The 72,089-nt window shown below is 44.4% G+C and overlaps 1 protein-coding gene across 2 annotated transcripts; it reads right to left on the reverse strand.

Moving 5' to 3' along the window:
* Positions 1–3,524: 3,524 nt before the first annotated feature.
* asmtl (acetylserotonin O-methyltransferase-like) lies at positions 3,525–58,992 on the reverse strand. 2 transcript variants are annotated; one of them, XM_085999606.1, is made up of 14 exons: positions 58,897–58,992; positions 56,501–56,637; positions 45,922–46,053; positions 41,485–41,532; positions 38,217–38,281; positions 36,907–36,971; positions 34,939–35,047; positions 27,096–27,531; positions 23,867–24,038; positions 21,189–21,373; positions 19,868–19,985; positions 17,977–18,120; positions 15,044–15,166; positions 3,525–3,939 (listed from the first exon to the last, which is right to left on the reverse strand). In XM_085999606.1, exons 2-14 carry the CDS (start codon positions 56,591–56,593, stop codon positions 3,725–3,727), a joined length of 1,905 nt encoding a protein of 634 aa, XP_085855732.1. In that variant the 5' UTR covers positions 56,594–56,637; positions 58,897–58,992; the 3' UTR covers positions 3,525–3,724. The 2 variants fall into 2 exon arrangements, with proteins under 2 accessions (XP_085855732.1, XP_085855731.1); XM_085999605.1 differs by having other exon boundaries at positions 58,866–58,965.
* Positions 58,993–72,089: the final 13,097 nt, after the last annotated feature.

Raw genomic sequence — 72,089 nt, forward strand, 5'->3', positions numbered from 1 at the left:
GACTCCTGTCAGTTTGCAACATTGCCTGTAGCATGCAGACAATACCCAGATTAATGGCATGACATAGATCATATTCACCCTCAAAAGCAGGCTTGCGAAGCAGGTTTATCATTGGCACATTCTGCAAATGGCGGGGGACAGGAAGATACACTCAAGTTGTTCAAGTGTCACATGAAAGGGCTTTTGCGAATATTGAAAATAATAAGAGTAGGCAGTTCGGTTGCAACACAGACATTTGCAAACCACAAGACAAACCTTTGAATACACGTCATCAGCAAAATCCAGTTTGCTAACATCTTGGTTTCCAGTAATCCTCGGGGTGAAGACGAGCCCATCAGCTTCCTTTTGCGTGTGAGCGTTGACAGTTACCGTGGTAACACATTCCTGGTACGGTACCATTTGAGGCCTCCTCCAAATATCGTCAACTGTGTTTCATTTTTTTTTCACAAAAAGCATTCATGAAAGAGAAATACTTAACAACCCAGAGGGTGTATAAAGAAAAATCAAATTATGCTTTGTCACTTGTTTTTCCAACATTTTTGTTCAGTCCTCGCTGGGTTTGGGGTTACCACCCCATCAGAGTGCCTCAGCAGCTTGTCCTCCTTCGGGACTTCATTAAATTCCCATATTACACATCTATTATTCCCCCCTCCCCATCCCACAAGTGTTTCTTTTGGAGAGATGCTTAATAAACCCACGGTTTAAAAACCTCACTCCTAGATGTTAAAAAAACAATTTGATTCAAGTAAATGTGCCACTCTGGAGAGCAGGCCGTTAAATAATGTTACGTTCCACTTTTCTGATGTTATCAAGTCTGACTTTGCCAAGTGCTGATCTGCTGCTGTGCAGCAGCCAGCCATTTATGAACTGAGTGTCTACAAACCCCAAGGGGGTCCATGTGCTGCTTGCCAGGAGCCCACCACACCAGATTGTTGGCCAGCTGGGACTGGCCATTGAGTGTCTGAGAATTTTGCATTCTATATTTTATTTCTGTATTTGTCGACTTATGAGCGCGATGTATGAAATAAAAACTGAAAATGCTGGAAATACGCAGGTCAGGCAGCACCCGAGGAGAGAGAAAAACACGTGCTACCATTGTTGCTAATCAAAAAAAATTGCATTAACAGCACTGACTGCCTTTCAACCCTGTCTTTCTGAAGTTAGGACGGTGGGTATTGAGGAGCATATCAATACTTGCATGGGATTCTCTTCCCCCCACCCCTCCCCACTCACACAAGTTTGAAAGCCACTCCTATAAACATAGAAGATAGGAGCAGGAGTAGGCCATTCGGCCCCTCGAGCCTGTTCCGCTATTTAATGAGATCATGGCTGATCATCCAAATTCAGCACCGTCCCTGCTTTCTCCCCATAGCCCTTGATCCCTTTAGCCTTAAGAAATACATCTAACTCCTTCTTGAATATTTTTAATAAGTTGGCCTCAACTGCCTTCTGTGGTAGAGAATTCCACAGGTTCACCACTCTCGGTGAAGAAATTCCTCCTCATCTCAGTCCTAAATGGCTTACCCCTTATCCTTAAACTGTGACCCCTGGTTCTGGACTCCCCCACCATCAGGGTCATGCTTCCTGCATTTAGTCTGTCTAGTCCTGTTAGAATTGTATAAGTTTCAATCAGATCCCCTCTCATTTTTCTAAATTCTAGTGCATATAAGCCTAGGGAGAGTGTCTTGGGACAGTGGGAAATGTCTTTAGTGGGACTCTGCTGCAGCAACAGGCATTTGCAGTGGAGCCCTGTACTGAACGTTGAAGCACTAATACTCAGCACCAGAGTGCCAGGGTTCAAACCTTCAATTATGCTAATTCCCAGTCCATGGTCCATGTGGGCATGGAGGGTAAAAGCTGAGGAGCTTCCTGGCAGAAGGGAAGGAAAAGTGAAGAGAATATTCTTGTGGGTGGTAACTGATACTTTCTATGAGTAGGCCAAGAGAGGTCCGGATGGAGGTGTGGAGCGAGCTGCCCGTCTGCTCCCTTTACAGCAGAGCAGATAATTCAGGTAGACTTAAGAATAGGGGAAAAACTTACTCAAAATAAAAACCACAAATAATGGATTAAATAAACGGCAGCATGTGCAGGTGCGATTTCACTTTTTTTTTAAATGGAAGAAGCAGATAGGATGAGAAAAAAACCAAACAAAATCAAATTAACTTGAACTTGCTGCTTTAAATATCAGCCGCCTGGAGTTATCACAGGAACAGCCTGAAGTGACGCCTAACTTGCCGATGGGGAACTGCCTGAAATTCGCTCAGGGCCTCCCCCTGGTGGCACAGCTGACATTCCACCTTCTCTATGAGCTGCGTGTGTTTAAATTATAATCCATCACCTCTATACTTTACAAGATATTTCATCTATATTACGCAGCAGTTATGACATTGCTTCTTTCATGATTTAAATGGGGTTTTGACATTAATGGAGTTTGTTCAGCAACTCAATGCTCCATTAGTCAAGAAAGCAAGCTTAAATTCTCCCCTCCCCCCAAAAAAGGTGGTCATTGATTTTAAAAACTGAATGATAAATATACGTATAGTTTGTTATAACATACGTTCTGCTATATTACAGCAAAACAGCTGCATTCACTTGCTAGAACCATACAGAAGCTTATACAATTACCATCATAGTCAGGTATGACCAACAGTCTGAAGTACATAATCTATTGTCTGTACAGTCCATCATCAACATCGGTAAAACAGATTATTGGGTCATCATCACATTGCTGCTTGCGGGAGCTTCTTGTGTGCAAATTGGCTGCCTCGTTTCCTACATTAAAACAGTGATTACACTTCAAAAAGTACTTCATTGACTAAAGCGCTTTGGGACATCCGATGGTCATGAAAGGCGTTATATAAATGCAGTCTTTCTTTTCCATGTTTAAAATTCCATCCCTACAGGAGTGAATTAGGAAATTTCATATGATGCATTTGATACCAACCCTGCTGTCTTTCCATTACAGCTTTAATGTCCACCTGAACAAGTAGGCAGGGGTCACTGTTTAATGCCAAATCCAAAAGAGAACACTTCCTATAATGAAGCACTGCTTCACTGGTGTCTCAGCCTAGTTTACACTCTCAAGCATGGGGCTCAAGTCCAAATCCTTTAAAAAAAAAATCGTTCATGGGATGTGGGCATTGCTGGAAAGGCCAGCATTTATTGCCCATCCCTAATTGCCCTTGAGAAGGTGGTGGTGAGCCGCCTTCTTGAACCGCTGCAGTCCGTGTGGTGAAGGCACTCCCACAGTGCTGTTAGGGAGGGAGTTCCAAGATTTTTACGCACTGACGATGAATTTCCAAGCCAGGATGGTGTGTGACTTGGAGGGGAACTTGGAAGTGATGGTGTTCCCATGCGCCTGCTGCCCTTGTCCTTCTAAGTAGTAGAGGTCACTACCAACTGAGTCAAGCCAACTCAAGGTGATAGCAGTGATTTACACAGGTCTCCTTAATGAGGAGAATAAATATGGTATTCATGTTTCATGTGTAATATTTTGTGTATACAATTGAAAGCTGTAATATATATATATTTAAACATGAAGCAATCATTTAATATCAAGTTCATTTTACAGAATCGACAATGTTGCCATGACAAGTGGGTGAAACATTACTGTCCATCTCCATTGGACACAGGTGCTCATGTGGTACCAAACAAGCACATTTTGCCTGTAATTTCAAGAAAAGGACCAACGTTTATTAGTTATTTGCCATATTCAGTTAGAAAACTATTGCTTTATGCACAAAATGGCATCCAGAAAAGTTCCTGCGTGCTTGATCTGCACGTTTACGAAGCCGTGATTATGTAAGAGCTTCCTGTACTCTGACCCACTCCTCTCTTTCCCTTCGCTTTGCACGAGCATGTTGAGGGACTGCAACACAGCTCTGCTGGGCTTGGTCTTCCGGTCATAGAGCACAAGCTCAGCCAGCAGAAGGCCGCATCCTAGAAATTCCAGAACAATTCAAATCAATCAATCAGTAAAATTCCAGAACAATTCAAATCAGTCAAAATAACATTTTTGCAATAAGTGAAGAAAAATATTTTGCTCGCAGAGACTTTAAAATTAAGAAGCAAAAACAAAGAACAGGAAAAGAACAGAAAAATGTAACAATTTCCCACTGAATACAGTATGAGAAATAGGATTCCAGATAAATTAATTAATGCTGAGATGACTAACACCTACAAGGAAAGAACTAGATGAATATCTGGTTAGAAACGGAACTGTGGGTTATAGTAAGTAGAAACAGAGATTGCGGAGCTTCTTAGACTATGAAAATACCATGTCAAGGAAAGCAACTGGGATTGGTTGGTATAATGCAAGAAGTGAGGTTACATAGGTTCTCTAGAGGTCTGTTCAATTTACTGGTCAGGTGGGGGCAGGTAGGTAGGACCTAGGCAGAATCTTCTCTAGGGTAGAAGGAATAGGTTTAATGGGTTGAAGAACCTTTCCCATTCTGTGCTACCTTTTGAAGAAGATGGGAACATACTTTGAAAGGACTGGCCGCTTACCCTCTCTAGATCTTTTCATTGCTAACTGCCGCCGCGACATCGGCCGTCTCCATTTCTCTGCTCCCCTCACTCACTCCACCCTACCTCCCTCTGAACTTGCAGCACTCCATTCTCTCAGATCCAACCCCAACAGTCATTAAACCTGCTGACAAGGGTGGTGCTGTTGTTGTTTGGCAAACCGCCCTCTACCTAGCGGAAGCTGAACGCCAACTCTCCGATACCTCCTCCTACCTCCACCTGGACCACGACCCCACTACCGAACATCAAACCACCGTTTCCAAGACTGTCACTGACCTCATCTCTGGAGATCTTCCCCCCATGGCCACCAACCTCATAGTCCCCCAACCCCGCACAGCCCGCTTCTACCTCCTTCCCAAGATCCACAAACAGGACTGCCCTGGTAGACCCATCGTTTTAGCTTGTTCTTGCCCCATGGAACTTATCTCTTCCTATCTCGACTCTATCTTTGCTCCCTTTGTCCAGTCTCTTCCCACCTACATCCGCAACTCTTCTGACGCCCTCCGCTACTTTAACAGTTTCCAGTTTCCTGGCCCCAACCGCCTCCTTTTCACCATGGACGTACAATCCCTCTACACCTCCATCCCCCACCAGGATGGCCTGAGGGCGCTCCGCTTCTTCCTTGAACAGAGGCCCAACCAGTTCCCATCCACCACCACCCTCCTCCGCCTGGCTAAACTTGTTCTCACATTGAACAACTTCTCCTTTGACTCCACTCATTTCCGTCAAATTAAAAGGTGTTGCTATGGGTACCCACATGGGTCCTAGCTATGCCTGCCTTTTTGTGGGATATGTGGAACACTCTTTGTTCCAGTCCTACTCGGGTCCCCTCCCTCACCTCTTTTTCCGGTGCATTGATGACTGTATCGGTGCCGATTCCTGCTCTCGCCCTGAACTAGACTATTTCATTCACTTTGCCTCCAATTTCCACCCTTCCCTCAGCTTCACATGGTCCATCTCTGACTCTTCCCTTCCTCGACTTCTCCATCTCTGGGGATAGGTTATTGACCAACATTCACTACAAGCCCACTGACTCCCACAGCTACCTGGACTACACTTCCTCCCACCCCGCCTCCTGTAAGGACCCTATTCCATTCTCCCAGTTTCTCCGTCTCCGCCACATCTGCTCCGACGATGCCACCTTCTACACCAGTGCTTCCGACATGTCTTCCTTTTTCCTCAACCGAGGATTCCCCTCTACCGTGGTTGACACGGCCCTCGACCGGGTCCATTCAATCTCCCGCACTTCAGCCCTCACCCCTGCCCCTCCCTCCCGGAACCACGATAGGGTTCCCCTTGTCACCTTTCACCCCACCAGCCTCCACATTCAACAGATCATCTTCTGCCATTTCTGCCACCTCCAACGTGATCCCACCACCAAACGCATCTTCTCCCCTTTCAGCCTTCCGTAGGGACTGCTCCCTCCGAGACACCCTAGTCCACTTCTCTATCACCCCAAGCACTCCTTCCCCTTCGCCTGGCACCTTCCCGTGCGAGCACAGGAGATGTAACACCTGCCCCTATACCTCCCCCCTTCCCACTGCCAAGGGCCCCAAACACCCCTTCCAGGTGAAATAGCGATTTACTTGTACTTCTTGCAATCTAGTATACTGTATTCGCTGCTCATGATGGGGTGGTCTCTACATTGGGGAGGCCAAACGCAGATTGGGTGACCGCTTTGCGGAACACCTCCGTTCAGTCCGTAAGGGTGACCCCTGTAGTGTATGTGCCTTTAAGTCAGAACTACTTTTACAGCTCCTGTATACTGTAGTATCGGCAGTGACCACACCTGTATATAAGCTTTGCGCATGCCTCTGTACCCCCAGTCTTGAGACCACCCTCCTCCAGTAAAGACCTGTTTATTGTTAAGTTACAGCATCCGTGTGATTATTGAATAACGGTATATCCTCAGAGTCACGGATCTAACAGTGGCAACGAGTGTCGATTCGAATCTACCTGCAAAAAAAAAAGTTGAGGCCAGGAACACGGGCGTCGACCACGAGCAACCGCCCAGTCGTCAGGCAGAGAGTGAACATTGCAGGGGAGGCTGCGGAGAGCCGGGCTTGGTTCCCCAGCCACGACGCTCAGCAAGAGACTGACGACAGGTTCAGCGCAGACCCTTCCCGAGCAGCGGCGGTTGGAGCCGACCGACGGCGGACAGAAAGCCGAGCAGCGTCGACGGGGTAAGACAGAGGGTGAAGCGCGCAGGGCGCAGCCGGGGGCTGAACACCGAGCGGCGTCGAGAAAAAGAAAACAAACCAGAGAGGGTAAAGAAACAGCCGGGTTCAAGGCCGAGTGGCGTCAAATTAAATTATTATTATTTTTTTTTTTAAATGCGCAGAGCACAGCCAGGGCTCACGGGATGAACAGGGTCCGCGGGGAGCAGAAGGGAGAGCGCGGGAGACGCCATTGAGCCGCGGAGAAGAAGGAAGAGCGCGGGAGACGCCATTTTTAGAAGCCGCAGCGGATAAGAAGGGCGAGCGTGGGAAGGAAGGAAAGCGCGGGAGACGCCATTTTGTGCCAGCGGAGAAGAAGGGGAAGCGCGGGAGACGCCATTTTTGACACTTAACTCACACCCAAGGATGCCGAAGAGTGGCAGTATCTCTACGTTCGACAATGAAGTCGAAGATTGGGCAACATATGTGGAACGTAGAGGTGTACTGCAGGGCGAATGAAGTGCCAGATGCTAATAAAGCACTGGTTTTGTTAAATTCCATGGGTGCAAAAACTTATGGGTTACTGCGAAATCTAATAACCCCAGAGAAGCCGGTGAACAAGAATTTCAAAAGCATAGTAGAAATCCTACAGGACCACTTAAACCCCACACCGCTGCTGATAGCAGAACGATTTAAGTTCCATAAAAGGAACCAACACAAAGACGAAAGCAATGCTGAGTACCTAACGGAACTGCACAAGCTATCGAAACACTGCCAGTTTGGAGTGGGACTAGCAGATACGTTAAGGGACAAGTTTGTGTGTGGGCTACAAAGTGAAGGAACCCAGAAACGGCTTCTATCAGAAAAGGATCTTACGCTGGACAAAGCTTTCAGTATGGCAGTATCACACGAAGCAGCCGCAAGGGGCGCTGCAGAGATACAACGGAGACCGCAAGAATATGGCACCAATGAAATGTCCTATGGAACAGGGAAGTGCTATCACTGCGGCAGAACAACACATGACCAGAAAGATTGTTGGTTCAAGGACCAAGTGTGCAGACAGTGTGGGAAAGCAGGACACATAGCAAGAGTCTGCAGGTCTGGGAAGAAAACCAACAGTAAGAAATCTCCACAGGAGAAGTACAAAAAGGTACACCAGGTGATGGACAGTGGTTCAGACGAACAGAAAAGTGACACAAGACTCCGGAAGCAAGGAGCTGGGTTGTCTGAAACTACATAAGGTAACCGAAATGGAGGATCACCAGACTATCTGGGTTACACTCAAGATAGACGGAGTCCAAGTGAAAATGGAATTGGACACAGGGTCAGCCCTAACAGTCATAAATCAAAGGGACTACAAGCGGCTATTTTCACATACACCCTTGAAAGCTACAGAGATTGTCTTGAAGACGTATACGGGGCAAAAAGTCTACCACAAAGGAAAAATAAGGGTGAAAGTGATATATAAAGGCCAGGAAATACCTAAAATGGATATATATGTATTGCCAGATGGAGTACCACCACTGCTAGGACGTGAATGGATCCGGAAGATACAATTAGATTGGCATTCCATACAGGCACTGAAGGTTGAGGCCAAAAAGGATGACGACGTCACACCTGGACGACTGTCAAAAATGCTAACTGATGCAAAAGAAGTGTTCCAGGAGGGACTAGGAACACTAAAAGGCATTAACAGCAACGATTAAAATCGAGGAAAATGCAAGCCCAAAGTTTCTTAAGGCCAGACCAGTGCCTTATGCGATCAGACCAGCTGTTGAAGCAGAGCTGGAAGGGTTGGAACGCTCAGGAGTACTGTCCAAAGTGGACTGGAGTGAGTGGGCTACACCCATCGTTCCTGTAATGAAGAGGTCGTTGAGTAATATGCCTGGGGAACCAAAGGAGGTCCGCATCTGTGGGGATTTTAAGGTGACAGTGAACCCAGTCCTTCACACGGTACAATATCCGCTTCCACAAATTGAGGATATTTTCGCCTCGCTATCTGGAGGTAAACGCTTCACCAAAATTGATCTAGCCCAGGCATACTTGCAAATGGAGGTAGAAGAAGCTTCGAAACAATACCTTATGATTAACATTCAAAGGTCTCTATCAATACAACCGGCTGGTGTTCGGAGTAGCCTCGGCTCCGGCTATCTGGCAAAGGGCGATGGATCAGGTCCTGCAAGGGATTCCAGGGACCCAGTGTTATTTGGACGACATCTTGGTCACGGGCGAAAATGAGAGTGATCACCTCGCCAACTTGGAGAAGGTGCTCACCAGATTGAAAGGAGTATGGGCTACGAGCTAATCGCCACAAGTGCGAGTTTTTCCAGAAACAGATCTTGTATTGTGGCCACGTCATCGATGAAGAGGGGTTACATAAGTCCCCTGACAAGATTGAGGCAGTAGTCAAGGCTCCAGCACTAGAAAATGTGTCACAACTGAGGTCGTTCCTCGGGCTGGTAAACTACTACCACAAGTTCTTACCAAATTTGTCCACGGTATTACACCCACTGAACACCCTACTGCAAACAGGGGTACCATGGAAGTGGAATGACGAACGTAGACGAGCTTTCCAGAAGTGTAAAGAATTGATCACATCAAAAGAGGTGTTGGCCCATTTCAACCCAGCACTACCAATTCGTTTGGCATGTGATGCATCACCCTATGGCATTGGAGCGGTGCTGTCGCACAAATTCCCAGACGGGTTGGAGAGGCTAGTAGCCTTTGCGTCTCGGTCACTAACCTCAGCCGAGCGTAACTACGCCCAGATTGACAGGGAGGCCCTCAGCCTAGTATGGGGAGTAAAAAAATTCAACCACTATCTGCATGGGCAGAAGTTCACCTTGCTGACTGACCACCAACCACTTGTCTCCATCTTTAATCCTAAGAAGGGCATTCCAGTGATGACTGCACAACGGTTACAAAGATGATCCCTGTTTCTAGGGGCGAATCAATATGAAATAGAATATAAAGGCACGAAACAGCATGGGAACGCTGATGGGCTATCACGCCTGCCACTGCCTACTGTGGAGGAAGCACCAGCAGTGGACCCTATCGAGATATTTTATTCGTCAATAATTGAACGATTGCCAGTAACGAACGCGGATATAGAGGAGACCCGCAATGATCTGACGCTGTCTCGGGTATATGATATGACGGTGAGGGGATGGCCAACACATGGCGACTCACTGTTGCCAGCATTCTCATCCAGAAGAGAACAGCTGTCAGTATGCCAGGGGACAGTGATGTGTGGATCCAGAGTGGTGATTCCACCCAAGTTAAGGGAGAGTGCTAAATGAGCTACATGAAGGTCATCTGGGGGGGAGTGAAAATGAAAAGCCTTGCTAGGGCTTGTGTGTGGTGGCCGGGAATCGATCAACAAATCGAAGACCTAACTAAGAGCTGCTTAGGATGCCAGAAGGTCCAAAATGCACCACCACATGCCCCTCTACACCCATGGGAGTGGCCCTCCTCTCCATGGCAATGGGTGCATATTGATTTCGCTGGTCCATTCATGGACTCAATGTTCTTAATAGCAGTGGATGCTCATTCAAAGTGGCCTGAGGTGATAAAAATGTCTTCAACCACTACAGAGAAAACGATTGTAGTCCTATGGACCATATTTGCCAGAAACGGTTTGCCAGAGCAGATTTGCTCTGATAATGGACCACAGTTTGTGTCCGACGAGTTTCAAAAATTTATGAGAAGGAATGGGGTAAGGCATTACACATCCGCCCCGTATCATCCAGCCACAAATGGATTGGCTGAGAGGTTCGTACAAACCTTTAAGAAGGCGATAAAGGCCATGTGCGACGATGAAATTCCACTACAGCACAAGATGGACAATTTCTTATTAGCCTACCGAAACGCGACACATGCAGTTACCAACCAGACCCCGGCCATGATGTTCTTTAACCGAAGGTCGTGATCTCGTCTGGACTTGCTCAGACCAAATGTGCGAAGAAATGTTGAGGACAAACAATTCCAGCACATCAATGAGAAGCAGACAAGGAGCTTCAATGTAGGGCAACCAGTCTTGGCCCATGACTATCGAACAGAGAAATGGCAACCCGGAACGATATGCACAAGGCAGGGGCCATTAATGTACACAGTGGATGTCGGGGAGAACATTTTGAGACGCCACGTCGATCAGATCTTAGCGTCACAGGAACGCGTCAACCCCATGTCTCAAGTACCTGGGGATGAACCCGACATACCGGTAGCATCTACTTCAGACCCAGTAGCAGTGGAACCCGATGAACTACCCGATGAAAAGGGGTCAGAATCGCCTCTGCACCAAGAACAAGAACCTCCGGAAAGGCGCTATCCCGAAAGGGTCAGGAAGCCGCCCCAAAGACTGAATCTATAAATGGACTATTGTTGTTTAATGTACATGTTAAAGTGTTAATTGTTATTTGAATATTAGGGGTACTACTAATCTAAAAGGGGAGGAATTGTAGTGTATGTGCCTTTAAGTCAGAACTACTTTTACAGCTCCTGTATACTGTAGTATCGGCAGTGACCACACCTGTATATAAGCTTTGCGCATGCCTCTGTACCCCCAGTCTTGAGACCACCCTCCTCCAGTAAAGACCTGTTTATTGTTAAGTTACAGCATCCGTGTGATTATTGAATAACGGTATATCCTCAGAGTCACGGATCTAACAACCCCGAGCTTCCGGTCGCCTGTCATTTCAATTGACTGTTCCATTCCAACTCAGACCTCACCATCTGCGGCCTCTTGCATTGTTCCACGGAAGCTCACCATAAACTCAAGGAACAGCACCTCATCTTCCGATTAGGCACTTAACAGAAATCCGGACTCAATGTTGAGTTCAACAACTTCAGATCATAACCTCGGCCCCTATTACATTTTTATATCTTTTATCCACACTTTTGGTTTGTGAGTTTTCCTTTTTTTTCCTCTCTCTCCCACAGGGCAGCTGTCTCTCATTCTGCCAGTGCATTTCACACTTCATCCAGAGCCATTGTCTGTTTCTTTACCTGTCCTATTACCATCTTGTCTCACCTTGAATATCTCTTAATGTCTCTTCTTTCATCCCCTCCCCCATTTCCCAGCCCCCAAACTGCCTTTTGTTTCATTTCCTGCCTTTTCTCTCAGTTCTGTAGAAGGGTTTCGACCCGAAACGTTGACTCGGTTTCTCTCTCCATGGATGTTGCCTGGCCTGCTGAGTTTTTCCAGCATTTTCTGTTGTTATTTCGGATTTCTAGCATCCGCAGTATTTTGCTATCGTTGAAAGGACTGTAGTTTAACTTCACTTTAAAAAAAAAACCTCTAAAACGCACTACCCATTTTGAGCATAACTCTAGGTTCAAGTTCCAGATTTGGAATGTAATGTCTGCAAATATTACAAGAACACGTTACTTATGGACAGAGTCGCATCACAGCAATGATCCAACTTCCACAGTCTGCGGTAATTGGAAGAAAGTAGAACATAAGAAATAGGAGCAGGAATAGGCCACTTGGCCTCTTGAGCCTGCTCCGCCATTCAATAAGATCATGGCTGATCTTGGGCTCAAAGCCACTTCCCCGCCCGCTCCCCATAACCCTTCACTCCCTTATCTTGCAAAAATCTGTCTATTTCCTTAAATGTATTTAATGACCCAGCCTCCACAACTCTCTGGGGCAGAGAATTCCACAGATTTACGACCCTCAGAGAAGAAATTCCTCCTCATCTCAGTTCTAAAAGGGCGACCCTTTATTCTGAAACTATGTCCCCGAGTTCTAGATTCCCCCACGAGGGGAAACATCCTCTTTGCATCTACCTTGTCGAGCCCCCTCAGTATCTTAGATGTTTCAATAAGATCACCTCTCATTCTTCTGAATTCCAATGAGTATAGGCCCAGCCTGCTCAACCTTTCTTCATAAGTCAACCCCCTCATCTCAGGAATCAACCGATTGAATCGTCTCTGAACTGCCTCCAATGCAAATAAATCCTTTCTGGAGAGTCTCAGATCTGTAGTGATTTGGAGTCAAATCTGTGAAACATATGCTTAGGAATAAAAGTGAGTCTGCAAACAAGTTCTTTAAAATAAAAGAACAGGAGCTCCTGGTACTAAATTGGTTATTTTTATATTATAAGCAGCAGCATGCTCAGAAGATTACATTTCGTTTCAAGGAGCATAATATCGATTCAAATGCATCCATTTGATTTCTGTTCCTTTTTCTTACCAGGGCATGACAGGGTAGATGCTGGGAGGATGTTTCCCCTGGCTGGGGAATCTAGAACCAGGGGTCACAGTCTCGGAATAAGTGGTCAGCCATTTAGGACTGAGATGAGGAGGAATTTCTTCACACAGAGGGCGGTGAATCTTTGGAATTCTCTACCCCAGAGGGCTGTGGAGGCTCAGTCGTTGAGTATAATCAAGACAGAGATCGATAGATTTTTGGATATTAAGGGAATCAAAGGATATGGGGATAGTGCACGAAAGTGGAGATGAGGTAGAAGATCAGCCATGATCACATTGAATGGCGGAGCAGGCTCGAGGGGCCGGATAGCCTACTCCTGCTCCTATTTCTTATGTCATGTTTTCACATTCAATTATTTTCCCTTTTCTTTCATCTTTCTATATATTTTTGGCCTTTGTTTCCCCCCCATTCCGTCGCTCCTTCCTATTTCCGAGATCTGAATGTCAAATATTTTCTATATTCTATTTTCTCTGGTCTGAAGTTTTTCAAAAAACATATTCCAACTCTTATTTTATGTAAAGCATATTCATCACATTTCAGAACAGATCCTGGTTTCCCCCAAGATACAGCAGACGCACATCGAAATAAGAAACTTTTACACTAACATTTAGATAAACGCCTACAAATGCTTTAACGCTTTTAGAAAAGAAATACCTGCCAGCTACAATCACTGATAACTATCCTGTTCTTTACACACACATATATACTTTTTCTTTGTTCTTTTATCAGCACCTTTTTAATAGTTTCTTAATTAGATACCCATCTCTCCCAATCTATCATTGTGCCTTCCTTTGAAGCCTCCCCAAGGCAGTGAAACAGAGATCAAGACACGTTTAAACCGCTCCACAGCATTGTGGACTGGAATCCTTGAACTGAGTGACATGATCTTGCTGGTCTAGTATTACATAGAATATACAGCTTAGAAACAGGCCATTTGGCCCAACTAGTCCATGCCGGTGTTTATGCTCCACTCGAGCCTCCTCCCAACGTTCCCATCTAACTCTCGGCATAAATCACTATTCCCTTTTCCCTCATATGCTTATCTAACTTTACCTTAAATGCATCTATACAATTCGCCTCAATTAAACATAGAAACATAGAAGATAGGAGCAGGAGTAGGATATTCGGCCCCTCGAGCCTGCTCTGCCATTCAATGAGATCATGGCTGATCATCCAAATTCAGTACCCTGTCCCTGCTTTCTCCCCATATCCCTTGATCCCTTTAGCCTTAAGAAATATATCCAACTCCTTCAATTACTCCCTGTGGTAGAGAGTTCCACATTCTCGCCACTCCCTGGGTAAAGAAGTTTCTTCCGAATTCCCTATTTGATTTCTTGGCGACTATCTTATATTGATGACCCCTAGTTTTGCTCTTCCTCACAAGTGGAAACACTCTCTCTCTCTCTCTCTGTCTACCCTTATCAAAACCTATCATTTTAAAGACCTCTTCTTTCCTGTACTTGAGAAAACTTGCAGAAAAGTTGTGGTAAGTGCAACAATGTGAGAAATTAATCACAACTGGGAGGGAAATGCGACACAAAGTGACCATTTGGTTCAATCTCTGAGCCATTGTGGGAGAAAACAGCTCGGAAATGAACAGAAACTTCAATGGATGATGGAGTGGAGGAAATGCTGCTCTTCAAACAAGGAACCAAATTCATCACAATGTACCAGCAACAAAGGAAACTAGTGTTGTATAAACATCATACAATTAAGACAGAAGAGGAGCTTGAAACATTAAAAAAAAAATGAAAATAGACAAGTATCTGTTAGAGCAGTCAGTTTCACAGGTCAGTTTAAACACAGTCCTGCTCAAAAATGGGAAATTTCGATATACAATGGCACTGGTCACAGTGCAGCCTCTAGAAGGTAATTTTTCTGTCACAAGACACACTGGGGTTAGTTCCAACTTCGGGCGATTGTGTAAAATGGGCGATATCGAATTGGCTGCCCAATTTATTGACTACAATGGAAAGGAAAATCAGGGGGGGGGGGTTGTAATGGGCAACTCACTTGATAGTGCCCACAGTTAAAATTACCCCCAACTGTTTTATAAAAGAGTCAAATGGAGGTAAAGCATTTCCCCAGGAGGGAGAATAAAAAAAGAAAAAAAGACAACTTGCGCTGAAGAGATGCAAGAGGGTTCTATTACCTGGTTTGCACGCCTGAGAGAGTCTGCTTAATAGGAGATTAACCTTGTCTTCCTTCCAGTAATGCAGAATATTTAAGAGAATGTAAAGTTCTGCCTCTGGTAGATCATCTGTGAAGAAGTCTCCTTTTTGGGGGGGAAAGGGAATAAACTGGAATGTTAAAATGCTGCCTGACCTGCTGAGTATTTCCAGCATTTTCTGCTTTTATTTCAGATTTCCAGCTTCCGCAGTATTTTGCTTTTGTTTTATGTTAAAATTGTAGTGTACTCAGCATACCTACAACCTCCCCCTCCCCTGCTGACAAATGGTGGAAAAAAAACCTTTGTAACATAGGAGAACGGTTAGTTCTTGATGTTGGCAAATTACCGTTCAGACTGTGGCCAGATTCAGCAACATTTCTGATGCGTTTATCATTTATTTCGTTTTTATTGTTAGGTCACCATGATCACCAATGTTACCTGCCTAAAATGGCAAATCTAAAAATCAGTGTGATCAGTATCGCACGACAGTATTTAAAATCTAACAAAAAATTAAAAGCTAATTTTGCATCAACATTTTTGCAACAGGTCAGTTTACAGAGTACTCCTTTGAAAGTTTTGGGTTTACTTTAGATATTTTCTCAGGTAGAGCTTTGCTGGTCACTCCCGTAAGCTGTCCAAGAGTCTCATGTCCAGAAGTGTGCCCATATTGCCCAATAACTTATTGTATGACAGTGTAACCAGGGATGTAACAATAGGGCCCTCTGTGATCGGAACTGGATATAGCATCTTCCGCACATGACACCCGCATGTGCTTTTCCAATCTTTCAGCAGTTGGACTGAAAAACACTTGAGATGAGGCCATTGCTTTATTTTAGGCAGCAAGTGAACGTAGAGTAATTTTTGTATTATTTCATTCAATTGTCACTTCCTTCAAAAAAAGGAGGAAAAAATAATAAAGCTGTCCTTTTCATAGGCCGACTTACTTGTTTTTGGCATTGGTTTTCTTTCTAGAAAACTTCTAACTGTAGTTTAGCTTCCAGCTGCCGGCCAAATAAATAACTCCCCTGCTCTTCTTCGAAATAGTGCCGTGGGATCTTTTACGTCCACCTGAGAGCGCAGACAGGGCCTTGGTTTAACGTCTCATCCGAAAGACGACACCTCCAACAGTGCAGCACTCCCTCAATACTGCACTGGAGTGCCAGCCTAGATGTCTGTGCTCAAGTCTCTGGAGATTGTCCTCTGGGTGAAGGCTTGATTTCTGAGTGCTGCTCAAGAGCTAGCACCCTCTGCTAATGGGGACATCAAAATCTGGCGCTTGCAATTTAAGTTTTAGGTCTTACTTTAAAAAGAAAACTGACTACATTGTGACTATTAAGAGCGACCTTTGATCTCACAGTTGAGGGCTACAACTGGCCTCAGCACCCCTCGAGTAGCGAGGAGAAAAGCAATCAGGATTCCTGTGCCTGATCACTATCCAGTGCCACTTGCTGGACAGTGGAAGTCCAACTGTTAACGTCAGATGAAGGAAGCACTGGCCTTGGCTCAGATTCATACTCACTAGTTGAATGGTCTGCCAACAGTCATGTTCTAACACACACATCAAAAATGGTGAGGTAACAGACTACAATCAGCATTACTGGAACTGCACCCCAGCAGGTGAGAGAAGTGAGAAAAAGTTAGCAAAAAAAAGTGTAATCATTAAAACTTGAACACTTTCTGATGATGGTCTTCCAACCAATGTTCCCCCTAATTTTAAATTTGGCTGTGCGGTCTCTTTAACGGGCTGCGTGGCCCATTGAAAGTTTCGCGCATAAGCAAAATTTCTCATTGGAAAAGCCGATCCCAAGCTGCACGAGACCGGTAGACAGCTGCGCAGCTTAGAGGGAACATTGCTTCCAACACACCTCTCTCTCTGAGCAGGACAGAAGATTGATGGCAATACTTCTTTCACCTCCAGCTCCTCATCTTTCTCCAGCACAATCTTTCTGGTCTCTATTTTACTATTACTACTATGGTGAGTAATCCTCTGAACTTTGTTCCTGTCCTGATTTCCACACCAGGACTTAAGCACATAAGCTAGGCGAATGGTCCAGTGCGGTACTAAGCAAGTGTTGCATTGCCAGAGATATTGTCCTTTGGAAGAGATGTTAACTGAAGCCCATTTGACTGGATCAAGTGGATATTAAAAGATCTCATGGCATTATTCGAAGGGCAGGGAAATCTTCTGGTCTCCTGGCCAACATTTGTTCCTCAACCAATACCGCCAAAAACAGATTAACTGGCCATTCATCCAATCGGTTTGCAGGATATTGCTGTCTGAGAATTGGCTGACACGTTTAGTCTATATCATAAGTCACTGCATTTCTAAGTGAAACACTTTAGGACATTTGAATGACTTGTTAAAACACTATATTAAAACAAGACTTTCTCCCTTTCTCTTTCTAGCCACGTTTTTATTGTGGAGAAATCAAAAGGAAAGATTTCCCGATCACAGGGAAAAAGCTATGATTGAGGCACTCCCAAGGTGATTGAATAACCTGCCAATCCAATTGATTTAAATATGCTTCACGTGTGTTGTCCTTGTGCATCGGGATCGCTGTGACGGGAATAAGAAGTGCAGCAGCTCGTAAAGGGCTGCTGCATTTTAAAGCGTTGTTTAATTTTTCCTCAAGTTTGCTGTTGTAGCCAAGAAAATGGCAGCTTCACTGGGAGAACTTCCCCCTTCATTCAAGAACATCTGAATGTGCTGCTGAAAGAGGCGCAGCACAGAAAATGCCCACTGCTAAATCCTTGTTCAATTAATTGAGTTATAACCCTCTTTAATTCAGTTTGCTAAATCATACATCAAGGTCTAGTTAGCTAATTAAATAGTAAGATGCAAGCTAATTATGAGGAAACAAGTTAAAGACTGGCCAACAGTAAAAGAAACTCAAGTCAGTGATGCTATAAGTTACCTGCTCTGAAAGAAACACGACACAAGTTTTGACCTTGTGGCCGGAAGTGCTTAACCTTTTCCAACACTTGTGGCTGATCAAATACAGTGAGAGTCATATCTTGATAGGCATTTGCCATTTCATATGCTAAAGCTCCAGCACATCCTGCAAAAAAAAAAAAGCCATTTTGGTCACAATTACTGACATCAATGTGCTTAATGAAATCAAATCTGACTGAAGAGATAGAATTAACTTTCTTGGCATCTATTTTGTTGCCCTTGTGCTTATACAGAAAATTCATCTGATCAACCTTTTGATCTGCATTTGAAAAGGCAGTACAGGAAACTTTGTGATATCCGGCACTGACGGGACCGGCGTGTTGCCGATCTATCAAAACTGCCGGACAAAAAAAGTTAATGTTGAAGCATATGGAGGTTTTCATCTCCGTATCTGACAACAAACACTGTTGCTTAGCAACAGCTTCTAAAGAGTCGGCTGCAGCTGCAAGCGTCTGTAGCTGAAGCTGTTGCTATAGCTACAGACCTTGCAGTGGCTGACTGGGGAAAAAAAAGAACGAGATCTAAAAAAAACTTACAGAAAACGGCTCCTGATTTTTGCCATTAGATCGAGTATTCCGGACATACAACCTCCGGATAAACCAAAGTTTCCTGTACATGGATTGGCTGAACATTATATGTTCAAATTTGGGAGGGCAAACAGGTCAGACAAAAACCCTCAACTACGAGACAGAGGTCCGTCCACATCTGAGCAATTCAGCCACAATGAGTTCTCCACTATTCTTTGTAGCCTGGTTCAAACATCAAAATGGAGGCCTTCTTCTTGGCCACCATTACTTTCACCAAACCCTATTCTCTTAATTGCCATACTTCCTAACTACTCCTTTCAAAGTAGCCCACAAAACACTGCAGCTTTCCCCCTGAACGTTCCTCCAGCCCTCCTCAGATTAATTTCCTCAAACCTTCACCTCCCAACTCAGCTTCTAGCGACTCAAATCTTCATTCCTGGTCCTTTGCTCAAGCCTCTATTGTGCGTACTGTGCAACGCAGCATATGGTCCTGATTCTGGAAACGACTAAATCAGTCAGGCCCTAGTATGACAGAGGTCTTGAGGACGATGCACGGGAATGAAAATATCACACATGGTGCTAATGGCACTTGTTTAAGGCTACAGGAAACTCTCGATTTACCGGCACCTAAATAACCGGAAATCTCTGTTAACCGGCAAAATTCAGGAGTAGGTTCAGGTAAGTTTTACTTCATATTAGTGGCTGTTCCTGGATCTGTGGCTGTGCAACGGGGTTCCTGCACCTGTTGCTAAGCAACAGGGACGCTTGGTCTATGGCTGGGGTTCCTGCACCTGTTGCTAAGCAACAGGGAAGCCTGGATTTATTGCTGTGTACGGAGCTCTCGTACCTTTTACCTATACCTCTCTGTAATCTGGACTTTTTGATAAACCGGAACCATGCCGGTCCCGGATTTAAAAAAAAAGAGGTTCCTGTATAATGAAAATAAACTCTCTGAGCAAATTAAAGGGGGCCAAATTACAAAAGTAAAAGCTGTCTTATTTTGTCTCTGATTATATAAACCATCACAAGGACTGCAGCGATTCAAGGAGAAGTCTCACCACCACTTTCACAGGGCAATATGTGGCTGCCCTGCCAGCATCCCACATGTCCCAAGAACCACAAAAAATACACCAGAGGTTGAAGCTCAAGTACCACATTTTACTTTCCTATTACAAATTTGCTTATGAGCTCATTCTGAGGCTGCTGTACAACAAAATAAGTCACTTGTGGGGAGCGAGGCAAGAAAAATTTACCAGCTTAATAAAGTTCCAATTGTTAAGGAAAAAAAAAAAGAGGTAAAATAATTTTTTTTTAAAACGTTCATACCTCCTAAGTCACAAGCTGTTTTAAACGATGAAAGATCAAACGCCGTGACAATGTCTTTTCCGGTCACTTTGATAAGGCAGTTAAGCGCAGACATAAGAGACAGCGTTTGTTCTGAGTTCTGTTGATAGAAAAGCTTAAAGTTAAAGAGACACTTTTAAACTGAATGACTCAGTAGAGACAATTTAGGCCAATGATTGAATGTCAATACAAAGTGCACTTAAATAAATATATATCCCATGGCATCGCACATGGAGAGTCAAGACCAAGTACAGTCTCGAGGTGAAGCAAGATTAGAAGAGATGGGCTGCTTGGGCCAGGCTCTGCAGGTGTAATTCTCTCCCCCATTTTAAATTCATACATTCTTTTGCCAGTTCTGACGAAAGGTCAGCGACCTGAAGCGGTGACTCTGTTTCTCTCTCCACAGATGCTGCCTGACCCGCTGAGTATTTCCAGTATTTTCTGTTTTTCTTTCAGATTTCCAGCATCCGCAGTATTTTGCTTTTTGAATCTGTTTTTAGGTGTTGGTTGAGGGATAAATATTGGCCAGGACTCACCAGCTTTTCTTCAAAATAGTGCCGCGGGTTCTTTTACTGAAGAGGCCAGACGGGGCCTCAGTTTAACGTCTCATCCGAAAGACGGCACCTCCAAAAGTGCAGCACTCCCGGCACTGAAGTGTCAGCCGAAATCAAACAGACTAGTCATGGCTCCCCTTTTAAACAATCCACTGCTGAGGGCAAACTCCAAACTCAAAAAAGGTAAAATATAGAGGCCTAGAAATTCGTCTCGGGCGGAATTGGATCGGCCGCCCATTATACGCAGCACCTTTTATTCAGTTTGATTGACTGCAATAGACTGAGTATCAGGCGCTGCGTATAACGGGCGGCCGATCCAATACCGCCCGCTTTGCGCCACCTCCCGAGATGAATTTCTAGCCCAGAATTTCTTATAAATTAAAACTTGGCAGTAGCTAGAATCAGTCACAATTACTCCTTTTAATGTTATGAGACAAGCCATGCACTGCCTGTTTCCTCTCAACAATAAGCATCACCCCCCTCTAGGAGCACTGCGTGCATGTACAGTGATCTTTGTCACCAAGGTCAATGAGACCTGCAAAATGCAGTCAGTAGTATAACTGGAGTCTGCTGGCAGCAAACCACGCTCTACAGATATTGGTCTCTGTAGATGTTTTACTACGTCAAAAGGCACTATATAAATACAAGTTGTTGTTGTCGTCTCAGACTGGTACCTGAAGGATAATGGCAGAAAAGGTTTTCTGAATTGTAGGTGGAGTTTCAATTATGAAAAAAACTAGACACTTTACCTGAAATAAGTCTTCAGCCTTTTTACCACAGGCTGGTAGGTGCTGATTTGCACCTTCTTTCACAGCAGAATCCAGATGAGTGAAAAGTGGCCAAATGTAGTCATTAGCATAGATAATACAGTCATGCATAGAATGTTCACTGCCCGACACCAGATACATGTTGGCAAGTGGTGTGTTCTTATACACTACAAAAGTAAAATGGAAAGAAAGGAATCTATGTACAGGTTACTCGATTTATCGTTGTGCCAGAACCTTGCAATCAATGTTCCCCCTAAGGTGCGCGGCCACATACCAATCGCAAGGTCCCACGCAGGCCGCTCACCAGCGCTGCTGCTGGAAGAGATACCGCACATACGCAGCAGCAAATCTAAAGGGCCCGCACAGGGAAGAAAAGAGGAAACATTGCTTACAATAAAACCCCCCCCCACCTCTGCCCCCACCCCCGTTTTGTAAGGAAATACCCAAAGCTGCATGCAGTACTACCAATTCAATATTGTGCGCCGTTCTGGGAACTCTATTATAGAAAGGCTATTTATCTGAGCAAGATAGATTTGATAGGATGATGCATGAGACACTTAAATTGGAGCTGTATTTACAGGAGCAGAGACTGTTAACAGAGAAATGCAATAGAGGTGTTCACAAGGTTATGGAAAAATTTCAGAATGGGGATTACATGCCCCGCTGGTTAGTGGATCAATAAGCTTTTCTATGATTTTGGGAAGCGTACATTGGATTGTATCACAAGGTCTCAAACATCAACAGCATTCCAATTCTGAACCACAAAAAACGTGAAGATTAAACACGAAGCACCTGAACCACCTTAAATGTCAAAATAAAAAGTCTTTTGATGCGACAGTAAGTGGGAAAATGCTTCCAATAAACCCTTAAATCACCACACTAACTTGAGACTCAATCTGAAGATGCTAGGATTGAATTTAGACAACAATACCTCATTATTCCCCATTTACTGCTGAAATGGGCAGGCAACTTCAACTTGTAGTCAAGCATAGTTGGGCTTGAGCAACTCTGGGCAGCCCCTTCAAGATTTATCATCCTTCGTAGGAAAAGGCGGCCCAGCCTCCACCGGGCATCGGTTACGTAATCTTTCAAGTGGAGGAGGGACTGTGCCCCATTACCACAATGAACCAGTTATATATGGACACTAATAAATAAGTCAGGACGAAGGAACTTGGATTTATATAGGACCTTTCGCAATCTCAGGACATCCCAAAGCACTTCACAGCCAATGAAGTACTTCTGAATTGGACCCACTGTTGTAATGTAAGCACCCACAAACAGCATCGAAATAAATGAGCAGATAATATATTTTAGTGATGTTGGCGGAGAAGGAAGTGTTGGCCAGGACATGGGATATTTTACGTCCACCTGAGTGGGTGGTCAGACAGGGCCTCAGTTTAACGGCTCATCTGAAAGATGCTACCTCCGATAGTGTAGCGCTCCCGCAGTACTACACTGAAGTGCTCAGGTTTCAGTAGGGCTTGACCCCGCAACCTTCCGACTCCGAGGGAAGAGTTCTACCACTGAGCCAAATCAGAAAAGCATTCAACTTTCACAGTCCAGGAGTTTTTTGATAATTTTTCCACAGAATTTGGGAAAAGGGTTACATTTAAGGTTAGTGTTTAAATGCAAAGCGGATTCACACAAGTTTAAAAACATAGGGACTGAGGTTAATGGTGTTTAAAATGTTGAGTGAGGTTTCCCCAAAGACTTAACAATAAGCAATTTGTTAGCCTGTCTCAGTAATTAATTACCATCTGGTATACATTGTGTTGGGAAGTCTCTGGTCCTGGGTGCTTGGCAGGGGTTGCCTGGCAGGCCTTCCCTTTAGGCTGGGAACACAGGGACATGAAAAAAAAATACAGGGGCAGAAACGGTCAGATCCGCAACGGCTGCGAGGTCAGCCAGGTCTTGAAAAAGAAAGCTCCCAAAGCAAGCTTTTCCCAGGCTCAAAAGGGAGAATGCAGGAGGATAGACACGATTTAAATCAAGCAAGGTGACCCCCACTGATCTGGGGAAGCATAGCATGTTCATTATTTTTTGTATTAATACAAGACGACAAGTTGTACTGATTGAATTGAGCGAGTCTGATCACAATTGTTTTGTCTTTATGTTCACTTGCTCTCTTACTGGATCTGTATTTGATCTCATCTTACCAGGTGTTTTTCTGGTCTAACTTTGAGAAAATTGGAAGCAAATGAGGACATGTGCAAAAGACAGAAACTTTCAGTTCAGATAACAATGAGGTACTATCATTGCACCCCTGGGTTACACTAACGGGTAAGTAGAGCTTGAGCAGGGTCAGTCTAGTCTGCCACATAAGGGGCATGGGATCACTTACAGATGCAACTGGCACCAATGAAGCAGAGAAGATATCTACGGCAGGCCAAATTTGTAACAGTCTTCCTCTCCCCAATTGCTTTTGTTCCTAGTTGATGTTCACTTCTCCTGTTCTGTAAAGCGCTCTAACAAAGTCTATTGAACGATGAACTCTATATAAATGTATCTTCTTGTTTTAGAAAGCCTTCAGTAACTGTACAAACATGCACACGAGTGCAGTGGAATAAGGAACACCAAAGGGACGAATAAGGAGGATAGTATCTACACAGAGACCCATTAGTACTAAGCACACGATTACCCGAAGAGCAAGTGTCACTTACAATGTGAAGTTCCTGGGGTTTTTTCTAGTAAGTTAAGTGATACACAGGCATCTAAGAGGCGCTCTGTCCCATCCACTGTACCCTCTAATCTCTGAGCAACTTCTGAAGCTTCTAAGCCATCCTGTGCACTCAATGCATCAAATACCTTCAGTTTGGAAGCTGTTAATAAGACCTGTAAGGTACAAAAACATTATAGTTAGCTTCTGGGAAAAGTTAGAGCAGGAAAAAGCAAAGGAGATTTGCAAGGAGCCTATTCTTCAATAAAACAAATGTAACATTCATTGCAGATAAAGATAAACCCTTACATCATCTGAAGAGGTGAAATAATAATGTTTGGCGAGGGGCCACTTGAAATGTTTCACAAAACTAACATACGAAACTTTGATCGTAAAAGCTTCCACCTCACTTTTTAAAATGGCTCAAAAATGCATTTCAACACCAATTAACAACAAATTGTGGCTCCATGATATCCGATTTGTTATTTAGCAAAGGGCCGAAAATTTTACGTAACCATACAAATGTGAATATACAGGAACAGATTTGCTCCAAGCTGCCCAATAAATGTTTGTACATTTTTTTTTTTTTTAGGCATTCCAGTTTTTCCTTCTATACCGAAATGCTATTCTCGTCACTGCACGGATGGAGCCTTGCTGCCAGCCTCCAGAAACCATGTTGAACTGGCCATTACTCACACGTGAGCTTGGACAGCAGACTGTCTGATCACGAGGGGCATCACAGGCAAGGTTGTTCTAGTGTTGACCTTGGGTGTACGCCTTCGCACTTTCCAGCGGGAGTCTCTGGATTGCAATTAGGAGAGGGGATATTGGCTGATTCTTCACCCGATAAAGACCAGAGAGGCAGAGGCCTATTAGAGCACTCCAACTGCCGCCTCAGCTAACTCAACATAGAACTCAAATCCACTCAAGAACCGTCGGGTCTAAAATAACAGAAAACGCTGGAAACACTCAGCAGGCCAGGCAGCATCCGTGGAGAGAGAAACAGAGTTAACAGGCTAGATTTTTGTGGAGCCGTCAGGCGGGGTTTCAGGCGTGTGGGGGGGGGGGGGGGGGGAAATCCCGAATTTGGGGGTCCCGACACCATCCCGCCCAAAACCCCGCCCCATGTAAGTTTCAGGGGCGGTGGGTACCCACCCCACACTGGGACCCGCCGAAACCAGGCGGGAAGGGATTAGTGCCAATTAGCTGCCTGTTAACAGGTAGTTAACAGGCAGTTTTTAAGCCTAATCCCTATTTTGAGGGGTTTCGTGTGGGTTTCCCGACGGTTCCAAACCACGCCAGGTTAGAGCAGGTGGGCCGTCGGGTTGAAGGAGTTGGAGGGGTCATGATGTTGGCGCTCAGGTGAGTGATGGGTGCATGAGTGTAAAGGTAAGTGTGTTTGGTGTGTCTAAAGTGTGTAAAGAACTTTTACTTACCTGTACTTACCTTCACAGCCTTTCTTCCTGTAGCCGTCGGGAGTCCATCACTCAGCCGGAACTGAAAGCTGAACGGCTGCGATCTGTGAAAAGTGATAGCCTTCAGCTTTGAGTGCTGGTAAGAGTTCTAACTGAGTCTGTGCAGAATGACTCATGGTAGAACTCAGACTGTCAGTGTTTCACAGCTTCAAACAGCTGTCAAACGCTGATATTTCATCGGTCAAGAACTCTTGACAGATGAAATCTCAGTCTGTGACATCACCTGCTGCCGGGTGGCCCTTAATTGGCCTGCTGAGCCCGCTGGGCGGGCTCAACAAGGGAAAATCGAGCGGATTGGCCGGACGTCGAAGTAGGCGGGTCAAAAACCCGAAAGGGGAAGTCCAGCCTTCTTCCCGACAGGTTCGGGAAAATCTACCCCTACGTTTCAGGTCGATGACCCTTCGTCAGAACTGGAAAAAGTTGGAGATGTAACAGGTTTTAAATAAGTGCAGCGGCTGGGAAAGGGTGGGGGGGGGGGGGGGGGGAGGAACTAAAGGCACAGTCTGTGCTAGGATTGAAGTCAGGAGAGGTAAAATGTTGCAAATGGGGATGGCAGAATCATGAATAGCTGCCGTCTGAAAAAATGGGAAGGGTTAGAGTTTGAAATTGTTGAACTCAATGTTGAGTCCAGAAGGCTGTAAAGTGCCTAATCAAAAGATGAGGTGCTGTTCCTCGAGCTTACGCCGAGCTTCATTGGAACAGTGTAAGAGGCCGAGGACAGAGAGATCAGAGTGGGAGTGCAGCGGAGAATTAAAGTGACAGGCGACCGGAAACTCGGGGTCACGCTTACGGACTGAACGGAGGTGTTCCGCAAAGCGGTCAACTAATCTGCATTTGGTCTCCCCAATGTAGAGGAGACCGCATCGTGAGCAGCGAATACAGTATACTAAATTGCAAGTAGTACAAGTTTCACCTGGAAGGGTGTTTGGGGCCCTGGACAGTGGGAAGGGAGATGGTAAAAAGGCAGGTGTTGCATCTCCTGCGCTTGCATGGGAAGGTGCCGTGGGGAGGGGAAGGGCTGTTGGGGGTGATTGAGGAGTGGACCAGGGTGTTGCGGAGGGAGCGGTCCCTTCGGAATGCTGAAAGGGGAGGCGAGGGGAAGATGCGTTTGGTGGTGGGATCACGTTGGAGGTGGCGGAAAATGATCCGTTGAATGTGAAGGCTGGTGGGGTGAAAGGTGAGGACAAGGGGAACCCTATCGTGGTTCTGGGAGGGAGAAGGGATGAGAGCAGAAGTGTGGGAAATGGAACGGACACGGTCGAGGGCTATGCCAACCACGGTAGAGGGGAATCCTCGGTTGAGGAAAAAGGAAGGTATATCAGAAGCACTAGTATGGAAGGTGGCATCGTCAGAGCAGATGCGGCGGAGACGGAGATACTGGGAGAATGGAATAGAGTCCTTACAGGAAGCAGGCTGGGAGGAAGTGTAGTCCAGGTAGCTGTGGGAGTCAGTGGGCTTGTAGTGGATGTTTGTCGATAGCCTATCGCCAGAAATGGAGACAGAGAAGTCAAGGAAGGGAAGAGAAGAGTCGGCGATGGACCATGTAAAGGTGAGGGAAAAGTGGAAATTGGAAGCAAAGTGAATGAAATTTTCCAGTTCAGGGCGAGAGCAAGAAACAGCACCAATACAGTCTAGTTTATACGGATTAATAATATTACACATGGACGATGCTTTTATCCACGAGGCCATCTGTCAAATTACTTCAACACCTTCAAAATAAAATCTGTTCATAATTTAATTTCTACATCCTCGCATTACCTTTGATGCAATAAAACCATCCAATAGGTCTGCGATTATATGAAGCCACTCAACATTCATCTCACTCATGGTAGATGTACTTGGTAGAATGTGGTGCACTTCTGCCGACCCTCTTGTCTCATGAATACTGTTTGGCTTCATTGTGCTTGGACTATTTATCACCACATTCGACGCCGCGGTTTGGTCAGATTTCAGTTTCTTTTCTGCTGTTCCGTTCCCCTGGTGGTTTTCAGGGTCGTGCTGAAGACCATTGAAGCTTTCCAAACTTTGAATGGAGTTGTTCGCGATACACTGATTTACAGGTGCATTATAGATTTCAGCCAGCTGCTTGCAGAAGTGATTTAGGGGAAATCCTACCACGTTCAAAAAGTCCCCGTGAACATACTCAACTAGCATTCCACCAAGCGCCTGAATTCCATAGCCACCTGCCTTGTCCCTAGAAGCAAAGGGAACAGAATACTACATTAAGAACGACTTGTCCAATATACGGTGCACAGCTTTTCAGAAACATTAGGAGATTAAAAAGGAAAAAAAATGCTGAGAATCAGGAAAAAAAAAGTACGGAAGGGCTGAAATACACTGGGCAGGATTTTCATTGGGCCATGGAGGCAGGATTGGAGGTGTGTGGGGGGTTAAAATCCCAAAATCGGGGGTCCCGAACCCATCCAGCCCCCAACCCGCTTCCATGCCAGTTTCAAAGGAGGCGGGTACCCGCCCCGCACTGGGACCCGCCTCCCCGAGGCGGGAAGGGGATTAGTGCCAATTAACTGCCTGTTAACAGGTAGTTAACAGGCAGTTTTTAGCCTAATCCCTATTTTTAATGTTGAAGTGTGGGATTCCCGACGGCTCCAAACCACGCCAAGTTAGAGGAGGCAGACCGTCGGGATGAAGGGCTTGGAGGGGTCGAGATGTCCGGTGTTCAGGTGAGTGATGGGTGCATGAGTGCAAAGGTAAGTGTGTTTGGTGTGTGTAAAGTGTTTAAAGAAGTTCTATTAACCTTTACTTACCTTTACAGCCTTCCTTCCTTCAGGTCTCGGGAGTCCCTCATCTCACTGGCACAGAAAGCAGAATGGCTGCGAGCTGTCAAAAATTGCAGCATTCAGCTTTCTGTTCCGGGGAGATCTCTAAATCTGCCCGAGAGGAAGGAATTAACCTGGAGTACAGATTGTCAGTGTTTGACAGCTTCAATCAGCTGTGAAACGCTGATATTTCATCTGTCAATAGGTCTTGACAGATGAAATATCAATCTGTGACGTCACCTGTTGCCGGGTGGCCCTTAATTGGCCAGCTGAGCCCGCTGGGCGGGCTCAACAAGGTCAATCAAATCAAAATCGCGTGGGTTGGCTAGAACTCGATGGAGGCGGGACTACAACCCTGAAAGTTGTAGTCGCGCCTCCTACCTGACTCCTCAATGAAAATCCAGCCCACTATGTCAATGAGCATTTGAAGGACAGGCTAACACTTGGAGCATCAAACCAACATCAGATGGGATTCCCCTTATCAGCATTGACACAAGGGCCGCGATTTTGCCGGTGCTCAGAGGGCGGGTTTGGAGGCGGGTCATAGGTTAAAATCATTTTGATTGACGGCGGGTTGCGATCCCGCCGTTAACCCACTTCCAAACAGCTTTCCCAAGTGTCGGATCCCTGATTTGCGAATGGACCCAACACCTAGCAGCGGGAAACATAGAAGATAGGAGCAGGAGTAGGCCATTCGGCCCCTCGAGCCTGTCCCGCCATTTAATGAGATCATGGCTGATCATCCAAATTCAGTACCCTGTCCCTGCTTTCTCCCCATATCCCTTTAGCCATAAGAAATATATCTAACTCCTTCTTGAATATATTTAATAAGTTAGCCTCAACCGCCTTCTGTGGTAGAGAATTCCACAGGTTCACCACTCTCTGGGTGAAGAAATTCCTCCTCATTTCAGTCCTAAATGCTTACCCCTTATCCTTAGACTGTGACCCCTGGTTCTGGACTCCCCTGCCATCAGGAACATCCTGCATCTAGCCTGTCTAGTCCTGTTAGAATTTTATAAGTTTCAATGAGATTAACAGGTAGTTGCCAGTAGTTGTCAGCCTATTTTTGAATTTTGCCGCTTCTGATTCGGGTTTCCCGACGTCTGGACACCACGCCAGGTAAGTGTGGCATGTTGTGAGTCTGCTGTAATGTTTCTGGATTGATGACAGCTGCAGAAGTGGTGTGAAGGATCTAATGTTGCACATGGTGAGTCTCAGAGGAAAGAAAATGTTGGGAAATGCATTTTTAATACATTTACACATTTCTTTAGGTTACAAGTTTTTAAATCCACGTCCAGTGCCACCTCATTGGGAGAACCTCTCTCACCAGTGACAGATCGCGTCTGTCACCTCACCTGCAGCTGCCATCTAGTCAAGCCTATGGAGGGAGTCATTGGAGAGCCTGGGTGCAAGCGGTCACCTTTGTGCAGTGATTGTCAGTGTTTTCAGCACCTCAATGCTGTCAAACACTGAGAAATCAACTGTCAAAATAAAATTGTGCATGGTCCCTTTAAGAAAACCAGCAGATGACACGTCATCAAATGACGTCATCAGACCGGCTTCCTGTTGATTGGCCAGCAAGCCTGCAGGGTGGACTTAACAAGGTCAATCAACGCAAAATCACGTCTGTGGACCGGATGCAGCTGGGGGTGGGACTGGAAGCTGGAAACCACCAAGCCAGCACCCAACCCGCCTCCATTAATAAAATCGCGGCCAGGGTGTCCACTGCAATGTTAATCTGGTAGGCAGATTGCTGCAAGTTGGGTCATTGTTAAGCCTCGAGTATACAGCTCTGCTGATTACAGAAAAAGTACAGCTTTCAGATTGTAGGGAAAACAGTTCACTTGCAGAGTACACTTACAATGTTGAGCGAGAAGACAGTTCTATAAAAACCAAACAGTTTTTCAGTCAATTAAATAAAACAAATTTAAAATGACAGGCAGTTAGCTCCAAAGCTAATACTGAAGAGCATGCTATGCCTAAAAGAGCCTCTATTTAACATTACAAAAAATGAATATACTCAAACCATAGCCTATAAACATAGGGACTGAATTTCCACTTGTAAAACTGACTGCAACTTTTACAAGTTAGCTTCACTTCTAGGAGCATAAATATATTTCACAATTGGCGATGGTATATCGTCCATACACTGCACGTCATTCAGTTTTTGTTGTGGATTCAGTGCTGTTAGCATTGCACAGAAACCTCACAAGTAAACAAGTCTGATTAATGGCTAACTGACCTGACCTGGAGGTCATGCTGCTCATCACGTGACTTGCTCCAGGTACTGCAATCATGTCAGTTACATTGACAGACTGGAGAAACATAGAAACATAGAAGATAGGAGCAGGAGTAGGCCATTCGGCCCTTCGAGCCTGCTCCGCCATTCAATGAGATCATGGCTGATCATCCAAATTCAGTACCCTGTCCCTGCCTTCTCCCCATATCCCTTGATCCCTTTAGCCTCAAGAAATATATCCAACTCTTTCCTGAATATATTTAATGAACTGGCCTCCACCGCCCTCTGTGGCAGAGAATTCCACAGGTTCACCACTCTCTGGGTGAAGAAATTCCTCTTCATTTCAGTCCTAAATGGCTTACCCCTTATCCTTAGACTATGACCCCTGGTTCTGGACTCCCCGGCCATCAGAAACATCCTTTCTGCATCTAGTCTGTCCAGACCTGACAGAATTTTATAGGTTTCGATGAGATCCCCTCTCAATCTTCTAAACTCCAGTGAGTATAAGCCCAATTGACACAATCTCTCGTCGTACGTCATTCCTGCCATCCCAGGTATCAGCCTGGTGAATCTTCGCTGCACTCCCTCCATGGCAAGAACGTCCTTCCTCAGGTAAGGTGACCAAAACTGCACACAATACTCAAGGTGCGGTCTCACCAAGGCCCTGTACAACTGCAGCAAGACATCCTTGTTCTTGTACTCGAACCCTCTTGCTACGAAGACCAACATACCATTTGCCTTCTTAACCGCCTGCTGCACCTGCATGCTTACCTTCAGCGACTGGTGCACAAGAACACCCAGGTCTCTTTGCACTTCCCCTTCTCCCAATCTATTGCCATTCAAATAATAATCTGCCTTCCTGTTTTTGCCACCAAAGTGGATAACCTCACATTTATCCACATTATAGTGCATTTGCCCTGTTTCTGCCCAATCACGCAACCTGTCCAAATCGTACTGGAGTTTCATGACATCCTCCTCACAGGATACCCTCCCACCCAGCTTTGTGTCGTCTGCAAATTTGGAGATATTACATCCAATTCCCTCGTCCAGATCATTAATATATATTGTGAACAGCTGGGGTCCTAGGACCGATCCTTGCGGTACCCCACTAGTCACTGCCTGCCACTCGGAAAAAGACCCGTTTATTCCAACTCTTTGCTTTCTGTCCGCCAACCAGTTCTCTATCCACGTCAATACCTTGCCCCCAATCCCATGTGCCTTAATTTTGCACGCTAACCTCTATGCGGGACCTTATCGAAAGCCTTCTGAAAGTCCAAATACACCACATCCACTGGTTCTCCCTTATCTATTTTACCAGTTACATCCTCAAAAAATTCCAGTAGATTAGTCAAGCATGATTTACCTTTTGTAAATCCATGTTGACTTTGTCCGATCCTGTCACTGCTTTCCAAGTGCTCTGCTATTACATCTTTTATAATGGACTCTAGCATTTTCCCCACTACCGAGGTCAGGCTTACCGGTCTATAATTCCCCGCTTTTTCTCTGCCACCTTTTTTGAATAGTGGGGTAACATTAGCTACCCTCCAATCCATGGGTACTGTTCCAGAGTCTATCGAGTTCTGGAAGATGACCAGCAATGCATCTACTATTTCTAGGGCCACTTCCTTAAGTACCCTGGGATGTAGATTATCAGGCCCTGGGGATTTATCGGCCTTCAGTCCCATCAATTTTCCTAACACCATTTCCCTACAAATACTGATTTCTTTCAGTTCCACCCTTTCATCAGACCCTATGTTCCGCGGTATTTCTGGGAGGTTATTTGTGTCCTCCTTTGTGAAGACAGAACCAAAATATGTATTTAGTTGGTCTGCCATTTCTTTGCTCTCCATTATAAATTCCCCCGATTCTGACTGCAAGGGACCTACGCTTGACTTCACCAATCTTTTTCTCTTTACATATCTATAAAAGCTTTTACAGTCAGTTTTTATGTTCCCTGGAAGCTTACTCTCACATTCTATTTTTTCCTTTCTTAATTAATCCCTTTGTCCTCCTTTGTTGAATCCTAAACTGCTCCCAATCCTCAGGATTATTGCTTTTTCTGGCCAATTTGTATGTCCTCTCCTTGGATCTTATGCTATCCCTAATTTCCCTTGTTAGCCACGGTTGAGTCACCTTTTTTGTTTTATTTTTATGCCAAACTGGGATGAACAGCTTCTGCAGTTCATCCATTTGGTCTTTGAATGTTTGCCATTGCCTATCCACCATCAACCCTTTGAGTGACATTCCCCAATCAATCCTACCCAACTCGCTCCTCAGACCATCGTAGTTTCCTTTATTTAAATTGAGGACCCTAGTTTCTGAGTCAACTGCTTCATTCTCCATCTTAATGAAGAATTCGATCATATTATGATCGCTCCGACCCAAGGGGTCTCGTACAACAAGATTGCTAATTAATCCTTTCTCGTTACATAATACCCAGTCTAAGATGGCCTGATCTCTGGTTGGTTCCTCGACATATTGGTCCAGGAAACCATCCCGTAAACACTCCAGGAATTCCTCCTCCACAGTATTGTTACTAATTTGGTTAGCCCAATCTATATGTAGATTAAAGTCACCCATGATGACTGCTGTGCCCTTATTGCACGCTTCTTTAATTTCCCTTTTAATGCCATCCCCAACCTCCGCCTTACTGTTTGGAGGTCTATATACCACTCCCACTAATGTTTTTTTCCCCTTAGTATTTCTCAATTCTACCCATACAGATTCCACCTCATCAGAGCTAATATCCTTCATTACAAGCTGGGGTTGTTCTCCTTAGAGCAAAGAAGGCCGAGAGGAGATTTGATAGAGGTGTTCAAAATCATGAGGGGTCTAGACAAGAGTAGATCGAGAGAAACTGTTCCCATTGGCGGAAGGGTCGAGAACCAGAGGACAGAAGAACCAAAGGTGACGCGAGGAAAAACTTTTTTACGCAGCGAATGGTTAGGATCTGGAATGTACTGCCTGAAAGGTGGTGGAGGCAGATTCAATCGTGGCTTTCAAAAGGGAATTGGATAAGTACCTGAAGGAAAAAAAATTTGCAGGACTACAGGGAAAGGGTGGGGGGAGTGGGACCAGCTGAAGTGCTCTTGCAAAGAGCCAGCACGGGCTGAATGGCCTCCTTTTGTGCTGTAACCATTCTATGATTCTGTAATGGTCCAGCAACACACTGCCCATGGGTACATAACTTTCATGAAAAAAATTTAATTTAAGATAATATCTGGTCAAACTCAGTTATTTTAGGTGACCTCGGATGCTGATGCACAGAACCTACTGTAGCACAGAACTACAAGACATGCATTCATGCCCACAATTATCCGTGGTAGTGAGGGCCCTATCCCACTAGCATTTATATAGCGCGGGGGACACTAACTCAAAATTTACTCCACAGTGCTAGAATATGAAGCAATGCTGTCCATTTAAGGATAAACTTTTGTTCACAATATAATTTAATTGTCGTAGCTTAGTAGTAGCACTCTCGCCAGAGTCAAAATGTGGTGGGTTCAAGTTCCACTCTAGTGACTTGAGCACATAAGCCAGGCTAACACTCTAGTGCAGTACTGAGGGAGTGCTGCACTGTCGGAGGTGCTGTCTTTTAAACTGAGGCCCCATCTGTCCTCTCAGGTGGAGGTAAAAGATCCATGGCACTGTTTGGAAGATCAGGGGAGTTAGCCCCGGTGTCCTGGCCAATATTTATCCCTCAATCAACATCTACAAAAACAGATTAGCTGGTGATTATCACATTGCTGTTTGTGGGAGCTTGCAAATTGGCTGCTGCGTTTCCTACATTATAACAATGACTCCACTTGTACTTCATTGGCTGTAAAGCGCTTTGGGCTATCCTGAGGTCATGAAAAGTGCTATAGAAATGCAACTCTATTTATTTTTACATGTTATTTTGGACATGAAAATAGATACTGGAGTTTTGCTTGGTTATCTGAAGGAACTGGTGAGAAATTTTCAGTTCTCTTTTCCCCGCCCTTTCCCTGTAGCTACCCCTGCAAATTTTTTTCCTTCAGGTACTTATCCAATTCCCTTTTGAAAGCCACGATTGAATCTGCCTCCACCACCCTTTCAGGCAGTGCATTCCAGATCCTAACCATTCGCTGCGTAAAAAAGTTTTTCCTCGCGTCACCTTTGGTTCTTCTATCCTCTGGTTCTCGACCCTTCCGCCAATGGGAATAGTTTCTCTCGATCTACTCTTGTCTAGACCCCTCATGATTTTGAACACCTCTATCAAATCTCCTCTCAGCCTTCTCTGCTCTAAGGAGAACAACCCCAGCTTCTCCAGTCTATCAATGTAACTGACATGATTGCAGTACCTGGAGCAAGTCACGTGATGAGCAGCATGACCTCCAGATCGGGTCAGATAGCCATTAATCAGTTGCATCTGTGGCCATTCACCCCTTAGGAGAAGCAGCTGGGGTAGATTCCACAACACTACTAACTAGAACAAGGGGTTTAATGGGACAAATGGCCTTTTTGTGAAATACATTTTCTTGTGTTGTAAAATGGAGGACTCATTGCAACATCATGCTCCAACACTGAACTTTCTCTGTGGGTATAGGTTTGCGTCTGCACGTACATTGGCTCACCACTGTGTATGTACTCCCAGAGAAGCTCCTCAGACAGATCTGAAAACTTCACTTTTGTTTCTTCATGAAAGACAGAAATTCTGGTCTCCAGTTGGTTGCCTGGAACAATAATGTCGGTTTACATTACCAGGTTCACATTACCAGGTTCAGTTTCCCTATCTCGGACACTTGGGGTAAGAGTTATGTACATGTATTAACCATGTAGCTATCCGTGTCAAAATGTAGACAATGTGTTGTGAAAATAGGCTAGTTCTCTCTACGATAAGAGCACAAAAGATACTCAAATTAAATACAATCACTGTACTATGCAAGTTTAAATTGAGATGAAAACACCATTACAGTCTATATTTTGAGGCCTTCTGCTATTGCTTAAAGGTTACATTTTCTGTAAAAATTTGGTACATTGAACCTATTCAGGAGTTAACAGGATATTCAATCTGTATTACCCACTGTAGTGGCTAGTATAACCAGAGTTTATATTAGCCCCTACAGTAAGTCGTGCAGATGGGAACAGGGAGTTAGAAAGGTGCCTAGACTGACTAAGTGAATGGGCAAAACCATGGCAGATGGAGTTCAATGTGGGGAAGTGTGGCATCATCTACTTTGGATCTGATAAAGAAAAATCAGAATATTTTCTTAATGGTCAAAGACTAGGAGCTGTGGAGGAGCAAAGAGATTTAGGTGTCCATGTACACAAATCACTAAAAGCTAGTATACAGGTACAAAAGGTAATCAGAAAGGGTAATGGAACAACAACAGAACATGCTGGAAGCACTCAGCAGGCCAGGCAGCGTCCGTGGAGAGAGAAACAGAGTTAACGCTTCAGGTCTGGGTCCCTTCATCAGAACTGGAAAAGGTTCGAGATGTAACAGGTTTTAAGCAGGTGCGGAGGCAGGGAGAGGGGAGGGGAGGGAGAATCTGAAGGAACATTCTGTGCTAGAGTAGGAGGCAGGAGAGATTAAATGTTGCAAATGGGGATGGCAGAATCATAAACAGCCTGAAAAATGGGGGCAGGGGTTATAGCCTGAAATTGTTGAACTCAATGTTGAGTCCAGAAGGGTAATGGAACGTTGGCCTTCAGCTCAAGGGGGTTGGAATCAATGTTCCCCCTCATTTTTTGTGCGTGCGGTCCCTTTAAATTTTCTGCGCTGCCGAGCAAGCACGGCATCTTCCAGCGGCAATAGCTTGTGAGCGGCCTGCGCGGGACCTCACCACCCGCGCACCTTTAAGGGGAACATTGGTTGGAATACAAAAGTGAGGAAGTAATGCTTCAGTTATACATAGTTTTGGTCAGGCCCAATCTGGAGTACTGCGCTCAATTTTGCACACTGAACCTCAGGAATGATATGTTGGCCTTGGAAGGAGTACAGCGCAGATTCACCAGAATGATAATGGGGCTAAAGGGTTAAATTATGAGGACATACTGCATAAATGTCGCCTGTATTTCCTTGAGCTTAAAAAGTCGAGACGTGATCTAATAAAGATATTTAAAATGATAAAGGGTAGATACAGAGAAACAATTTTCGCTGGTGGGAAATCCAGAACAAGGGGTCATAATCTTTAAGATCAGAGCTAGGCCATTTTTACTTCCCCAAAAAGCTACGGATGCGGCATCAACTGAAATTTTGCACAACCGAGATGAATAGATTATTGTTAGGTAACGGTATCAAGGATATGGAGCAAAGACGGGTAAATGGAGTGGAGGTACAGATCAGCCATCATCTAACTGAATGGCGGAACTGGCTCGAGGGCCTCAATGGCCTACGTAAGCTAAAAGTTGGTGTTATTCAAGCATATGGAACTTTCTTTGTTTTTAATTCACTTATTTAAATAAGTGGTAATTAAAGACATGAATGCAATGACAATTCACGGCACGTATTTAAAAATGCCATCCTCAAAACATAATTTTAAAAAAAAATCCATCAGGCAATTCCACAGTAAACGTAGAAATACATCACCATTTTTGCAGCTGCACTGGATGATTGCAACCCCAGTGAAGACACTATGTTCTTTATTGCTTAGTCTAAATAGGAAATAATTTACAAAATAGCACAAATTAGCACAAAATGTCAATAGTTTGCGCAATGCCAGAATGTAAAAAGAGTTTAATAATTACCTTGCTGCATTCTCACTCTTCACCCCCTCTGCAGCCTTTGACATTGTCAACCACACCAACTCCCCTCCAACGCTTCTCCTCTATTGGCCAGCTCACTGGGTTAGCCCTCACTTAGTTCCACTCTTACCTATCCGATTGTGCCCAGAGCATTTTTAGCAATGGCTTTTCTTCCCACACCTGCACCGTATCCTCTGGAGTCTCCCAAGGATCTATCCTTTTCCCAACTCCTCTTCCTCATCTACATGCTGCTCCTTGGCGAAATTATCCACATACATGGGGTCAGCTTCCACATGACAACATCCAGCTCTACCCCTCCACTACCTCCCTCAGCCCCTCCACTGCTTCTATTGTTGGACAAGCAGCCTGACATCTAATCTTGGATGAGCTACAATTTCCTTTTGTTACACACTGAAGACCAAAGCCATAGCCTTCGGACCCTTCAAAACGTACACTTGCCACCGCTTCTATACCCCACCCCGGCCGCTTTCTCAGGTTGAACCAGGCTGTTCGCTAACTCAACCCGAAGCTGCGCTTTCAATCCCACATTCACTCCATCAAAAGACAGCCTACTTCTATTTCCGGTAACATCGCACGCTCCACCCCTACCTCAGCCCGTCTGCCGCTGAAACCCTCATTCATGCTTTTGTCAACTCCAGACACAACTATTCCAATGTTCTACTCTGTAAACCATCCTCTAAAGTTCAGCTCATTCCAAAGTCTGCTATTCATATCCTATACCACATGAAGTCCCACTCACTTATCACCCCTGTCCTTGATGACCTACACTGGCTTCCAGCCCCCAGTTTAAAATTCTCATCCTTGTGTTTAAATCCCTTCATGGTCTTACCCCTTCCCCCTTTTCCTTGAACTCTGACCTTCTGAGCATTCCACCGTTGGCAGCCATACCTTCAGCTGCCTAAGCTCTGGAATTCTCACCCTAAACCCCGCTGCCCACCTCCTCCTTTAAGAGTCCCCTTAATACCCCCCTACTTGACCAAGCTTTTCATCGCCCCTCCCCCCAATTTCACCTCCTTTAACTTGCCGTCAATTCTTGTCTGATTATGCCTCCGTGAAGCACCTTGGGATGTTTATACGTTAAAAGCATTACATAAATGCAAGTTAATGTCAGCCACAGGTGAAGTATTTACAAACCTCGATAGCATATTGTATGCAGCTTGTTTATCTACAGGCTTTTCGAGAATGTCGTCATCAATAGACTGAAAAGGAGAAAAAAAAATTAGAAATACATCCAATAAAGGTAATCTGAAAGATAATCTCAAAGTAAGATTTCATATCACTCAATCTTTCACCGCTAGTAAGAGAACTATTTGTACCATAACTATAGGAATTGTGTAGATTGGGCCTATTCTAGTTTAGAAGAATGAAAGGTGATCTCATTGAAACATATAAGATTCTGAGGGGGATTGACAGGGTAGATGCTGAGAGGTTGTTTCCCCGGCTGGAGAATCTAGAACTAGGGGCCATAGTCTCAGGATAAGGGGTCGGCCATTTAAGACTGAGATGAGGAGAAATTTCTTCACTCAGAGGGTTGAGAGTCTTTGGAATTCTCTACCCCAGAGAGCTGTGGATTCTGAGTCGTTGAGTATATTCAAGGCTGAGATCAATAGATTTTCGGACTCTAGGGGAATCAAGGGGGATGGGGATGGGGATCGGGCGAGAAAGTGGAGTCGAGGTCGAAGATCAGCCACAATCTTATTGAATGGCGGAGCAGGTGTGAAGGGCCGTATGGCCTACTCCTGCTCTTAATTCTTATATTCTTGTGTTCTTAAAATATTGGGTTTGTGGGTTTGGGGTGGGGGTGCAGGGGCAGAGAGGGAGATCAGCCCGAACGCCCTCCAATGACCCTCGCTGGAAAGTGCAAGGACTGGATCACAGTTGGCTGTGATACTCACCGGTCAGCATTCTCATGGCAGGTGCGGAGGAAATGGGAAAAATTTCACTTTTGGATCCAGCCCCTTTCGCAACAAATTGTCTTAATTCACCTGATCACTGCCCAACTTTGCCAATACTAACTTATTAGAATTAGCATTCCGAAGAATCAAGCTACTAGTTTTTACATTACAAACTACAAATACATATTGTATCAAGAGAGAAAAAAAGACAAAGGTAAAATAAGAAAAAATATCAAAAATATTAAAAATGTTAAAGTCCTCTAGGAACAATTTACTAACTGCTGGAATGAGATTCCACAGTTTCAGTTGTTCCCTTTCTGGGCCAGAGAGGTTGAGTGGCATTTCAGGAAATAAATCTCATCAGCCCTAACGTTCTGCAACAAGCTTAAGTTGTTTTAACAGCTCAAATGCAGCAATTTCTTGAAACTCACGGGAGGTTGATGGCGAGCTTCCATTTTTGCGAGGCTAACGGCGGAGCAGCGCAAACTGCCCAGCAATTTGTGGCGATTCAGAACTCACGGTGTATCTCTTTCTTGCCACAAATTGCTGGGTTATTTGCACACTAACAACAGGTGGGCGAATTAAACTCATCATCATTTTTCCAGCAAATTCTGGTTCCTACATAGAAACATAGAAGATAGGAGCAGGAGTAGGCCATTCGGCCCTTCGAGCCTGCTCCGCCATTCAACGAGATCATGGCTGATCATCCAAACCCTAGCACCCGGTCCCTACACCGACAGCCATCCCACCCAAGCCCTATCCCCGTAACCCCGCGTATTTAATCCCCCCTAACACTAAGGGTCAATTTTTATCATGGCCAATCAACCTAACCCGCACATTTTTGGACTGTGGGAGGAAACCGGAGCACCCGGAGGAAACCCACGCAAACACGGGGAGAATGTGCAAACTCCACACAGACAGTCACCCGAGGCCGGATTCGAACCCGGGTCCCTGGCGCTGTGAGGCAACAGTGCTAACCACTATACCACCGTGCTACCCGAGTCGCTAATCGCTGCACTTCGCCATTGAAGGGAGTTCTTTCTCCCACCAGTGGCTCTGAACTTCTCTCGTAACATAACTTTGTCTCGTTAATTCTCTTTGTGCATTCAAACGTTTCCTTGCGGCTCAATTTCAATGTGTTTTCTGTCCTTTAAATTGTTTCCCCATTTTAAGTGCTACAAGATGTCCTGTTGCACATATATGTGCAAGAAATTGGAAAATTGGAAAAAGAAATTGGAAAACCATCATAAGCACATAAGAAATAGGAGCAGGAATAGGCCACTTGGCCCCTCGCGCCTGCTCCGCCATTCAATAAGATCATGCCTGATCTTGGGCTCAAAGCCACTTTCCCGCCCACTCCCCATAACCCTTCACTCCCTTATCTTGCAAAAATCTGTTGATCTTTTAATCTACACCAAGGCACTTAAATTTAGATGCCCAAGTTTCTACTTTCCAAACAGCTAGACAATAAAGCAATGATGACTGTTCATCCGCCTCTTGTCTTTCATTTCAATTTCCATTCAATGATAAAGGTACAATCAAAATAGACCTCATATGAAGGTTAATGTTTCTAGTCAAGTCTTTTGTAGGCTGCAATAACATTTCTGAACCAAAATAACCAAAACAGCTTTTAAACATTTCAAAACAGTCAGGGCATTGGCTAACACTTTTGCCCATGATCTACAATAGAAATTAAAGGCCATTTCTTGTCAATATGCAATAAGTAGAAAACACAGTCTAAAAAGTGAAAAGGATCACCAATTATTTAAAGTGTTAATTACAGAAAAGATACACACTTAAAATGAGCATTAAAAAAAAGCGGTACCACATACTGTCTGAAATTAAACACAATTCTGTAGAGTGGAATTGGTGTCATTGTGTTGAAGACTAAACATAATTCCCTGTTGATGCATCCATCAAAACACTAGCAGATTGTCCTAGGGCAATAGTTGCATTAACTGAAGGTAGCCCCAGCAAAGACACACAGGGCCAAATGGCCTCCTCCCGTGCTGAAACATCTGATTCTAAAAGGAAGTCAAGGCTTGAGAGACATACATCAATCTACACTTAAAAGACCGAGTGCGGTATAGAGTTTCCCAGCTCCTTCCAAGCATTCTGTTTAGCACTCCGATCTATGGTTTTCACCCTCCCACTGAAACAGAGTGGAAGACACCAACATAATGCAGCAAGCAAGTTCAAATAGTGCCCTACTCAAGCTTGCTGTGCGTCTCTTCCAAAATGGTGCAAATACAAAGAAGATTTGAAAGGAAAGAAAATCAAATACATGTTTGATCTCTATCTCCCCTCCCACTATAACTAACCAGATTTCGAGAAGCTATTTCCACTCTTGCAACAATTAAAACGTGAGTTATAAATATTTACAGCAATTTCTTTTTCTACATTGTTGCTGGGCAGACATGCATTAACTTTAAAATACGATGCAAGAAGAATTCAAACGGACACATCACCAGTTTTTCTGCAAGTGCCCACGTGCTACTTTTGCTTACCACAATAGTGTCTGCTCCAATGACGATATCTGGAGTCTTGAGGTGTTTCTGTTGGATGAGGAAAATGCAGATTCTCTCATTGACATTCGTCCAAGTGAAAGAGTAAGAAATTAAAGATAAACTGCAATCCTAGATTTTGTAAGTAAATATTTTTTGGCAAAAGCTATGTCAGTTGGCTAAATAGTTTGTCAATGCAGTTTTTTAATATTTGAATGTAACAAGATGTGTTGAATAAAGATAATTTATATTGTAGGTTATTGGATGGAGAGCCATTACATTTGGGGGTTGTGTGTTACATTTTACCTCTTCATTAATGCTCAAAGTGATAGATTTCTAAGCAGATATTTTTTTTTACCCATTAAAAAAGGAGTTAGATGGACAGTAATATTTACATAACACCTCAACACAAAGAAACATCTCAAACTGCTTTACACAATTATTTCCTTTTGAAGGCTGATAGTTAATAGATTGGAGAAAAGTTGATTGCGAGAGGCTGAGAATAGAACTTGGGAAAATAAAACGATGTAGAACAGCAATGGGAAACACTGAAAATGGTGTTCAACAGAGTGCAGGAACAATATATTCTGCTAAAAGGAAAGAACAAACTAAACACTAATGAGACTCCATGGATGAATAAAGCCATACGGGAACAATTGACGGTGAGGAAAGAGAAATACATTAAGTACATGGACAGCAGTGGAGTGCATGATAAGGGAGAATATGAAGAGATTAGGAGAGAAGTCAAAAAAAATTAGGAAAGCAAAGAGGAACTGAAATTAAATTATCAAGGAACATAAAAAACAGTAAAATATTTTACAGGCACATTAATAAAAACGGTTGGGATGGGAATGGGGCATTAAGAGATCGACAGGGTAGAGAGATGGCAGAAATATTAAATAATTATTTTGCTTCAGTATTTACCAGGGAGATAGAACAGGTGGACATGGCATTGGATGATGATATTTGTAATGCGATAAGTGCATTTAAAATAAAGAGGGGATATATTAAATAAACTAATCAAACTCAGGAGGATAGAACCCCTGGCCCAGATGGATTGCATCCACGCATTTTAAAAGAATCTAGGGAAGAGATAGCAGAGGCATTACTACACATATTTAATAATTCGTTAGAAAAAGGTGAAGTGCCAGAAGACTGGTGGATAGCTAACGTAATACCTATATTCAAGGGGGATGGAACATGTCCAGGGAATTATAGACCAGTCAGCTTAACATACGTGGTAGGAAAAATAATGGAATCCCTATTAAAGGAGAAAATAGAAGAACATCTAGAAACCAAAAATATAATAATGAATAGTCAGCATGGATTTCAAAAGGGAAAGTCTTGCTTGACCAACCTCACTGAATTTTTTGAAGAGGTAACAGAGAGAGTAGACAATGGTAATGTAGTAGATGTAATTTATCTAGATTTTCAAAAGGCCTTCGATAAGGTACCCCATAATAGACTGATGAACAAGGTCAGAGAATGCGGAGTCAGGGGACAAGTAGCAGAATGGATAGTTAGCTGACTTCAAGACAGAAAGCAGAGAGTGGGAGTAAAGGTGAGTAGTGGTGTTCCACAAGGATCAGTGCTGGGACCACTGTTGTTCACAATTTACATTAACGATTTAGACTTTGGAATCAAAAACACAATTTCTAAATTTGTAGATGACACCAAATTTTGGGGGGGGGGGGGGGGGGGGAAAGAGTCAATACTGAGGACAGCAACAAATTACAGGAGGGCATTAATAAACTTGCAGAATGGGCATATAATTGGCAAATGAAGTTCAACACAGATAAATGTGAGGTATTACACTTTGGTAGGAAGAATAGGGAGGTCGCTTATCACTTGGAGGGTGCGAGTCTAGGTGGGGTCGAGGAACAAAGGGATCTCAGAGTACAAATACACAAAACACAAAGTTGCGACACAGGTTAGCAAGGCCATAAAAAAGCAAACCAAGCACTACAGTTGATTTCTAAAGGGATAGAATTGAAAAGTAGGGAAGTTATGCTAAACCTGTATCGAACCTTGGTTAGACCACACTTGGAGTACTGCGTACAGTTCTGGTCGCCATATTATAAAAAAGGATATAGAGGCACTGGAGAGGGTGCAGATAAGATTTACAAGGACGATACCAGAAATGCGAGATTATACGTATCAGGGAAGGAAGGGGAGGCTGGGTTTTCTTTCTCTTGAAAGCAGGCTGAGGGGTGGCCGAAGAGAGGTCTTTAAAATCATGAAAGGTTTTGATAGAGTGGATACAGAATGTCTCCACTTGCGCGGAGGAGCATAACTAGAGGCCATCAATATAAGATAGTCACCAAGAAATCCAATAAGGAATTCAGAAGAAACTTCTTTACCCAGAGTGGTGAGAATGTGGAACTCGCTACCACAGGGAGTGGTTGAAGCAAATAGTATAGATGCATTTAAGGGGAGGCTAGAGAAGCGTACGAGGGAGAAGGGAATAGAGGGTTACGCTGATAGAGTTAGATGAGGAAAAACGGGAAGAGGCTCGAGTGGAGCATAAACGCTGGCATGGACTGGTTGGGCCGAATGGCCTGTTTCTGTGCCGTATATCCGATGTAATGTAATCCTATGAACTACTTTTCAAGTGAAAACTAGTTATGTGTTAAAATGCCCTCTATTCTGAACGATGTACCTTAGCCACAGCCTCTAAATGCAGCTCCTACCCAATCAGTGTGACAATTCCATTCCCCAAACTGTCCATCCTGGTAGCACCTTGGGAGTGAGACTGCAGCAACTTGCCACAAACTGTTTACACTCAGCCACAGGTTAAAAGTGCCCAAAAGTTCATTCATACAGAATTCACATAGGCCCGGATTCCGCGGTAGAAATAACGGTGAGGCTGTCAGCGCTCACCGTTAGTAAAGTGGAAATCGGACAACAACTTCCAGAGACCATACATGTGCAGTTAAGCTCCTCCAGTTTCCTTAATACAGTGAGTTATGCCCAAAACCACTTGAGTTTGTGTCTTCTGCGATCGTTTGCGTGGTTTAAGATTCAATTCGCCGGATCGGACCCCACCCACAAAACTGGCCCCGGTCGACATTGCGAGATTCCACCGATTGCGCTGGTCCCGGAAGCTTGTCAAACTGTGCTCATATTCTTCAGCGCAGGGGCACTAGTAGGCACGGTTTTAAAAAATTCGTATCAAAAAATATTTAATCTAAGAAACTGACTAGTGTACACCAATGAAACTAATACTGTAAATGGTTCAGTATAGATTTTTTTTTTAAGTCATTTTCAATTATTTTAAATCAGGTTACTCACAGGTGGAGGACACTTATTAAAAATGCTTATTTTTGATGATAAACCCATTTACAGCTATATTAATAAAAACTGCACCAGGTTTCTACTCTTAAATACACTGAATATTTTTTAATTTAAAAAAAAATTATGTTCTATTACGCTGCCTGATTGCGCTGGGTCATGAAAGATTTTGTTTGTGGTTATGCAAATGAATTTTTTATTGGAAACTTAAACTACAACCGAACCAGCGCAATTCACTGATAAATGCTACAATTTAGCTGAGTGAGAAAGAAAATGGCAGCTGAAAGCAGTGTTGAGTGATTTAATTGGTTCATCTTGTGGTAGTTGCTGGTTCCAGGATCCTGGTTTTGAAAAGAAATTGAGCAATTTGATTAGGTAGCTTTATGGTGCTGCGCACTGCTGCTGGTGGCTTTCTTATCTGTCTATAGTTGTGCGATTCAGCATGGTTACCTTAACGGATCGTGATCATTTTAGCCATTGGCAGATTTCTCAGGTTATGGACATATTTAAAGTGTGACGTACACTGTATGCAAGGCCCAAGTATATAGATTTAGACAATCATTTTAAAATGTGTGTCACAAGGTGAACGTCAGGCTACTGTAGCTCCTTATCCCACAATGTTCCTTCAATCTGGCACAGAAAGGAAATCTGAATATTTATCTGAGTTAGATACACATTTTTTAGCCTGACTATTAAAGCATTACTTATTATTCCCAGTGTGTTTTACAACTTTAGCACCGTTCGTGTGCATAGTCTGTAACTTGCCAACTTAACTATTTTTATGATTGTTATCTCAGTTATTTGCTATACACTTCAGCATCATTTTTCTTCTGAAGTAACTTTTGCACAGCCAGCCATGTCGAGCCATTTGACCATACCCGACCTGGTACATCACCACCAGAGCCCCAAGCCCTGAAATTATACCATTAGGTACTGACCCTTTGTCTGAAATTTCTCTCCCTGCTATTTCAGAAGAGGTATTAAACCATTTATTTTAAAGAATTCATATGTTAATTTTCCACTGAAAAATTACAGAGCCCCATTGCAAAACAATTTTTCACACAACAATTATATTGGTACTCCCACGTAGGGGAAGCAGGCAATTGCAGGACTTTTGGTGCATCATTTGATCAGCTTTTTATTACATACCAAGTGCATCCTCTTCGCCACCTCGAGGGCTTTTTCCATTGCAGTTGTTTTTGCGTAATCATATGGCATTTTAAAAGCGGACTTGTCAAGTGTCTCCTTAAACCATGAAGGCACCACTTCAAACCTAAGACCCTGCAAGAAGAAAAAAATCAATTTAGAAAACTGAGAAAAATAAGCAGAAGAAAATGATACCAGGGCTAAATGGGTTAAATTATGGAGGACCGGATGCACAGACCCGGCTTGTATTCCCTTGACTACAGAAGGTTAAGGGGTGATCTAATTGAGGTGTTTAAGATGATTAAAGGAGGAGTTGATAAGGTACAGGAAACTTTCGATTAACCGGCACCTAAATAACCGGAAATCTCGGTTAACCGGCAAAATTCAGGAGTAGGTTCAGGTAACTTTTATTACTTGCCTTGCTCCATGTGTTGCTGTGCAAGGGTGTGGCTGCAGCTGTTGCTAAGCTACAGAGACGCTTGCAACTTGTGGCCATTGTTTTGAACCTGTTGCTAAGCAACAGGGTTTGTTGCTTTATACGGAGCTCTCAGCTCCGTATCTTTTACTATAGCGCTCGGTGATCCGGAATTTTTGATGAACCGGCACCACGTCGGTCCCGTCCGTGCTGGATAAAAAAAGTTTCCTGTAGATTGAAAGAAACTATTTCTCTGGTGGAGGAATCCAGAACAAGGGGGCATAACCTTAAACTTAGAGCTAGACTGTTCAGGTGTTGTTGAATCTGTTTTTCACACAAAAGAGTGGTAGAGATCTGGAACTCTCTCCTGAAAATCTGTTGAGGCGAGGTTAATTGAAGATTTCAAAACTGAGATTGATATGTGTCAGGCAAGCATATTAAGGGTCACGGAACCAAGGCAGGTAGTTGGAGTTAAGATACAGATTGCCGACGATTTAATTGAATGGCGGAACAGGTTCGAGGGGCTGAATGGCCTACTCCTGTTCTTAATTGTTATTAACCCTTTAAATAACGAACAAATTTACTGCAGACACTGTTGGGCTGCAGAGGCTACTTAGTTTTAAGGCTAAAAGCATCGAAGATTAACATAGAAATAACCCAGTCAGTCTCCAGGTCTTTGCCATTTGATGTAAAGTTGTTCCCAACTCCAAATCAGACAGTGGCTGCAGTGTGTACCATCTACAAGATGCACTGCAGCAACTCGCCAAGGCTTCTTCGGCAGCACCTCCCAAACCCGCGACCTCTTCCACCTAGAAGGATAAGGGCAGCAGGCGCATGGGAACACCACCACCTCCAAGTTCCCCTCCAAGTCACACACCATCCTGACTTAGAAGTATATCGCCGATCCTTCATCGTCGCTGAGTCAAAATCAGACCCAATGTGAAATTTAGAGGTTTCACATTGAAATTACATTAATAAAGTTACAATCTACTGTAATTTTTTTTTTTAATTATTTGTTTGTCAGATGTGGGAAATGCTGGCAAGGCCATGTTTGTTGCCCATCTCTAGTAGCCCTGGAGGTGGTTGTAGCACCGAAGTCCTTGTAGCACGGTGCTCCCTTGAGGTACAGAATTCGAGGATTTTGACCCAGCAATGAAGAAGCAAAACAGGAATGTAGGAATTCTTTCTACTTTCTGGGTAGCACTCTCGCCTCCGAGTCAGCAGGTTGTGGGTTCAAGTCCCTTTTCAGAGACTTGAGCACAAAAATCTAGGCTGACACTTCCAGTTGCAGTGCTGAGGGAGTGCTGTACTGTCAGAGGTGCCGTCTTTCAGATGAGAAGTTAAACCGAGGCTCTGTCTGCTCTCTCAGGTGGACGTAAAAGATTCCATGGCACTATTTTGAAGAAGAGCAGGGGAGTTCTCCCCGGTGTCCTGGCCAATATATATCCCTCAATCAACATCACTAAAACAGATTATCTGGTCATCATCACATTGCTGTTTGTGGGATCTTGCTGTGTGCAAACGGCTGCCCCGTTTCTTACATTACAACAGTGACTACACTTCAAAAGTACTTCAGTGGCTGTAAAGCGCTTTGGGACATCCGGAGGTCATGAAAGGAGTTATATTCTCTCTCATTTCTGGAATTTTCTGTTTCAGGTGTTTCCCAGAATCTGCCAGTAGTCCAAGGGTTAAATGTTTGTGTACAGATTAACGCAGAATCTGGCGTGAAACATTCTGCTCAGTGTAGTGCTGCAGTATGGAGCCACTGTCCTGAGAAATCAGGAACCAGTAACCTCTTAAGATTAAAAATAAAAACAGAAAATGCTGGAAATACTCAGCAGGTCAGGCAGCATCTGTGGAGAGAGAAACAGAGTTAACGTTTCAGGTCGATGACCCTTCGTCAGAACTGGAAAACGCTGGAGATGGAACAGGTTTTTAAGCAAGTGTACGGGCAGGGAAAGGGGGGAGCGGAGGAATGAACAAAAGGGAAGGTCTGTGATAGGATGGAAGGCAGGAGAGATTAAGAGACAAAAGGGATGATGGTGAAAGGCAAAAGGAGATGGTAACCTCTTAAGATTGTTGCACCTCTAGTGGTATAAAAATGGCACTTGTTTTTTTTAATCTCAAAGAACATTAATAGGGATGGGAGAGGGAGAAGTTGAAAAAAAATAACTTAGTATAAAGCACCTGGCTTCAAAAAAACATCAACAACCTGCTGCACAACCACCACATCCTGAAGAGCTGTCCAGATAACAGGAGCAACAGGTCTGCCCCTAGCGAGCTGCATACAAAGCAGTGCCCCATTAGCACTAAATTTTCATCGATACCTTCAGGACTATGAAGGATCCCAGCTTGTGCTACAACGAGGAAAGCTTCATCTATTACAGGAAACCTCGCGATATCCGGCACCGACGGGACCGGCGTGATGCCGATCTATGAAAACTTCCGGACAGACCAGCGCTAATGTTGAAGGATATGGAGGTTTTCATCTCCGTATCTGACAACAAACACTGTTGCCTAGCAACAGCTTGTAAACAGTTGGCCCGTACCTTGGAAGCGTCTCTGTAGCTTAGCAACAGCTTCAGAGAGGCTTTCCAGAGACTGACTGTTTAAAAAAATGCTAGGGGAAGAAAAAAAAAGAAAAAAAACCTAACAAAACGGCTGCTGATTTCTGCCGTTAGATCGAGGTTTCCGGACATACAACCTCCGGATAAACCAAAGTTTCCTGTATTATACCTTTGATTTTCCCCATAGTGTACTAGTGAGCAATAGTTTATAGCAAATGTGCTATATTTCCCCTTTCTCCTCCATCCCCCAAAGCAAATCTTAGCAGGGCTGATGGTTTTAACACTCATTCCCTCCGGGGGTACAGACCATAAACTTGTGTAATAAACATTAGTCAAATGTACTTCAATCACCCACAGATACACAGAATCTTGTTCAGATAATTCACTATTCCAATGAGCCTTCACAGGAACAATTCTCATCACCAAGTATTACTGCTAAACCTTAAAACATCCCAGTCCCTAAGGTTATTCCCTCCTCTCCCGAAGTCATTAATTACATAGAATATACAGCACAGAAACAGGCCATTCGGCCCAACTAGTCAGTGCTGGTGTTTATCCTCCACACGAACCTCCTCCCATTCCATCTACCTCATCTCAGCCTTTCAGCAGATCTTTCTATTCCATTTTCTCTCATGTACTCATCTAGTTTCCTTCTGAAAGTATCCAAGCTATTTGCCTCAACCACTTCAGGTGGTAGCGAGTTCCACATTCTAACCTTAGATGCTTTCAAAAGGAAACTAGACAAGCACGAGAAAAGACTAGTTGAGCCGAATGGCCTGTTTGTGCTTTTTAAAAAAAAATAGCAGGAGTCGGCCATTTGGCCCTTCGAGCCTGCTCCGCCATTCAATATGATCATGGCTGATCCTCTATCTCAATACCATATTCCCGCTCTCTCCCCATAATGCCTTTTGTGTCTAGAAATCTATCTATCTCCTTCTTAAGTATATTCAGTGACTTGGCCTCCACAGCCTTCTGTGGTAGAGAATTCCACAGGTTCACCACCCTCTGAGTGAAGAAATTTCCCCTCATCTCCGTCCTAAATGTCCTTCCCCGTATTCTGAGATTGTGACCCCTCTTTCTAGACCTCCCCAGCCAGGGGAAACATCCTCCCTGCATCCAGTCTGTCTAGCCCTATCAGAATTGTATACGTTTCAATGAGATCCCCTCTCATTCTTCTAAACTCTAGTGAATACAGGCCTAGTCGACCCAATCTCTCCTCATACGACAGTCCTGCCATCCCAGGAATCAGTCTGGTGAACCTTCGCTGCACTCCCTCTATATATTCTATGTAATTAACCATTCTCTGTGTAAATATATTTCTCCTTATTTTCCTATTGGATGGATCAGTAACTATCTTGTATTTATGGCACTTAGTTGGATTCTCCCACAAGTGGAAACATTTTCTCCACATCTACCCTGTCCAACCCATTCAGAATTTTAATCACCTCCATCAGGTCACCTCGAAGTCTTCTCTTTTCTAAAGAAAAAAAGTCCCAACCTGTTCAATCTTTCCTAATAGCTATAATCTCTCAGTTCCGGTACTATCCTTGTGGATCTTTCTTGCACTTTCTCCAGTGCTTCTATGTCCTTTTTATCCCTAGATCCCTGTGCTCTTCTACTCCATTCAGTTTCTTATTTTCTGAAGTGCTTCACCTCACATTTATAGAAACATAGGAGCAGGAGTCGGCCATTCGGCCCTTCGAGCCGGCTCCGCCATTCAATAAGATCATGGCTGATCCTCTATCTCAAGACCATATTCCCGCTCTCTCCCCATATCCCTTGATGCCTTTTGTGTCTAGAAATCTATCTATCTCCTTCTTTATCCGTGTTAAAGTTCATTTGCCACTTAACTGCCCAGTCTGCAAGTTTTCTTGTATTGTTGCACTCTTCCTCAGTGTTAGCTATACCCTCCACCCACCCCCCCCCCCCAAACCAAATTTGGAATCGTCTGCTAATTTTGATATTGAGTTACTTGTTCCCAAGTCCAAATCATTAATGTAAATTATGAATGAGTGATCCCAGCACTGATCCTTATGGAACACCACTTTTTACCTTCCTCCAATCTGAATAACTACTCTTTAGCCCTACTCTCTGCTTTCTATTTTTTTTTAGCCAATTTGCGACCCATTCAGCTATTTGTCCCGACTCCTACGCCCTAACATTTTCCATGAATAATTGATCCTGGGATATGATTCCACAGGCTCTAGAAACTCTCCAGTACTGTGGCCAATATTAGTGTGCGACCCTAGACGGTCTAATAAAGAACATGTATTAAATTGCAACAGAAAATGCTGGAAAAACTCAGCAGGGCAGGCAACATCCGTGGAGAGAAAATAGTCAATGTTTCGGGTCAAACCCTTTGTCAAGACTAAAGAAGCACAGGAAATGAAATAGATTAAGAGGCCAGGCTGGGAGAGAACAAAAGAGACATTAAGAGGTATTCAAAACGAGACGAGATGGTGATCAGACAAGTGGAGACAAAAGACGGCTCTGGATTAGGTGTGAAATGTGCTGGCAGAATGGGAGACAGCTGCCATGTGGGAGAGAGAAAAAAAGGGGGGGGGGGGGGGGAAGAAAGGGCCAAAACAAAGGCGTGGATAAAACATGCGTAAAAATGGAATGGGGGCCGAGGTTATGATCTGAAATTGTTGAACTCGATATTGAGTCCGGAAGGCTGCAACATAGAAACATAGAAGATAGGAGCAGGAGTAGGCCATTCGGCCCCTCGAGCCTGCTCCACCATTTAATAAGATCATCGCTGATCATCCAAACTCAGTACCCTGTCCCTGCTTTCTCCCCATACCCCTTGATCCCTTTAGCCTTAAGGAATATATCCAACTCCTTCTTGAATATATTTAATGAATTGGCCTCAACTGCCTTCTGTGGTAGAGAATTCCACAGGTTCACCAGCCTCTGGGTGAAGAAATTCCTCCTCATTTCTGTCCTAAATGGCTTACCCCTTATCCTTAGACTGTGACCCTTGTTTCTGGACTTCCCGACCATCGGGAACATCCTTCCAGCATCTAGTCTCTCTAGTCCTGTTAGAATTTTATAAGTTTCGATGAGATCCCCTCTCATTCTTCTAAACTCCAGCGAGTACAAGCCCAATCGACCCAATCTCTCCTCATACGTCATTCCTGCCATCCCAGGTATCAGCCTGGTGAATCTTCGTTGCACTCCTTCCATGGTAAGAACATCCTTCCTCAGATAAGGCGACCAAAACTGCACACAATACTCAAGATGTGGTCTCACCAAGGCCCTGTACAACTGCAGCAAGACATCCTAGTTCCTGTACTCAAACCCTCTCGCTACGGAGGCCAACATACCATTTGCCTTCTTAACCGCCTGCTGCACCTGCATGCTTACTTTCAGCGACTGGTGCACAAGGACACCCAGGTCTCGTTGCACTTCCCCTTCTCCCAATCTATTGCCGTTCAGATAATAATCTGCCTTCCTGTTTTTGCCACCAAAGTGAATAACCTCGCATTTATCCACATTATGCTGCATCTGCCATGCATCTGCCCAATCACCCAACCTGTCCAAATCATACTGGAGTTTCTCGGCAGCACGGTGGCATAGTGGTTAGCACTGTTGCCTCACAGCGCCAAGGACCCGGGTTCGAATCCGGCCTCGGGCGACTGTCTGTGTGGAGTTTGCACATTCTCCCCGTGTTTGCGTGGGTTTCCTCCGGGTGCTCCGGTTTCCTCCCACAGTCCAAAGATGTGCGGGTTAGGTTGATTGGCTATGATAAATTGACCCTTAGTGTTAGGGGGATTAAATACGTGGGGTTACGGGGATAGGGTGGGATATGTGTTGGTGTAGGGGTTACGGGGATCGGGTGGGATATGTGTCGGTGCAGGCTCGATGGGCCGAAATGGCCTCTATCTGCACTGTGGGGTTTCTGTGATTCCTCCTCACAGCACACACGCCCACCCAGCTTTGTGTCGTCTGCAAACTTGGAGATATTACATCTAGTTCCCTCCTCCAGATCATTAATATATATTGTGAATAGCTGGGGTCCAAGGACCGATCCCTGCGGTACCCCACTAGTCACTGCCTGCCACTCGGAAAAAGACCCGTTTATTCCAACTCTTTGCTTTCTGTCTGCCAACCAGTTCTCTATCCAATTCAATACCTTGCCCCCAATCCCATGTGCCTTAATTTTACACGCTAATCTTTTATGCGGGACCTTATCGAAAGCCTTTTGAAAATCCAAATACACCACATGCAGTGGTTCTCCCTTATCTATTTTACCAGTTACATCCTCAAAAAATTCCAGTAGATTAGTCAAGCACGATTTACCTTTTGTAAATCCATGTTGACTTTGTCCGATCCGGTCACTTTTTTCCAAGTGCTCTGCTATTACATCCTTTATAATGGACTCTAGCATTTTCCCCACTACCAATGTCAGGCTTACCGGTCTGTAATTCCCCATTTTCTCTCTACCACCCTTTTTGAACAGTGGGGTAACATTAGCTACCCGCCAATCCATGGGTACTGTTCCAGAGTCTATCGAATTTTGGAAGATGACCAGCAATGCATCTACTATTTCTCAGGCCACTTCCTTAAGTACCCTAGGATGTAGATTATCAGGCCCTGGGGATTTATCGGCCCTCAAGCCCATCAATTTCCCTAACACCATTTCCCTACAAATACTGATTTCTATCAGTTCCTCCCTTTCATTAGGCCCTATGTTCCCCGACATCTTTGGGAGGTTATTTGTGCCCTCCTTTGTGAAGACAGAACCAAAGTATGTATTTAATTGGTCTGCCATTTCTTTGTTCCCCATTATAAATTCCCCTGATTCTGACTGCAAGGGACCTACGCTTGATTTCACCAGTCTTTTTCTCTTCACATATCTATAAAAGCTTTTACAGTCAGTTTTTATGTTCCCTGCAAGCTTACGCTCATACTCTATTTTCCTCCTCTTAATTAATCCCTTTGTCCTCCTTTGTTGGATCCTAAACTGCTCCCAATCCTCAGGTTTACTGCTTTTTCTGGCCAATTTATATGTCCTCTCCTTGGATATTATGCTATCCCTAATTTCCCTTGTTAGCCACAGTTGAGTCACCTTTTCTGTTTTATTTTTATGCCAAACTGGGATGAACAAATTCTGCAGTTCATCCATGCGATCTTTGAATGTTTACCATTGCCCATCCACCGTCAACCCTTTGAGTGACATTCCCCAATCAATCCTACCCAACTTGCACCTCATACCATCGTAGTCTCCTTTATTTAAATTCAGGACCCTAGTCTCTCAGTCAACTATTTCACTCTCCATCTTAATGAAGAATTCTATCTTATTATGATCGCTCCGACCCAAGGAGCCTCACACAACAAGATTGTGGCTAATCGGAAGATGAGGTGCTGTTCCTTGAGTTTACGTAGGTGTGAAATGCACTGGTATTAAATAGCACCTTTTAGAACCTCAGTACGTCCCAAAGTGCTTTACAGCCATGAAGGACACAGATTTAAGGTAATTAGCAAAAGAACCAGAGTCATGATCTGGAATGCACTGCCTGATAGGGTGGTGGAAGCAGACTCAATAATAATTTTCAAAAGGGAATTGGATAAATACTTGAAGAGGAAAATTTTACAGGGCTATGGGGAAAGAGCAGGGGAGTGGGACTAATTGGTTAGCTCGTTCAAAGAACCAGCACAGGCACAATGGGCTGCATGATTCTATGAAGCACTTTTGAAGTGTAATCACTGTTGTAATGTAGGAAACACGGTAACTAATTTGAGCACAGCAAGGTCCCAAAAACAGCAATTGAATAAATGACCAGATCGTCTGTTTTTAGGTGTTGATTGAAGGTTAAATGTTGGCCAGGACACCGGGAGAACACCCTTGCTCTTCTTTGAATAGTGCCATGGGATCTTTTATGTCCATCCGAGAGGGCGCATAGTTTAACAACATCTGGTCTGAAAGACGGCACCTCTGAGCCAAGTCGGACACCTAATATCCTGCCAATAATAAACATCAAGGCTCATAAATTTGTTCACAAATTAATAGCCATTTGGAAAAGTTACCACAGGGTGAACAGTGCTCGTAGAATTGCACCCCAGCAAGAAGTCGACAGCCTGGACTTTCCGATTATGTTACTTTAACACAGATGGTAATCCACTTATATTAAATGGGCTACCACTGGTGTAAAACTGATCAGAAAATCGAGGGCAAATTTTTCAGGAAGTGGGGAGGAGGAAGAAAGTTGGCAAGAAATCTAAAAAATATACATGCACGTACAACTGGAGTTCACTGAATACAGTTTCACTAGGTGGGATATTTAACTTGGCAAGAACAATTAAAAAGCAACTATCACGTCATTTGTTAAAACTACCCTCAGGGAATGTAATAAAATAGATTATATTTGAAACCTTGACCACATGGAACTTATGCAAAATACTTCTCAGCATTTCAATTTCCATTCAGTTAAATGAGATGAAAAACCAAACACTTTGCCCTTCAATAACCGTTAACTCCTGAAAGCCCAGGTCTGGACAAGACTTGAATGCTGCCCCCATATCCAGCACCCTTGGACAAGATACAAGGGCAAAACCGTTACCTGATGGGCAATCTTTCCCTCACCTCCAGTCTCCTATTTTGCCGTCACAACCTCTCTGGTCTCAATTTTAACACTTCTCTGAACTTTTCTCTACATGCCCTCCTAAGGTCCAAATATACCATCTTACCCATTCTTGTTCCTCTGTTCAAATCAAGACCCATCAGATCATCATCTACTCGAACTCACTCTTTCCTATGACTGCCAACATTTGCAGAGCATTTTAACCCCGTCAATCTTTTCTTCCTTCTATTATTTGCAGGCGTTTAAAAACTCACGGTTGGCACCACTTCATAATGACGATGTCTGTTTCCTATTCTTGAATGTTGATAAATTCCCCCTATGGTGTATAGCTGTACACTTGGATGAGTGCCTTTTGTAAAATAGAAGCTAAATGATTTCAGAGACAAGGCATTTCATAAAAATATTCTACAGGCTAACTTTCTCAATTAAAAAAAAAAGCTGACTGTACAAAATAAAGGCACACACCAAGCAAATTAATGTAATCACGTACATGACTTAAGGTTTCTGTTGATTTAGGTGAACACGAAATGTCTGATGTTGATTTCTTCAGCAGCACCTCCCAAACACCGACCTCTACCACCTAGAAGGACAAGTGCAGCAGGCGCATGGGAAGACCACCACCTCCAAGTCACACACCATCCTGACTTAGAAATATATCGCCGTTCCTTCATTGTCACTGGTCAAAATCCTGGAACTGCCTCCCTGACAGCACTGTGGGAGCACCGTCACCTTACAGACTGCCATGGTTTAAGGTGGCGGCTCACCACCACCTTCGAGGGCAATTAGGGATGGGCAATAAATGCTGGCCTCGCCAGCGACGCCCACAACCCATGAACGAATAAAAAAAGTAAATTAGCAAGTTGGAAGAACATTTTCAATCTAGACTATCTGTAGAATGAATACTGTACCAGTGAACCACTACAGCATATTGCACTGCTGAGTTTTTAACCACTCTATTTCAGTGTTTAAAGTACATACACAAGTGAACTATTGGATAACAGTAAACCCGCACTTACAACATTGCTCAAAATTTCTCTTCTACGTGGTGAAGCACTGGCAAGGACCACACGTTTCCCGATTAGTTTGGAAATTACTGGATTCAGCACCATGATTTTTATGAACTATTTTTAATTTTCAGGTTGCTCAACTTGGCCTGCAAAGAAAAAAAAATGCAATTATTACAAACTATACACCCAGGTGCATTTTCACATGAACTTTGGCTTGCATCTGTTTACACCAGGGCCCTTCAAAACCTGGAACCCTGAAGTCATAAGTACACCAGTTGTTAACCCGAAACATGAGCCTATCTTTTCAGTTGCTAAAGCTCCTGCCAGGTATCTCTGGTATTTTATGTTTGAACACGTATATGTCAACATTGCTTTATCATCTTAGACAGAAAACAGGCAGAAGTATATTAACCTTCCAAATAGGGTTAAAATTTTAAAACACACACTCAACGTTTTTGCTATATTCCGAACATTATTCAGCAAAGATATTAAAGCAGATTTTGAAGTAATCAAAAATGTTGAATTAAGAAAGATTAAGCAAGCTACTTTTTTCCTACAATGTGTCACTGCTGATGTTTTTAAATTAAATTTAAATTTCAGCTTAAATAAAACTAAAGCTCGGTTATTTCTCTGTCAAAACCAACAAGAGACATGAGACATAAGACTGAGCCTGCACCAAGAGCCCAGAGAGTGAAATCGAAACTCTCAAACTAAGACCTGCCAGATCACACTCCTTTTATGTTCAACTAACACACACACACCAGCACACAATAGCATGAACTCACACACACTGACACACACACCGACACCCACACAGCCACCCAGACACTGACACCCACAAACCGACACACTTTCGATAACGTACCGCATAAGAGATTGGCGCGCAAAATTAAGGCACATGGGATTGGGGGCAAGGTATTGACTTGGATAGAGAACTGGTTGGCGGACAGAAAGCAAAGAGTTGGAATAAACGGGTCGTTTTCCGAGTGGCAGGCAGTGACTAGTGGGGTACCGCAAGGATCGGTCCTAGGACCCCAGCTGTTCACAATATATATTAATGATCTGGACGAGGGAATTGGATGTAATATCTCCAAATTTGCAGACGACACAAAGCTGGGTGGGAGGGTATGCTGTGAGGAGGATGTCGTGAAACTCCAGTACGATTTGGACAGGTTGCGTGATTGGGCAGAAACATGGCCAATGCACTATAATGTGGATAAATGTGAGGTTATCCACTTTGGTGGCAAAAACAGGAAGGCAGATTATTATTTGAATGGCAATAGATTGGGAGAAGGGGAAGTGCAAAGAGACCTGGGTGTTCTTGTGCACCAGTCGCTGAAGGTAAACATGCAGGTGCAGCAGGCGGTTAAGAAGGCAAATGGTCTGTTGGCCTTCGTAGCAAGAGGGTTCGAGTACAAGAACAAGGATGTCTTGCTGCAGTTGTACAGGGCCTTGGTGAGACCGCACCTTGAGTATTGTGTGCAGTTTTGGTCGCCTTACCTGAGGAAGGACGTTCTTGCCATGGAAGGAGTGCAGCGAAGATTCACCAGGCTGATACCTGGGATGGCAGGAATGACGTATGAGGAGAGATTGTGTCGATTGGGCTTATACTCACTGGAGTTTAGAAGATTGAGAGGGGATCTCATCGAAACCTATAAAATTCTGTCAGGTCTGGACAGACTAGATGCAGAAAGGATGTTTCTGATGGCCGGGGAGTCCAGAACCAGGGGTCATAGTCTAAGGAGAAGGGGTAAGCCATTTAGGACTGAAATGAGGAGCAATTTCTTCACCCAGAGAGTGGTGAACCTGTGGAATTCTCTGCCACAGAGGGCGGTGGAGGCCAGTTCATTAAGTATATTCAAGAAAGAGTTGGATATATTTCTTAAGGCTAAAGGGATCAAGGGATACGGGGAGAAGGCAGGGACAGGGTACTGAATTTGGATGATCAGCCATGATCTCATTGAATGGCGGAGCAGACTCGAAGGGCCGAATGGCCTACTCCTGCTCCAATCTTCTATGTTTCTTACACCGACACACACACTTACACCCACACACACTCCCCGACCCCGACACCCGCACGCCACGACAACCGGACCCCGACACCCACACACCCGCCCCACGCGCGCCCCCCTCACCCCCCTCACCCCCCTCACCCACGCCCCCCTCACCCACACACGCCCCCCTCACCCCCCTCACCCACACACGCCACCCTCACCCACACACACCCCCCCTCACCGACACACACCCCCCTCACAGATACCGACACCCACGCACGCACCCCCTCACCCAAGCACGCACCGACCGACAAACCCGCACAAACTCTGCCTCTTGCCCCTGACCCGGCCGCCCCGAGTCGCTCTATACAATCACCCACCGTCTCCGGCTTCTCCTGCCGAGCCGCTCACCTGTTGTCATGGGAAATGGAGCCGGAGCCGCGGGACGCACAGTGCGCACGCGCAGAGTTGGGGCTCGCAGTCCGCATGCGCGTCGCTGAGCGCCGAGGCCGGAGTGCGCAGGCGCCTGGGGAGAGGCAGAAGGCGAGGTGTCCAGTGCGCAGGCGCCAGTGGCTGTCCTCCCCCACTCCCTCCTCTACAAGGCTCTTGCAATGAGCAGCACATTTTGCACCCAATCTCAGCCTATTACCATCTCGTCTAGCTTCTAACACCTTTCATTGTCTCTTTTTTACTTCTTTTGTTTCTTTTATTCTTTTGTCCGATCGCAGCCCTGCCTCCGATCTATCTTTTCTTTCCAGTTTTGAAGAAAGGTTCGACCCGAAACGTCAACTCAAATTTCTGTCCACGGATGTTGCCTGACCTGCTGAGTTTTTCCAGCATTTTCTGTTGTTATTTCTTGCAATGAGTGATTGAGCTCACTGGGAGAGCTTGTGTGACCTCCAGTTTGGTCCACATTGGATGGGGAAAGTTAAAGACAGGGGCTTGAGTTCTGAAGTTTGTTAGCTTGTCTGGAGCTGAAAATTCACTTTAAAAAGATGCCCTAGTTCAACCGTTATGAGATATATACAGAAAATTGAAGATGTTCTGACGAAAGGTCATCGACCTGAAACGTTAACTCTTGTTTCTCTCTCCACAGGTCTGCCTGACCTGCTGAGTATTTCCAGCATTTTCTATTTTTATTTTAAATGGAAAAAATGTATTTGAACAGGTTTTTTCCACTTCGGTCCTGAACCAGGTTGCTGCTCGAACTTCTTTTCCTGTACCCATTCTCCTACTATGGGTTGCTATGCTTTTTTGTCAAATTGTTCTGCCTATTTGCTTCCCTTATCCTCTGATCAATTCGATGAATCTCCTTTGTTACTTCTTTTTAAAAATCTAACTGTCGCTGTCGGGTCAAGGACTCAGAGTGTGTAGAGGCAATAAAAAAACTATGGGTAAGCGGTGTATGCATCTCAACTCCATACATCAGATAATATGGAGTTTTAGGGGACACTGTCCCTGATGCAGATGTGGGCACATTATTGAGTGATAGCTGTACTTCCGGAATGCTGGCGGTCCACTATTTCCCTGATTCTCAACAGTTTGACCAATAACTTTATTACTTCCCGATTTTTACATTCCACCAGCCCCGCTGATTGCGGATGACGTGGCGTGCTGTGCTCTAACCCAATCCCCCTTTGTTCGCAGTAGTCTTTGAAGACCTTAGATACAAAGGCTCCGCCTTAATTGGAGTGTAAGATTTTGGGTGCACCAGCTACAGTAATTGTATCAGAAATAGCCCTGGTGAGTGCGTTTTCCGAAACAGTTTTTGTGGGGACCAGCCAACAGAAGGAAGTGCATCCATCCACACAAACGAGAACATGTCTGTATCCCAAAGATGGAGGAAGTGGTACAATAAATTCATTAAATAATTTTCCCATTTGCTCATCAGCTTTCACAGGAGCCAATGGTGGTGGCTTAATCTAGTGATGACTTATTGGTCGAATAGCATGGCTCACAATTTGCAACGTATGTTTTACAGGCTTTAAGCATGCCTGGTCACCAATATAAGGGGGTCAATTTGCAGAATGTTATTCTGGCACTACAATGTGATTGACTTATGCCCTTGTGAGCTTCTTTTACAAGCTGTTCTCGTTTGTGGCTCGGGTGTACTTCTCGGTTTCCTTTGGGCAACTTAACTAGTACAATACCCATAGGGGTTTCCGAGTAAAAGTACTTTGGTGGACATTCTGGTGGATTCTCTGTTATTGGGTCTAATAGCTGAATCAGTTCCTCATCCTGATTAGCTGCCCGTTCTGCCCTAGTGATTACACTAACATTGGCAGGCCCCTCTCGAGGGGGTGTCATGCAGACCGAACATTTCGCTTGTTCGTCTGCAAGGCTGTTTCCTTTTGAGTGTTCTGTCCCAGTGGTATGCCCGTTTACATGAATCACCTGACAATTCTGTTTCTCCATTCTCGAACTGAGAATATCTTTCCACTATGTGGGTTTAATAAGGTCTGCTTTCTTTAAAACATACCATAATGCTGCGGCTTCAGCATATTGCGCTGTCTTATGGCCAAGGGGTATAGGCAGTAATTCTTCTGGATATAAAGAATAGGAATCTCAAAGCCCCTACTACTATCCCCATCCCAGCTGAAGATTGTTGGGATGTCTCTTTTTTAATCGTCATTGACGATCCATCACAGTAAATAACTTGATGGTATTCTGTAAGCAGTCTCATAGGTATTTGTCTGATTCCCTCCTCTGTATCATCATCCTCCATGATGGAGAGATGCTCTATCTTTCCCCATTGATTTGGATGGCTTTGTAGATAAGGATAGTATTTATTAATTAATTTCTTGAGGAGGTCTTTACCTCCCCCTTCTGGACAAGTTCGATCAAGCTGTGTTCGTTTGTGGGCAAGGTTGTGTGTTTGTGGGCAAGATTGCCAAGGCATAGGGGAATTCAAGAGGTCCTGGCTGGGTGCCAGGCCTTCAATCCTGTGATTGATCATCCTCAGGATCCTGAGCTTCATTTGCTGCTTTATCTTTAATTATTTTTACTGATTTTTGTTCCTCCCTCTTGGGGATTTCATGTTTTCCAGATCCCTGAAGGGGTTTGTCGGACCGTTTACTTTCTTGACGATCCTCCTGTTGAGGTGGACGTTGGTTCTGCCGGGAATCTTTTTGATCCCAATTTCGGTTTTCTCGAAGATTTTTGTAATTTATTTCATTATGAGCTTGCCACCTTAACCGGAATCCACGGCCCCCCAGGAGCATAGACTGCTCCGGGTTCTCCTATTCGGCCATGGTTGCCATCACCTTGTTGAGCACCATTCATTAGGCCTCCAAATTGTGCAGGTGTGCACCTTATCATTAAGGAATTTAGTGGATTTGGAGTATTTGTTTGATTATCCCACAGGATATTCTGTATCCCCTGGTTCTGGGGATCAACATTAATCATGCCATGAGTTCTAACGGCTCCTTTGGCATCAAAGCTTTATATTTCAAAAATTATCACTTGGTTTTGTGGAGGTACAGGGATAGGATTATTTCCCCTAATAAAGCAATCGCTTAAATTTCCTAATAAAAAGACTTGGCCAATTCCGACAGGGTTTGCCATTTCTTCAGAACCTAACCTCGGTTAGGGTTTAATATTTCGTCAGGACCTAACCTCGGTTAGGGTTTAATATGAACTTTATAAGAAGCTTCTAGACCTCAATGGTATTTTGAGGGAGTTCTGATTTAAGTTCTACAAGGCCTGATCAGGGTCTTGTCGTCTCTAGAGACTTAAATCTGGGTCTTAGAACCACTGTCAGTAAAACGCTCCTTCTATACTTAACAATCTACAAGATGGATATAGATATAAATATAAGTATAGGTTCTGTATCAACTCGTTAACACACTCGTTGGACGCCAACTGAAGGAATAATTACTAGTCCTAGCCCTTTTCGGGCTACCCCAGATCAGGTATATTCCCCAGACGTTCACCTTCAACTAAAGTTAGAGATAGCCGAATTCTATAAGACGCTTAATTGGGTCTAAAGGTCCAGGCTATCTCTCCCTAAAGGAAAGGAATGACCTGAAGATGTTACCGTCCTCCAGATAGCACTTTTAATAAGTTTAACTAGACTGTAACCTTCTGGATATTATGAGGGTCCGGAATACCCCCCAGAATATGGCTTATTCCGTCACAAGTGGTGAGAATGCGGAACTCGCTACCGCAAGGAATAGTTGAGACAGACAGTATAGATCCATTTAAGGGATCTAGGTAAGCATATGAGGGAGAAGGGAACAGAGGGTTATGCTGATTGAGTTAGATGAGGAAGGATGGGAGAAGGTTCAAGTACAGCATAAACTCCCGCCTTGACTGCTTGGGCCGAATGGCCTGTTTCTGTGCTGTATATTCTATGAAATTCTATGCAAGGCCAATATATCCTTCCAAAGGTGTGGTGCCCAGAATGGTACACAGTACTCCAGATGTGATCTAACCAGGGCTTTGTATAGCTGCAGCAAAATTTCCTCCCCATTATATTCTAGCCCTCTAGTTATAAAGGCTAACATTTCATTAGCCTTTTTGATTATTTTCTGTATCTGACCACCACGTTTTAGTGATCTGTGTACATGGACCCCTAAATCTCTTTGGGCCTCCACAGTTTTTAGCTTCTCTCCATTGAAAAAGTACTTGGATCTATCATTTTTGTCCAAAATGGATGACCTCACACTTACCTGCGTTGAAATCCATCTGCCACAGTTTCGCCCACTCACTTAATCTATCAGTGACTCTTTGTAAATTTATTCACCCTTCTACACTACTTACTATGCCAACTATGTGTCATTGGCAAACTTGGATATATGGCTCTCTATTATGTTATCTAAGTCATTAATAAATATAGTGAATAGCTGAGGCCCCAGCACAGATCCTTGTGGGACACCACTAGTCACTTCCTTCCAATTCAAGTACATACACATTATCCCTACCCTCGCTCTTCTACTGCTTAATCCCCTAACCAGGCCAATAATTTTCCTTCAATTCCATGAGCCTTAACTTTAGCTTATGTGGAACCTCATCGACTACCTTCTGGAAGTGCATGTAAACTCCATCCATAGATATTCTGCTCTCTACTGCTTTAGTTACTTTCTCAAAATAATCAATTAAGTTTGTTAGACGTGACCCACCCTTTACAAATAGGGCTGCCAACTCTGGTCGGGTGTATTAATGGAGGTTTCATCACACGACCTCTCACCTCTAACCGCCCCCGCCCATGCACCTGCCATTGGTCGCCCAACAACCATCCTCACAAAGTCTTGCTGTAGCAATTAGAAAGTGAACAGACTTCATTACTTGATTGGATGATTCTTGACCGTCAGTCAAAGAACCTTTTGTACCCATCCCCAAAATTTTCATAATTAATAAACAAAAATGTTCAAAGAAAATGAAAAATGACACTCATTTTTTTTCAAGCTCTATTGAATTTTCCTGGAGATTAATCTTCAATTTCTGGAGACTCCAGGACAGTCCTGGAGGGTTGATGGCCTTATAATAGAACCATGGAGGTTTCCATTTGGCCGATCTATGCCAGCTCTTTGGTATCGTGTTGGATTCAGAGCAGTGCTTCAAATTCCACATTCAATTAATCAATAGAATCACTTATTGCCACTTGGCTACAAAACTTGCCTCTGCCCCTTCCTCACCCACAGAGCGGTTGAATTCTTATCCATGCTTTGGTCTCCTCTAGACTCAATTCCTCCAATGTCGTCGTTGTCGGCCCACTTTCTTCCACCCTCCATAAACCCTAACATTTCCAAAACTCAGCCACCTGTATTCAGTCCCACTCATCTATCACCCTGTTCTCTGGCCTGTATTTAGCCCCCTGTTCTCAAATGCATTGAATTTAAAATCCTTGTCCTTATCCTTGTCTTCAAATCCCTACGTGGCCTTGCTCCAGCCAATCATGGAAAGATCGTCCAGCCTGAAAGTTCCTCCCACACTCTTTGATCCTCCGGTTCTGGCCTATTGTGCAACTCGTCTAACCTTTGCCTCTACATTTGGTGGCAAAGCCTTAAGTCAGCTTGGCCCTACTCTCTGGAGCTCTCTCCCTAAACCCTCCCTAACTCCTTACTTCTCTCTCCACCTTTAATAACCATCTCCATACCCAGCTTTTCACCAAGCTTTCAACTCTCATTCCATGGCTTTTCTTTATCTTTTTTTCTTCCCTTTAAAGTACCTTGGCATGTTTTCTACAGTAACATAGAATTGCACAGAATATACAGCACAGAAACAGGCCATTCGGCCCAACTTGTCTGTGCTGGTGCTTATACTGCACACAAGTTTCCTCCCATTCTATCTACCTCATCTCAGCATCCAGCATATCTTTCTCTTCATTTTTCCTCTCAGTTACTTGTCTAGTTTCCTTTTGAAAACATCTAAACTATTTGCCTCAACCACTTTCTGTGGTAGCGCATTCCACATTCTAACCACTTTCTGAGTAAAGAATGTTCCCCTTATTTCTCTATTGAATTTGTGGCCCCTAGTTTTGGATCCTCCCACAAATGGAAACATTCTCTCCACATCTACCCTGTCCAACCCATTCATAATTTTAAAGACCTCTACACGGTCACCTCTAAGCCTCCTCTTTTCTAAAGCAAAAAGCGCCAATCTGTCTAATCGTTCCCAATAGCTGTCATCTCTCAGTTCTGGTAACTTCCTTGTAAATCGTTTTGTCACTTTCTCCGGTGCTTCTACGTCCTTTATAAAGTATGGAGACCAGAACTGTGCAAAGTACCTCAGGGCAGTGTCCTAGGCACAACCATCTTCAGCTGCTTCAACAATGACCTTCCTTCCATCATAAGGTCAGAAGTGGAGATATTCACTGATGATTGCACAGTGTTCAGTGCCATTCACAACTCCTCAGATAAAGAAGCAATCCATTTTTGAGGATGTAACTGGTAGAATAGATAAGGGAGAACCAGTGGATGTGGTGTATTTAGACTTTCAGCAGACTTTCGATAAGGTCCCACATAAGAGATTAGCATGTAAAGTTAAGGCACATGGGATTGGGGGCAAGGTACTGACTTGGATAGAGAACTGGTTGGCAGACAGGAAGCAAAGAGTTGGAATAAATGGGTCTTTTTCCGAGTGGTAGGCAGTGACTAGTGGGGTACCGCAGGGATTGGTCCTTGGACCCCAGCTATTCACAATATATATAAATGATCTAGATGAGGGAACTAGATGTAATATCTCCAAGCTTGCAGATGACACAAAGCTGGGTGGGTGTGTGTGCTGTGAGGAGGATGCTGAGAAAATCCAGTATGATTTGGACAGGTTGGGTGATTGGGCAGATGCATGGCAGATGCAGTATAATGTGGATAAATGCGAGGTTATCCACTTTGGTGGCAAAAACAGGAAGGCAGATTATTATCTGAACGGCAATAGATTGGGAGAAAGGGAAGTGCAACGAGACCTGGGTGTCCTTGTGCACCAGTCACAGAAGGTAAGCATGCAGGTGCAGCAGGCGGTTAAGAAGGCAAATGGTATGTTGGCCTTCGTAGCAAGAGGGTTCGAGTACAGGAACAAGGATGTCTTGCTACAGTTGTACAGGGCCTTGGTGAGACCACACCTTCAGTATTGTGTGCAGTTTGGTCGTCTTATCTGAGGAAGGATGTTCTTGCCATGGAGGGAGTGCAGCGAAGATTCACCAGACTGGTACCTGGGATGGCAGGAATGATGTATGAGGAGAGATTGGGTCGATTGGGCTTATACTCACTGGAGTTTCGAAGAATGAGAGGGGATCTCATTGAAACTTATAAAATTCTAACAGGACTAGACAGACTAGATGCAGGAAGGATGTTCCCGATGGCGGGGGAGTCCAGAACCATGGGTCACAGTCTAAAGATAAGGGGTAAGCCATTTAGGACAGAGATGAGGAGGTATTTCTTCACCCAGAGAGTGGTGAACCTGTGAAATTCTCTACCACAGAAGGCAGTTGAGGCCAATTCATTAAATATATTCAAGAAGGAGGTAGATATATTTCTTAAGGCTAAAGGGATCAAGGGATATGGGGAGAAGGCAGGGACAGGGTACTGAGTTTGGAAGATCAGCTATGATCTCATTGAATGGCGGAGCAGGCTCGAGGGGCTGAATGGCCTACTCCTGCTCCTATCTTCTATGTTTCTATGCCCGCATGCAGCAAGACCTGGACAACATTTAGGCTTGGGCTGATAAGTGGCAAATATCATTTGAGCCACACAAGTGCCAGGCAATGATTATCTCCAACAAGAGAAAGTCTAGCTATCTCCCCTTGATATTCAATGGGATTACCATCAACGAATCCCCACCATCAACATTCTGGGGTTCACCATTGACTAGAAACTTAGCTGCACCAGCTACATAAGTACTGTGGCTACAAGAGCAGGTCAGAGGCTGGGTATTCTGCGGTGAGTATCTCACCTCCTGACTCCCCAAAGCATTTCCACCATCTACAAGGCACAAATCAGGAGTGTGTTGGAATACTCTCCACTTGCCAGGATGAGTGCAGCTCCAACAACACTCAAGAAACTCAACTCCATTCAGGACAAAGCAGCCCGCTTTGTAACCCTATCCACCACCTTAAACATTCACTCCCTCCATAACTGGTGCACCATGGCTGCAGTGTGTACCATCTACAAGGTGCGCTGCATCAACTCGCCAAGGCTTCTACGACAGCACTGTTAAGTCTGTGTGTTATAGTGATAATTACTACACAGACTACAAGAGTAAATTCAACAGGTCTTTACTGGTTGGAGGTAGGGACTATACTGAATACAATATTACTACACAGTGCTTATATACCGGTGTGGTCACCACCGGTATTACGTATACAGCAGCCAGAGAAAGTAGTACATCTCTTAAGGTGGAACAGGCTTAAGTTCTCTTAAGGTGGAACAGGTTACATACACCACAATCCTCCCTTTTTAGCTTAACAGTCATATCCCCATTTAACATAACATAATAACATATATACATATATAACTTCAGGTAGAACAGTTCAAAGGTTCAGTCTCTCAGGAGGCTTTCTGATGCGGCTTGGATAACGCCTCTCAGTAGTCTCTGATTCTTGTTGTTGAGGTGCCTCCTCTATTTGGTTTCCAATGTATTGGGTGTCATCATCATCAAGTGCATTCCCTGCCGAGGTAGATGCTTCAGGTTCATTAACGTCTTCCACAGTTGTCTCTGTCACAACCATGGGTTCGACCCTTGCTCTCGACTCTACCAGTTGATCCGCATGACGCCTTATCACATTATGACCAATATCTACTGTGTACATCAGAGGTCCTTGTCTGGCCCGAATTGTTCCGGACTGCCATTTTTCGTTTCCATAGCCCCTTGCCAACACTGGTTGTCCTACGTCGAAAGTTCGAGTGGTCTTGTTGTTAATATGCCGAAACTGTTTGTTTTCCACTTCCCTCCGCACATTTGGTTTTAACAAGTCCAACGTGGACCGCAACCTCCTGTTATAAAACATCATGGCAGGACTTTGGTTAGTCACTGCATGATCGGCGTTTCGATATGACATCAGGAACTTGTCGACCTTGTGTTGCAGCGGAATTTGATCATCGTTCATGGCCTTAATTGCCTTTTTGAATGTCTGGACAAATCTTTCAGCCAACCCGTTTGTCGCCGGATGATATGGGGCAGAGGTGTAATGTTTTACTCCATTCTTCATTAAGAATTGTCGGAATTCTTCCGATACAAACTGTGGTCCGTTGTCCGAACAGATCTGTTCTGGCAATCCGTTCCTTGCGAATATTGTTCTTAACACCGCAATTGTCTTTTCTGAAGTAGTGGTATTCATCTTGATGACTTCTGGCCATTTGGAATGTGCGTCCACCGCGATTAGGAACATGGAGTCCATGAATGGACCAGCAAAGTCAATGTGTACGCATTGCCATGGGGCTGAAGGCCATTCCCATGGGTGTAGCGGTGCTATCGGAGGTGCATTTTGCACTTTTTGGCACCCAGCGCAGCTTTTCGTTAACTCCTCAATCTGTTGGTCAATACCCGGCCACCATACATAAGCCCTAGCAAGACTTTTCATTTTAACTCCCCCCAGATGACCTTCATGCAGTTCGTTTAAAACTCTTTCCCTTAACTTGGGAGGAATAATCACTCTTGTCCCGTACATCAAGGTACCATGGCAGACGGACAGCTGGTCTCGCCTTGCCGAAAATGCCGGTAACAGAGGATCACCCCATGTTGGCCATCCTTTCACTGTCACCTCGTAGACTCTGGACAGTGTCGGGTCGTTCCTGGTTTCTCTTTCAATACTTGCATTGGTGACTGGTAAACACTCGATGATGGTCAAATGAAATAACTCAACAGGGTCAACTTTCGTCGTGTCTTCTTCTTCAGGTAGTGGCAGGCGCGACAGCCCATCGGCATTGCCATGCTGTTTCGTACCTTTGAATTCTATTTGATATTGATGTGCCCCTAGGAAAAGAGACCATCTCTGGAGACGCTGCGCTGTCATCACCGAAACACCCTTCTTAGGGTTAAAAATGGATACCAACGGTTGATGGTGTGTCAGAAGTGTGAATTTTTGGCCCTGCAGGTAATGATTAAACTTCTTCACTCCCCATACAAGGCTAAGAGCCTCCCTATCGATCTGTGCATAGTTGCGCTCAGCGGAGGTCAATGATCTGGATGCAAACGCGGCTGGCCTTTCCGTGCCATTTGGCAACTTGTGTGAGAGTACTGCCCCAATACCATATGGAGAAGCATCACAAGCCAACCGAATAGGCAGTGTCGGGTTGAAGTGAGCCAACACTTCCTCTGAGGTGATCAATTCTTTGCTTTTGCGAAATGCCTTCTTACAGTTTTCGTCCCATTCCCATGGTACCCCTTTCTGTAAAAGAGCGTTTAACGGGTGCAGTACCGTGGATAGATTTGGCAGAAATTTATGGTAATAGTTAATTAATCCTAGAAACGACCTCAACTGAGAAACATTCTCCGGAGCGGGAGCCTTTACAACTGCCTCAATCTTGTCAGGAGCCTTATGAAGCCCCTCCCGGTCAATGACATGGCCACAGTACGAGATCCGCTTCTGGAAGAACTCACATTTCTGCCGATTTACTCTAAGTCCATACTCTTTCAGTCTGTTGAGCACCAGTTCCAAGTTTGCGAGATGTTGTTCATCACCATCACCTGTGATCAGAATATCGTCCAGGTAACATTGTGTGCCTGGAATTCCCTGTAATACCTGCTCCATGGCCCTCTGCCAAATTGCTGGAGCCGATGCCACTCCAAAAACCAGCCTATTGTACCGGTACAACCCTCGATGCGTGTTGATCGTGAGGTATTGGCGTGACTCTTCCTCAACCTCCATCTGCAAGTACGCCTGCGCCAGGTCTATCTTGGTGAAGTGTTTCCCGCCAGACAATGAAGCGAAAATATCCTCAATCTGTGGAAGCGGATACTGCACCGTGTGAAGCACCGGATTAACGGTGATTTTGAAATCTCCACAAATGCGAACCTTCCCTGGATCTCCTGGCTTGTTGCTCGCAGGACGTTTCATAACGGGAACAATGGGCGTAGCCCACTCACTCCAATCTACCTTAGACAGTACACCTGAACGTTCTAGTGCTTCCAGTTCCGCTTCAACAGTAGGTCGTATTGCATAGGGTACCGGTCTGGCTTTAAAAAATTTTGGTTGTGCATGTTCATCAATCTTGATGTTTGCCGTAATTCCTCTCAGTGTTCCCAGTCCCTGCTGGAACACCTCTTTAGCATCATCCAATATTCTGGACAATCGTTTAGGTTTGACATCTGTTTCCCCAGAATCTACCGTTAGTGCCTTCAAGGAGTGCCAGTCCATATTCATTTTCCTAATCCACTCCCATCCTAGTAGTGGTGGACCTCCTTCAGGTAGCACATATAAGTCCATTACTTGGCTTTCTTCGCCCTTGTGGACCACTTCTACCTCTATTTTTCCGATGGGGTACACTCTTTGCCCCGTGTATGTTTTCAATATAATCTCCGTATCCTGTAGGGGAATATGTTGGAATAACCTTCTGTAATCTTTCTTATTCATGACCGTCAATGCCGATCCAGTGTCCAATTCCATTTTTACTTGGACTCCTGCTATCTGAAGAGCGACCCAAATTGTCTGGAGATCTGCATCCTTACCAACATTGTGTACTCTTAAGCTATCCAGTTCATTACTGCTAGCGTCTGAATCTGACTTCTGTTCGGTCAAACTGTTCTTTGTCACCTTGTGTACCTTTGCGTATTTTCCTTGCGGTGACTTTTTGTTGCTGGTCTTCTTTCCTGACCGGCATACTTTAGCTATGTGGCCAAGCCTGCCACACGTTCTGCATTCTTGGTTTTTAAACCAACACTGGTTCTGATCGTGCGTTGTCTTTCCACAACGATAACATTTGACAGAACTCAAACCCAATTTGTTTGTACCGAGTTCCGGTGACCGTAGCTGCATTACTGCCGTGCCTCTCGCTGCGGCTTCGTGTGCTGCTGCCATAGTGACCGCCTTCTCAAGCGTCAGCTCATTCTCCTCGAGCAGTCGCTTTTGTGTATCCTGTTTAAATAAACCACACACAAATTTATCTCGTAGTGCCTCTGTCAGTCCCGTTCCAAACTGACAATATTTTGCTAGCTTACGTAATTCCATCAAATATTCAGCATTGCTTTCATTCTGCAGCTGCCTTCTGTCATAAAATTTAAATCGTTCCGCTAGCATCAGCGGCGTGGGGTTTAGATGATTTTTCAGGACAGTAACAATCTCCTCGAACGTCTTATCCGCCGGTTCATCTGGTGATACAAGGTGTTTCAATTGCTGACAGTCGCTGATGGAGGCTTCGAGGTCAGGATGTCTTCTGCACTCTGGTTTCTCGATGCCTGCCGCTCGACGTGTCTTCCAGTAGGGTGATGAGGGTGGAAACCTCTCTTCGACGTCCTGTCTGTGGACGAAGCCGCCGTGGAAATAACTGCCGCAGGGTAAGAATCGGACTCGTCGCCACTGTTACGTCTGTGTGTTATAGTGATAATTACTACACAGACTACAAGAGTAAATTCAACAGGGCAGCACGGTGGCATAGTGGTTAGCACTCTTGCCTCACAGCGCCAGGGACCCGGGTTCGAATCTGGCCTCGGGCGACTGTCTGTGTGGAGTTTGCACATTCTCCCCGTGTTTGCGTGGGTTTTCTCCGGGTGCTCTGGTTTCCTCCCACAGTCCAAAGATGTGCGAGTTAGGTTGATTGGCTATGATAAATTGACCCTTAGTGTTAGGGGGATTAAATACGTGGGGTTACGGGGATAGGGTGGGATATGTGTTGGTGTAGGGGTTACGGGGATCGGGTGGGATATGTGTCGGTGCAGGCTCGATGGGCCGAAATGGCCTCTATCTGCACTGTGGGGTTTCTGTGATTCTGTGAGGTCTTTACTGGTTGGAGGTAGGGACTATACTGAATACAATATTACTACACAGTGCTTATATACCGGTGTGGTCACCACCGGTATTACGTATACAGCAGCCAGAGAAAGTAGTACATCTCTTAAGGTGGAACAGGCTTAAGTTCTCTTAAGGTGGAACAGGTTACATACACCACAAGCACCTCCTCTACCACCTAGAAGGACAAGGGCAGCAGGCGCATGGGAACACATAGAAACAT

Source organism: Somniosus microcephalus, chromosome 10 (genome assembly GCF_052327205.1).
Source record: "Somniosus microcephalus isolate GS21.2 chromosome 10, FLI_Smic_1.0, whole genome shotgun sequence".
NCBI classification, from domain to species: Eukaryota; Metazoa; Chordata; class Chondrichthyes; order Squaliformes; family Somniosidae; genus Somniosus; species Somniosus microcephalus.

Excerpts from the sequence above, each read along its gene's own strand:
- asmtl (XM_085999606.1), bottom strand. The coding sequence starts at position 56,593 with ATGGTGCTGAATCCAGTAATTTCCAAACTAATCGGGAAACGTGTGGTC. Across the intron at positions 19,986-21,188 it reads AGGCTGAAGACTTATTTCAG|AACTCAGAACAAACGCTGTC; the intron begins GTAAAGTGTCTA and ends TTCTATCAACAG. Across the intron at positions 15,167-17,976 it reads TCGTGTTTCTTTCAGAGCAG|GAGACTTCTTCACAGATGAT; the intron begins GTAACTTATAGC and ends CCCCCCAAAAAG.